General features: G+C 45.9%; 1 protein-coding gene across 1 annotated transcript; it reads right to left on the bottom strand.

Moving 5' to 3' along the window:
* Positions 1 to 38,548: 38,548 nt before the first annotated feature.
* On the bottom strand, positions 38,549 to 67,898 carry CDC25A (cell division cycle 25A). Its single transcript, XM_074985226.1, has 16 exons — positions 67,693 to 67,898; positions 64,132 to 64,217; positions 62,462 to 62,510; positions 60,026 to 60,064; positions 59,812 to 59,848; positions 58,912 to 59,013; positions 53,111 to 53,230; positions 49,955 to 50,092; positions 48,666 to 48,740; positions 47,388 to 47,540; positions 46,935 to 47,024; positions 46,165 to 46,227; positions 45,970 to 46,068; positions 44,980 to 45,110; positions 43,952 to 44,063; positions 38,549 to 41,258 (listed from the first exon to the last, which is right to left on the bottom strand). The coding sequence occupies exons 1-16, from the start codon at positions 67,854 to 67,856 to the stop codon at positions 41,118 to 41,120; spliced, it is 1,599 nt and encodes a 532-aa protein (XP_074841327.1). The 5' UTR covers positions 67,857 to 67,898; the 3' UTR covers positions 38,549 to 41,117.
* Positions 67,899 to 72,089: the final 4,191 nt, after the last annotated feature.

The following is a 72,089-nucleotide window of genomic DNA, read 5'->3' as shown; positions in this document are numbered from 1 at the left end:
GTACAAGAACTATGCACCATATAAGCCCTGAAAACAAGGACTATGGCAGCATTCCACCAGTAAGTTCTGCATGACATAGACCGGGGTCAGCAACCTTTCTTAGGGGGCGCACCAAAATTTGATCTTTTGGCCTCTATGTATAGTCCAAGTGCCGGTGATATTAAAGTCACTTATAGTCCTATGTACAACAGCTTCATTAATAAATAAATAAAGATGCACAGCTTTACTCTTTAGGTTGTGATTAGTAGCATGAGCTGGTCTTCTGTTAATTCACAGGGGGCATGGCTTTGAGTAAGCTCCTAGCTACATGGAAAAGGAGAGGCAGGGCTGAGTGCCCACCTCATGTGCCGATGAAAATCATCTCGCATGCTGCTTTTGGCACCCATGCTGGAGGTTCCTGATCCCTGATATAGACTATGGCCATGTCTACACGTGCCCCAAACTTCAAAATGGCCATGCAAATGGCCATTTCGAAGTTTACTAATGAAGCGCTGAAATGCATATTCAGCGCTTCATTAGCATGCGGGCGGCAGCCGTGCTTCGAAATTGATGCTCCTTGCCGCCGCACGGCGCGTCCAGACGGGGCTCCTTTTCGAAAGGACGCCGCCTACTTCGAAGTCCCCTTATTCCCATGAGCTCATAAGTTATGTTGGCAGGAGAAGTTCTACCACTCATGAGCTCATGGGTATAAGGGGACTTCGAAGTAGGCGGCGTCCTTTCGAAAAGGAGCCCCGTCTGGACGTGCCGCGCGGCAGCAAGGTGCGTCAATTTCGAAGCGCAGCTGCCGCCCGCATGCTAATGAAGCGCTGAATATGCATTTCAGCGCTTCATTAGTAAACTTCGAAATGGCCATTTGCATGGCCATTTTGAAGTTTGGGGCACGTGTAGACATGGCCATAGTCTATATCAGGGATCAGGAACCCCCAGCACGGGTGCCAAAAGCAGCATGCGAGATGATTTTCATCGGCACATGAGGTGGGCACTCAGCCCTGCCTCTCCTTCTCCATGTAGCTCATGGGAATAAGGGGACTTCGAAGTAGGTGGCGTCCTTTCGAAAAGGAGCCCCGTCTGGACGCGCCGCGCGGCGGCAAGGAACCCCCAGCACAGGTGCCAAAAGCAGCATGCGAGATGATTTTCATCGGCACATGAGGTGGGCACTCAGCCCTGCCTCTCCTTCTCCCATGAGCTCATGGGAATAAGGGGACTTCGAAGTAGGCGGCGTCCTTTCGAAAAGGAGCCCCGTCTGGACGCGCCGCGCGGCGGCAAGGAGCATCAATTTCGAAGCGCGGCTGCCGCCTGCATGCTAATGAAGCGCTGAATATGCATTTCAGTGCTTCATTAGTAAACTTCGAAATGGCCATTTGCATGGCCATTTCGAAGTTTGGGGCACATGTAGACATAGCCTATGAGGGTCAACTTAGTTTATGCTAATTAAAAATGTGTCAAAATGCAAGCTAGGAGCAAGCCTGTAGGCCTGAAGTTTGGGCCTCACAGAGTTTAGTTGTTAGCATAAATGAATAAGAGGTATTAACAGAAGTGACATAAGATGTAACTTTGGGTTATGTCATAAACATGTTCTAGTTTTAACTGGTTTTAGCAGATGTTATAAGGGGAATTTTGGATGTTTGGGGATATTGGTAACCACAGAATTTGCATTATCACAAGAGATAATTCGAATTCTGTTTTATATTAATAGACAAAAAATAGCTGTATTTGGGGCACAGAAGATTAAATATGGTAGCAGAAAAATAGCTACAGTAAAAGACAATACTAATTAAGTGTTATTATTATAACTGACTATAAAGAGTGTAGTACACTAAGTTGAGATCAGATGGTCATCTACTTTTAAGGTACTGTTGAAGAAAGGCATATATATCCATTCTTCACATCCAGGAATTGATAACCACTGAATGCACCATTTCACCTTGACTGTAAGTGTGTAGCTATCCCTTAAACCTGTTTGCTTTAACTCATGATCTAAGTTTAAAGAAAGTTTTTAAATCTATCACTCGTGTCATTCAGTCCTCTACTAAATTAAATTATCTGTAACTGCTCCACCAGCCTGAACCTTCAAAAGTTCTGCTTGATTTTATTCCTTATATTTAAACTATTATTAAGGAGTATATAAATCAAAGTTACCAGGACAGACCCCTGCACTTGCGCAGAGCTCCAGGGAAGTGAGTAAAAGGCCTACAGTTAAAATGCTGCATCAGCGCCATCACACTAATGCAGCTGAGCTGTACTGCTTTAATGAAGATGCTCTAAGGCAAAGGAGAGAGGTCTTCTATTGGCTTAGTCACTCCTCTTTGAGAGGTGGTAGCTGTGCGGGGAGGGGTCTCCCACCGACATGGCACTGTCTACACTGGCACTTAGGCTGATATAACCACATCACTCAGGTGAGTGGATTAGTTACATCTTTGAGTGACGTAGTTATTTTAAAATTATTTTATTGTGTAGATCTGGGTCAGGTTCCATGTGTGCATAGAGGCGCACCATACTCAGAGCTCATTTCCTGATCAGGGCCTAAGGCTGTATCTTATCTACACTACAGCTTGTGTCAGCAAAATGTATGTCACTCAGGGGTCTGAATATTCCACCCACCGAGCAACGTAAGTTTCACTGATATGCTCTGTGTCAGTGGTAGAACTTCTCCTGCCAACGTAACTTATGCCACTTCCTCATATTCATGTGGAGCATCTTCACCAGACACTGCAGTGGTGCAGCCATATCAGTACAGCTGTGTCTGTGCAGCACTGTCTGTGTAGACATGGCCTAAGTGTTACGTAAGTGGTACAGAGCCCTTGTACTTGCACAGCTGCATTGCTGTACTTGTTCTGGGTACACCATAAGTCATTTTATTATTCCCCAGCACTACAGCAGTGCCTAATGAACCCCACTAAAGATCTGGGCCCCACTTGCTAATGCGGTACAAACAAATACAAGGATGACAGTCCCTGGCCCAGAGAGCACCTGAGCAGACAGGACAACGTAGACGAATGTAAGTGGCAATAAAATGAACCAAGTCCCTTGGTAAAAAGTGAACATCTGTGCTGCACCTTCCTCCATGTCTCGTGATTATTTACATAGGGTTGTACAACCATTTGTGTTTCATTTATACGTGCTAATCTTGCAACTACAAAATAGCCCCACAGACATCTCTGCACCCTTCTTAACTCATTCTGTGGATGAGTTTGGAGTTGGGCCATTCCACTGCACTCCACTGACAGTTTACATACCAATTATAATCTAATCTCCTGTGTCAAACCAAAATATAAATAAAACAGTGATCTTATATGGCAAGGGAGGTTTCAAAGAGAAGTTAAAGAAACAGTATTATTTCATTCTGACTTCTGTAGGCGACTCATTCCCCAAACGTCTCCTGAATTAACTGATTCCCGTAATGGAGCCCTTCTCTGATTTCCGCCCCAGCAATCTGATCTGCGTGGACAGACTGTCGCAACTGCATCAAGTTCTGCTGAAATCAGGGAGCCATACCTGGGCACTGCTCACATAGGTCAGGTTGCAGTCCTGGGGCTATTATTTCTCCAGTGCTCACCACTTTCTAATAGCCTAGGGCAGTGTTTCCCAGTTCTATTTGGGCACGGAACCCTTTTAAACTCTAAAGAAGTTTGTGGAACCACATTTCCAGGCTCTACTACCCTTATCCCGCAAACCCAACCCCCATCCTTAAGCTTAACACCTCTCAGCCCTAAACCCACTCCCAGGATTAACCCACCTCAAACCCAAACGCATGCCCCCCAACCCCTACAATTATCCCATCTGTGGCACTGGCTGGGGAGCCTAAGCTGGGTGAGGATGTGCACCCAGCAGAAGGAAGGCTGGCATGGAGATGTTCCGCTGGTGGTGGTGAGCCAAGCCACACCCACCACAGAGGTGTGGCTACTCTGGTAGCGGGGCAAGTGAGGGCCTCACTGAGGCTCCCTGCCCTGCTGCTGCTGAAATAATGGAACTAAATTTAATTGGTTTAATGGCAGGATTCTTCCCACCACTCTGCCAGCCCTTAAACCAATTAAATATAGTTCTACTGTTTCAATGACAGCAGGGAAGGGAGCTGCAGAGGAGTGAGCTATTGTAATGGAATTTTCTTGCCAAACCCTTATTTTCACTTTGCGGAACCCTGGTATTCTGCGGAACACCATTTGGGAAACACTGGCCTAGGGTGTTACCTACAAGATAGTACTAAACAAATAAAATGCATTAAATCCTACTCACCTCCACCACTGAGAAAGAAACATGGCACAAAAGAAAAGAGAATTCTGCTTTGTTCCCCCTTAGCACTTTCCCACTTTCTTCCATTTATATTATATCCCCTTTTTAAAGCTCCTTTCCTAAGCTATAACAAACAGAGCTGACTGGCTTATCCTATGAAAACAAAAGACAAAGGGTCACATTTTCTATGGGTGTAAACTGGCACTGCCCCCATCAAAGCCAATGCACTCATTTACATCAGCAGAGGATTTGGTCCAGATAGCTTCACCAAAAAAGGTCTGTTTTTAAAATCAAGTAGCCATGGTGGTGGTGGTCTTGCTAATATCCCTTCTCTGCTGTCCAAAGAGCTTGCCAAGCCCCTTTGGGAGCTTTGCGGTTCACTTACATGGCAAAAGAAAGCAAAAAGCAAAAATACAAAAAAACAACAGGCTGGCAGGTCAGCTGACTCAGGACCATGCTACAGGACTGAAAAATGGCCGTGTGGATTCTTTGGCTTGGACTGGAGCCCGGCTCTCTATCTCAGCGAAGGTCTCTGAGGCCCAAGCTGCAGTCCAAGCGGGAATGTCTACACTGCTATTTTTAGCCCCATTGCACAGACCCCACAAGCCAGAGTCAGTTAATCTGAGCTCTGAGACTTGCTATTAATGGCTTTTGTCTTTGCACTGTAGACTTACCGGGGTGCGTGGGGTGTCCAGGGAGCGGTAGCACCTCTGGTGTGGGGGACTTGTGTTGTCTCTTCAGGGGCAGTTTGTACCCCACCAGGTACTCAGTTCTCACCTGTGGCTCCAAGGAGCTGTATCATGTGCAGTGCCCGCACCCTGATAAACCACTTAGACAGGCGGGCTAAACCAGGTGAAGGTAGCCGACAGGTCTGAAACCTTCAGTGAGATAGGGACTTGCCCTCCCCATCTTGCAAAGTTGGCTCCAGTAGACTAGATGGACAAGATCAACAGCAAGATCCAATGACCAGGAAGGCGGTTTTGCAATGCCCTGTGGAGAGGGAAGGGCATGACAAGGCACTGAAGACAGCATGGCCATCCACTGCAGCCTAGGATGTCTCCAGCCGTGATGACTTTTTGTACCACTAGATAGCCAGGCTTCTGAGGCCAAGAGAATGGAACTGCCCCTGTGCAATGGATTTTCCACTTTGAACATTCTCCCGCACAGGTTCTTTGTGAATTCTCATCTCTCAAATCAGTCTATTTTATTAGTCTACTTTATCCTTCTACATCTTCTGTCTACCTCAAAGTCCTGTGGCAATGGGGGAGGGGCAAAGCAATGGGGGAGCTGACCACTGGGAGTCGTAGTTCCAAACCAGCACGTAGACGACCTGTGGACTTTGGTCGCTCAACTCTGACCCTGGGACAACAGAGGAGTTCAGCAACACCCCAGGTGACTGAGCAGGCCTTTTTAGGAGCAGCACTGCTCACCCTCAAATGAGGGAGGGGACTAGAAAAGTTGTCCCAAAAACTGCTTGTCCCAACCAAACTGGCCAGCATGCTGCAGCTGGCAGTTTTCCCCTGCAGCAGTTGAAAAGCAGTGAAAAGAAAAATTATATTTGGAGCATGGAACATTCACACCCTCTTGGACAAGGAGAACACTATGAGGCCTGAGAGAAGAACGGCCCTCATAGCAAGAGTAACATTGACATAGTTGCCCTGAGCAAGACCAGACTTTCAGAGGAAGGATCCATCTGCGAACCAAAAGGAGGTTACACCTTCTTCTGGAAAGGCAGGCCAGAAAATGAAGACAGAATCCACAGAGTGGGACTTGCCATCAAGACATCACTTCTGTGCCAGCTTCCTGACCTACCAACTTGCATCAGTGAGCGTTTGATCAAGCTCCACTTCCCCGGCAACCCCTCTCGCCGCATTACAGTCATCAGCGCTTACACCCCGATTCCGACCAGCAGTGATCAAGCAAAAGAGACTTTCTATGAGGACCTTCATCATCTTGTGAAAGCAACTGCTCCTAGTGACAAGTTTCTCCTGTTGGATGAGTTCAACGGCAGAGTCAGCAAGGGCTGTAGGAACTTGAAAGCGGTGCTGGGATATCACGGCATCGGTAACATAAATGCCAATGGCCTTCTTCTGCTGAGCTTGTGTGCAGAAAATGACCTGACGATTACCAACACTCTTCAGGCAGGCCGATAAACACAAGACCACATGTATGCACCCGAGATCAAAACAGTGGCACCTGACTGACTACGTCATCAGTCACAGGCGGGGCATTCGTAATGTTAAGATCACTAGGGCTGTGCGGGGAGCTGAGTGCTGGACTGATCATGGACTTGTCAGATCTGTCTGTATGCTGCACATCACATCAGTGCACTGCAAGAAGCTCAAGGTTGTCAGAATCTCCTTTAGCGTCAGGAAGCTGCAACATATTGGTCATCGTAAGGAATTCGCAGCCCACCTTGATGACATGCTGACATCCCACGGACCTCTGACTGAAGACCCAACACAAAAGTGGGACCACTTTAAAACTCTGGTGATGCAGTCAGCCAAGTCGACACTAGGACTGAAAAAGAGAGTTCACCAAGACTGGTTTGACGAAAATGACAAGACTGTAATGAAAATCTTAGAGTTAAAACAGAACACATTCCTGGTATGGCAAAACAATCAGTCCTCAATCTCCAAACATGAACGTTTCAAGCACCTTCAGAATCAGGTACAGACTGCACTTCGCAAAATGCAAGATGAGTGGTGGGCGAGAAAAGCTGATGAAGTCCAATACTCCATGGCAACACCACCATGTTGAACTCTCCCAGGGCAAAAGGAATCAAGGTAGGCCTTGCAAGAGGTATAAAGACTGCATGAAGGCCAACATTACTCATTCTGGATTAAAGCCAAAACAGCTAGAGCAGCATGCAGAAGACTGAACAGGCTGGTGTGCTCTCGTACGACAGGCCTGTGACAACTTCGAAGAGCCGTGATGCATATGCCTGATGGATGCTCATGAGAGGAGGAAAGCACCAAGAACTCCAGGATGTTCATCAGTGCTGTCAAAGCTATATATGGACCTTCAAAGCCAAGTACTACACCTCTCCTGTCTGCAGATGGCATGACCCTCCTGAGGGAGAAGAGCACTATCAACGATAGGTGGAGAAAGCACTTTGGCAGCCTTCTTAACAGGCCCTCCATTGGTGACCCTGAGGCCCTAGACGAGATACCTCAGAAACCCATGATAGATAGTTTTGACCTCCCCCCCATGATGGAAGAGGTCAAAAAGGCAATCAGCCAGACAAGCTGTGGCAAAGTCCCTGGGATGGATGGTATTCCTGCTGAAATTTTCAAGGCTGCAGAACCTCTGTCACTTGAAGCCTTTCATAGCATTTTGACCAGCATCCGGGAAGAAGAAGATATGCCCAAAGACTTTAGGGATGCTACAATCATCTTGCTCTTCAAGGACAAGGGCAACAGAGCTCACTGTGAAAGTTACTGGGGCATCTCCCTTCTCTCTACTGCTGGGAAGATCTTGGCTTGAGTCATCCTCAACCATTACCAGCCTCTCAGAGGAGAACCTACCAGAGGCACAGTGTGGTTTCCACCCAGGCCACAGCACTATTGACATGATCTTTGCTGTTAGTCAGGTCCAGGAGAAGTGCATAGAGCAGAACCTGGATCTATATGCTGTCTTTATAGACCTGACCAAGGCGTTTGACACTGTCAACAGAGAAGCCCTGTGGATTATCCTGTCAAAATTCGTCTGACCGAGAAGATTTGTTAATCTCATATGCCTGTTCCATGATGATGACTGGCTTTGTTCTTTCAAATGGCGAGTCTTCAGGTCCATTTGAGATGTCCAATAGCATGAAGCAAGGGTGTGTGCTGGCCCCAGTGCTATTCAATCTCTTTTTCATGTGTGTCCTCAGCCACGCAGTTAGGGACTTGGACCATGAAATCTACATAAAATACAGGCTTGACGGGTCACTTTTTGACCTTCGTCGTTTGAGTGCTAAAACCAAGACGCTTGAGAGGCTCATCCTTGAAGCCGTTTTTGCTGCCGACTGTTCACATATGGCACATAAGGAATCAGATCTTCAGCTTATCAACAACAAGTCTGCTGAAGCCACTTGCCTCTTTGGTTTGAGCATCAGCCTAGGACAGAACGAGGTGCTGTTTCAGCCTGCTCCAGGGTCTGCTGCTTTCCCCCCTTCTATCTGTATTGAGGGAACAGAGTTAAAAACTGTGGACGAGTTCAAGTACCTCAGCAGCGTGATAGCCAATGATGGCTCTCTCGGCGACGAAATCAATGCCAGGATCTGCAAAGCCAACCAGGCACTAGGATGTCTGAGAGCACGAGTGTTGAATCAGCACAATATCCGACAGTCCACTAAACTGAAAGTGTACAGGCTGTAGTCCCGACCAGTCTCCTGTATGGATGTGAAACTTGGACCTTGTACAGAAAACATGTGAAACTGCTGGAGTGCTTCCACACATGCAGCCTGAGGTCAATACTGCACATTTGATGTCAGGACAGAGTCATGAACCTGGAAGTCCTTGACAGAGCAGGAACCATGAGCATTGAAGCCATGATTCTGAAAGCCCAGTTTCACTGGACAGGGCACGTCATACAAATGGAGGAGTCAAGAATCCCTAAGCAACTCCTCTATGGTGAACTCTCCCAGGGCAAAAGGAATCCAGGTGGACCTCACAAGAGGTATAAAGAATGCGTGAAGGCCAACATTGCTCATGTTGGATTAAAGCCGAAGCAGCTAGAGCAGCATTCAGAAGACTGACGTACGACACATGTATGACAACTTTGAACAGCAGCAACGCATACACCTGATTGATGCTCGTAAGAGAAGGGAAGCAACAGCGGCAGCCGCACCAAGAGAGCCAGGACAATTCCCTTGCCCCTACTATGAATTACCATGTCATTCAAGGCTTGGACTTCTCAGCCACATGCAAGTCCTCAACCAATGTGCCTATGCAAGCTCAAGACGTCATCCTTGGACACAACAGACTACCAAGGAAGAAAGGAAGTTACCCCGCAAGTGTACAAAAACTCCCCCTGGGACTGGTATGGAAACAGCAGGAGACCTGAGACCGTACCTCAGATTTACTCTGAGGCTTTGTCTCCACTACACAGTGGATCGGCGTGGTGTTGATCAATCCACCAGCTCTTGATTTATTGTATCTATCACAAACATGATAAATCAATCTCTGAGCTCACTCCAATCGACACCAGTACTCCACCAAAACAAAAACAGTGCCTGGTGGTCAATGGGGCTACGTCTACACGTGCACCCAACTTCGAAATAGCTTATTTCGATGTTGCGACATCGAAATAGGCTATTTCGATGAATAACGTCTACACGTCCTCCAGGGCTGGCAACGTCGATGTTCAACTTCGACGTTGCTCAGCCCAACATCGAAATAGGCACAGCGAGGGAACGTCTACACGCCAAAGTAGCACACATCGAAATAAGGGAGCCAGGCACAGCTGCAGACAGGGTCACGGGGCGGACTCAAGAGCAAGTCGCTCCCTTAAAGGGCCCCTCCCAGACACACTTTCATTAAACAGTGCAAGATACACAGAGCCAACAACTAGTTGCAGACCCTGTATATGCAGCACGGACCCCCAGCTGCAGCAGCAGCAGCCAGAAGCCCTGGGCTAAGGGCTGCTGCCCACGGTGACCACAGAGCCCCGCAAGGGCTGGAGAGAGAGTATCTCTCAACCCCCCAGCTGATGGCCGCCATGGAGGACCCCGCTATTTTGATGTTGCGGGACGCGGATCGTCTACACGTCCCTACTTCGATGTTGAACGTCGAAGTAGGGCGCTATTCCCATCCCCTCATGGGGTTAGCGACTTCGACGTCTCGCCGCCTAACGTCGATTTCAACTTCGAAATAGCGCCCAACACGTGTAGACGTGACGGGCGCTATTTCGAAGTTACTGCCGCTACTTCGAAGTAGCGTGCACGTGTAGACGCAGCTTGGGAGAGCAGCCCCCATTGACCTTACCGCATGCAAGATGCTGAAGTAAATATGTTGACCTCAGCTACACTGTTTGCATAGCTGAAGTGGACTGGTGGTGCAGACAAGCATAGACAAGGCTTGCATGTTTGCTTTACACCACTGCATGCTGCCCTCTTTTTGTTCAGTTCACCCTAGAAAAGTCTGCATGCATACCTGGAAGCATGCCAGAACAGATCTCCTGACTTCCTGGGTCATGTTCATTAGCACTTTGCCTTGGACCTGCAGTAGTGTAGACCTCATGGACTTGAATCACCCCTTGCATGTATCTTATGTTCTCAGTCCTGGCACCACTGCTGAGCTGCTCTGACACAAAGAATAGGCTGACTGCAACCCTCTGCCTCCATCCTTCTTTTCTCCTCCAGTTAGAGGCCTTCCTTTTCAGCAGCATACCCCTGGCATGCTGAATGTAGGAGGCAAATAGCACAGAGCCACTATGCTGGCCCTTCACCCTCAAGAATCTCCTTAACGAGGAATGTTTCTCTGGATGGGGATATCTGCCACTCACACGGTCCCATTACCTGGGCAGACCAGCTTTAAAGGAACCGTGTCATCAAGGCTGAAGTGCTTTGCAAACAGTTTGCACAGACGTCTACAAGTTGAAGGGTAGAAGAAAAGACCCCAGTGATATCCATGAGACGCATTAACATCTAGTTGTGCTGGACAGTGTTTACACCTGGCCTCAAAGTGGTCTTTTAGCGACAGACAGTCACCGATCTCATTACAGCTGGTGGGTGTGCCTTCTTTCATGATAAATGGAAGAAACAATTAAACTCCTTTATAAATGCAGAAAGCGGGAAAAATATAGGAGGCCACTGCCCAAGACACAAGGCCTTATGACAAAGCTTGTAAACTCTTAAGCCATGTGGGCTGAAGGGCTTTCCTGGGGCTGCTTACAAATTGTCTACACTATTGGGAAGATTGACCCAGTCAGGGTCGATCTTCCAGAGTTCAGTTTTGCACACTAGTAGAGACATGGAAAATCAAACTCTCTGGGGTTGGCAGTCAACCCCTGTACTGCTCAATATTTTGAAGGGTAAAGGAGATCAGTGGGAGACTTTCTCCTTGTTGACTTACCTCTGTGTCAATGGCCAGGTAAGTCAGTTGCAGATAAGTCAATTTTAGCTGCGCAATTGCCATAGCTAGAATTGTGTATCAGCAATCAACTTAACTCCCTAGTGCAGACCAAGCCTAAGGGATGACTGATGTCTGAGAAGCAGGAAAGCCAGCAGACAGTGTGAGAAAGAGCTCCCAGGAACACAGGACTCACCAGAGAGTTGGGTTTGGGAACGGCAATCTCGGAAGTAACTTTCTGCTGTTTGTTTTATTACTTTAGGTGGGGAAACAGGACTGTGTGCGTTATTGGTAAACAAACTGAATTGCACCAAAGAAAAACATAGCACATAGACCATCAATGCCTCCTCTTAAAGGAAACACCCCAGCAAAGCCTCAAACACAGGCTACAGGGGCAGTAGGGGATATGCCTCATTGCCAGGTGCCACCCCATGAATGCCTCTGCAACTGAACAGTCTCATTCTCAGTTCCCCCACATCCTCTTCACACGCTCATACCTTTACCACACTTACTCCTCTGACGCAAGAAAGCTGCTTTCTGTTACGATGAGGCCTAGTCTACACTACACCCTCCATTGCAACTTCTGCTATTCAAATAGGTGTCTTCCATGCCATAAGGTTGTGGGGGCTGCCTGTCTGTCAACTCCAGCTACTTTGCTAACCCTGGTGGAGTACCAGAGTGGACAGGAGTGCACTTGGAGGTCGATTTATTGACCAATGGTGGATTGATCACTGCAGCTTTGATCCACCGTGTACTGATGGCAAAGACTTGAAATAAAGTAACAGGCACCCGCCCTCTTTAAGAGCAGCAAGACGGGTGAGGTAGTATTATCACTGCACCCACTTCCGTTGGTGAATGCGACTAGCTTCTGAGCTCCGCCAAGCTCTTTTTCAGGTCACTCTGTTGCACTTTCTCTCCTCCTTCGTATGATTTGCACAAAAAGTGAGTCAATCAGTAGAGAACCAGACACTGCGTATTTCTCCCCTTTCCCTTCTGCTTCTGTCACAGCATCTAGCAGTGGCCTGCTGGCAAGTCATGCCTGGGGGATGTACACTGTTAAAGGAGGATTAATGGGAATGACGGATCAGAACGCTTACATGGGTTCCAGGACTATTACAGGCATCTGTTGCAATGTAGCAAAAATAAAATTTCCCATCTGCACCAGACAGTTGCTGCAAGGAAATGAAAATAGGCTGAAAGGAAGGATAATATCAACATTTCAGGAGTCAAATTTCATCAGATACCATCAAGCTTCACACTTTAATTCAAGCCAGTAATACTGTCATTTGCATTTTCTCTAAGATTAACAATGAGCGATCATCACTACCTTAGAGAGTAGACGAATTGCATTCCCAGCTGCCCCAGCCCCCAGCATATTAAAAACTAATGATTTTGACAGTGTTTTTCCTGGCTGTGGGATACTGCAGTGGGGGGAGGAGTGGGGGCCTATTGGCACTCTGTGGACAAGGTAGTTTTGTTCTGGAGGCTGCAGGACATCTGGGTATCGACTGGCTCAGCAGCAGTATGATGGAAAGGGACCTAGGGGTTATAGTGGATGAAAGGCTGGATATGAGTAAACAGTGTGCCCTTGTAGCCAAAAAGGCTAACAGCATACTAGGGTGCATTAGGAGAAGAGAAGTAGTCATTCCTCTTTATTCGGCACTGGTGAGGCCACATCTGGAATATTGTGTCCAGTTTTGGGCCCCCAGTGTAAAAAGGATGTGGATTTGCTGGAGCAGGTTCAGCGAAGGGCAACAAAAATGATTAAGGGTCTGGAGCACCAGACCTATGAGGATAGGCTGAGGGATTTGGGCTTGTTTAGTTTACAGAAGAGAAGACTGAGGGGTGATTTAATAGCAGCCTTCAACTTCCTGAAGGGGAGCGCTAAAAAGGAGGGTGAGAAACTGTTCTCAGTGGTGTCAGATGGCAGAACAAGGAGTAATGGTCAGAAGTTGAAGAAGGAAAGGTGTAGGTTAGATATTAGGAAAAACTACTTCACCAGGAGGGTGGAGAAGCATTGGAATGCGTTGCCTAGAGAGGTGGTGGATTCTCCATCCCTTGAGGTTTTTACGTCCTGGATGGACAAGGTCCTGGCTGGGATGACTTAGTGGGGGTTGATCCTGCTTGAAGCAGGGGGCTGGACTAGATGACCTCCTGAGGTCCCTTCCAGCCCTGTGGTTCTGTGATTGTGCATGTGCCTGGTGAAGAACAGCCAGGAGCAAGTACACGCTAAGGGACGTTGTCTGTACGCTACAGCATTTATTTTGGAGATACATACTCAGAGGCAAATCCTGCTGCCTGACACTCACTGAGGGGTTTTATAAGCAGCAAAAATGAAGGTGGCTTTACAAGAGCTGGGGTACAAAATGAGAGGTGCTTGTGTGCGTGTCGCCTGCATGTCATGAGGCTGTGCTCATAGTGACTCCCAGCACTTCCGTGGAGTCTTGGCCAGGCAGAGATGGAGCTAGGTCACAGCCAAAGGTGCAGCAACTAGAGGTGCAGGGGTGGGATTGCTGTATGACCCCCAGACTCCCGGCCTAGTGCCCAAGGTCCTGGCTGCCTCCCCACAGGCCAGGGATTTGCTGCCAGCTGTGCCCTGGGGTTCAGCCTGCTCCCCCTGTGCTCGGAGTTTTGCTGACATCCCTGCACACTGGGGGTGGGGCTTTGCTTCAGCTCTGGCACTGGTGTGGGCTCTGCTCCTGGCCTCAGCTGTGTCGGGGAAGTCAGCGACACTGACCAGAGGAATAGGATAGAATGGCATGTTCTCAGCACACTGAGCACGTCAGAGCACTGCCATGCACAGCCGACACAGGGAAGCTGAGACTCTCTCCCCTGCCATCTGAGCCTCAGTTTTGGTTCCAGGAGCTGCCAGGAACCTGATGTTACCCAAGCTCAGGCGGCAGACCATGCTGGGGATGCAAAGCGGCACATCCCAAAACGATGCCGTGACATTCTGTACCTCCAAATAGCATCCTGGAGCCCTCGTAGGTGGCATTATATGTTCTGTACAATACATGCTTTGTGAGGCCTCATTCAGAACTCGATTTGTTGAATAGTGAGAGCCTATTTGCATGGGCTGGAAGCTGAGTTACAGTAGGCAAAGTTATGGAGTATTGTTACAGGTTTGTATCTGAAACAGGCAATGTCCCCAGCTAGCCTTTCAATGGCACCAACGCAGCCGCTAACACTGACATGGCAATTTACACCAGGAGCAGTAAGACACATGTTGATATCCATCAGGAAGACTGCTGTCTCAAAGACTCCGTAGAGAGGGCATGTACGCAGTGGGGGGGACAGCCTGGCCCCCAAGTCACAGCAAGACTCTTACTGGCACTTGGAGAGACAGTATAAATGAGGGTAATGACATCACCTCAGGGCCTCTCTCCTCCTCATCTCTCCACCTGTTTGGGAGACAAAAACTTTGAATTGGGGAGTTTGGTGCCAGTCAGAGACAGGAATTCAGTCTGTGTATTAAAAACTGTTAACTGGCTGGAACATGCAAGCGGGGGCGCAGTGAAGAAATCTGTTTGCTTCAAACCTTGCTGAGTCTGTTCTGGTTTACAATTCAGACTGTGACTCTCTTTTTGTGCCTCATGTAACCAGCCTTGACCTCTGTGCCTAACACTGATAACCACTTAAGAATCTCTCTTTCTGTAGCTCAGAAAATGTTTGGATAAAGTCATTCTTATCAGTAACAGAGAGACAGCTGTGCTAGTCAAAAGACTATCAAATCAAAAAAGCAGTAAAGTAACACTTTAAAGACTAACAAAATAATTCATTAGGTGATGAGCTTTTGTGGGACAGACCTACTTCTTCAGACCATAGCCATACCAGAACAGACTCAATAGTTAAGGCACAGAGAACCAAAAATTGTAATTGTAATAGTAATAGTAATAGTCAACCTTGATTACTATTTTTGGTTCTCTGTGCCTTAACTATCGAGTCTGTTCTGGTATGGCTATGGTCTGAAGAAGTGGGTCTGTGCCACGAAAGCTCATCACCTAATAAATTATTTTGTTAGTCTTTAAAGTGCTATTTTACTGCTTTTTTGCTTTTATTCTTATCAGTGAGTGTTTGTCTATGGTGCTGGGGAAAGTGCAGGTCCACCTTCCTTTGATGAAAGGACAAAGTAACTGAGGCGCTCTCACTGTTCAAGAGCAGGTCTTGAGCAGCATAGGATGGATGCTGGATACTGAGGCATCTCAGGGAGGAAACTGGACTCTAGTGACCTAGGCAAAGGACTGGAACCAGAAGGGCTCTGAGTTCGAAGATGCTGTTTCCAGGATCGATACCTGGGTGGCACTGCCCTATTCCAGAGTGGGAACAGAGAGATGTTACAGAGGGCACCAAGAGGGCCCCTGTTAGACTTGTAGCCCAGAAGTGGGTTGTTGTGTTTCACACCCACACTGTCTGTGACTTGGCCAGAGGGCTGGGTCACTGAAGAGCCTCCAGAAACAAAGAGGAAGTGCTGGCATGTACACTGGGCTAGGGATACTGACGAGAGGTGAGTGTGACCCCCCTGCACCTTTCCTTTCAGGCCACATTCTCTATTTTGGTTCAGGAAAGAGGGTTCTTTCAAAGATGGGGTTTATTTTCAAAAAAGCCGCATCTACTCTGCTTTTTTTTCTTTCAAAAGAATCTCTTCTGAAAAGAGATAATGCAAATGAAGCATGAGATATGTAAATCAGTGCCTCATTTGTATTTCCAATTTATCTCATTTGCATTCCTCTTTTTAAAGAGGCATGCAAGTGTAGACACAGCCTTATCTACTTTGCGAAGAAGTCTACAGGAAGAAACCTTGATGACTAAGACTAAGATGGCTAAGTGGGTTTAGTGCTGAACAATTCCCTAAGCTTGCATATTCACTGACACCCCACCAAGCAGTTCCTTTTCATGCCATAAAGCAGCCCCATAACAAACTCTCCATGAAAGGTATAACAACAGCTAGCACTTTGCAAATATTAAGTCATTCATCCTCATAATATTTGCAAATAGTAAGTAATCCATCCTCCTGGCAGCCTGTAAAGGTACTAGCTGCTATTATTCCTATGGTACAGATGGGCAAAGTGAGAGAGCTCGAGTGAGTGAACTGGCCCAGGACACATCAGGAGGCAGAGCTCTGATTAGAACCCAGGACGGAAATTAAAAGGATTCAATTGTTGGCAGAAATGGTAGGCAGGCTGTGGATGTGAAATCGTGCCTTCCTGGATACTGTAATGCTGTGTTGTGTCTTGCAGATAACCTCTTAACCGTGATTTGCAAATATAATGTTCTGTGTATCACAGAGGGAAAAAATTACTGCTAAAGAAAGAAATCTAATCCAGCCTTCTTCAGGTGAAGCAGCCTCTCTTTCTTCAGCCATTTCTGTCCTGGAGACATTAGTACCAAGGGAGCTGAGCAAATTACAGGAAATAATTACTGCTGTCTAACGAAGCACCAAAGAGATGAAATGACAGTGCACAGCATAAAGGCAGGCCGTCATTTAAAGGGACAGGAGCCTGGTTTCTGTGTTTGCGCATCTCAGTGTGATGTGTATTGCTGATTTGGTCCTTTCAACATATGCCTTGTGAAGATGCTGTCCTTTGGGTCAAGTGGGTAATGCAATATTTTACTGAACCAACTTCTCTTGGTGAGCAAGAGACAGCCTTTCAAGCCACACAGATTTCCTTCAGGTCTGGGAATGGTACTCCCAGCATCACAGCAAAACGCCGGGTGGAACAGGCTATGATGTAGTGGGAGACACCTGTGTGTACCTGAGGGGTTCACAGAGGTTGTGGGGCTCCTGCCGAGGGTAACCGAGGCCACCAGCCGACACCTCTGGTCTGCAGACAAAGGAGGAGGTGGAGCCTGAGAGTTTTGAATTGGAACTGGGAGTTGGAAAGGAGTTAAGTCTGGGCTGGGAGAGAGAGAGACAAAGGAGGGGGCCAAGCCCCAGCCCCGGGGGCCCCTCAGGGCCTCCTCTCCCCAGCATGGATGGGACTGGCTGTCTCTGCCTGCTGCACTGACTCCTCTGTATGATGCTGTGCCCTGTTGGCTAATAAACCCGCTGTTCTACCTGCTGAGTGAGAGTCACTTCTGCCTGCAGATGGGGTGCAGAGCTTGGGGACCCCTGAACCCCATCAAACAGGCCATTTCGCATAACTAGTTAGGACATGCTGTTAGGAACCGTGCAAGGTGGAGTGGCCAGTTAACACCTCTGTAGTCACAGGACAAAAAGTTGGGGTTAATGGGTTACAGATTGTTGTAATAACCCATAAAGCCAATGTCACTGTCCAGACCATGATTTTTAGTGTCTCGCAGAATAAGGCACTTAAGCTCCCAAACTCCTATTCTGAAAGTGTTGTGCAGATGTGTGTTGAAAATGTGGCCTGATGGGCTTGGACGAGGCACTCCTCGAGCCTGATCAGAGGAGATGGGCTGGAAATAATCTATGGACCTGTGAAATACCTGGTGGCTTTGAAATAGTCTGGTATACAGGGTTCCATCCGAGAGAACTAACAAGGTAGTAACTCAGAGACTCTTGGGCAAAGATTTTCATGAAAGGGGGGAGCAGAGTTAGGCTCTGTAACTAGGTTAAGACTCACCCACCACCACAGCGCCTCCTGCTGGTCAGTCTTCAGCTCCTGGAGCTACTGCCCTGGTGCAGGGTCCCTCACTCTAAGGTCTTCCCCTCCCAAGGAACCCAAAGCCCTGCCTTGCCTCAGTGACCTACTGCCAGGCATCATCTAGGCCTTTACCTGAGAGGCAAACTGTACATCAACCAACATACTCTCCATTGCCTACCAAGACAGAGACTTGGCATAAATGCTCTATTGGCCTAGCTGTTGATCTAACTGCAGCAGATGATTTTCCAGGCTAGATCATTTGAACATTGATGTCATCAGTGTCTAGATCTCTCCCTCTTCTCCGACCAATGCCCTCTTCTCACACTGCCTAGTTCCCCACACTTCTGGCACTCGGTTTGCTTTGCTGCCAAGCAGGGTAAGGGGAGTCCAGCAGCTGCCTCTGTATGTTAAAATCCAGAAGGTCAGCCAATGTTTAGAATTTGAAATTCTCTCTCACTCTGCTACATGATGCTGAGGATTCAGCTTCTAAATACAAGCCAGAGCCACATTTCCTACCAAGTCTTGTGATCAAACGCCTCCTGTCAGCAGCTGGGGAATTCCTAGTCAATTCACCACCGAAGTCAGAATGAGCCTGCTAGGCTGGGCCCGCATTCTCCAGCTTCTTGAGTGGGACAGGGCATGCATTGAAAATATCTACAACAGCAAATGAGGCCTGTTCTCCTACAATGTCCCCCTGCTCCCCGCTTTATCGATGCATGCAGCAGGGCAGTGCCATCGTTCCTCCATTTGCATTACACAAATGGAGGAGCCTGTGTCTGGCTGCAGTGTTGTTATCCTTGACTTGTAGATAGGCTGAGACGCAGGGTTGCCAACCCACAGAAATTTCATTTATGGACAAAAATGGGAAAAATTTACAGACAGACAAATTTTTTTACAGACATAATTTTTGTACTGTATTAAGACGACATAAATGGCCAAAAGTGAAAAGTAATCGTTGTTATTCATACACCACAAGAACAATAGGCTATTTAACTCACTGTCATTTAGTCAGTCATATTGCCAATGTGCTGACACTAACTCAGCGGGATAACATAGATGATAACATCATGTGGATCACGGGATGTCACCTCAACCATTGAGCTAAATAGACAACTAAAGCATCCAATTTCTGCTGCTCTGCAGTAAGATGGCTGAAGCAGCACAGAAGAAATTTAATTGCTACAGAACAATTGCTGATTTTTTAAAATTTTATTGCACTTTTACAAAATTTACAGACACCTACATTTTTTTTTTTACAGACTTTATGGATACATCCAATTTCAGCTAATTTTTTATGGACTGTCCATGAATTTACTGATGATTGGCAACCCTGTTGAGGCTGCTGCCGACCTCCAGAGGCTCCGAGCTCTATATATTTCTTAATATTGACACTCGGCTGTGAACAGCTGCTCCACAGTACTGCATTACCTTTTGTGTGTGAAAATAGCTATCCATATGTGAACATTACCATAGCTGCTTCGTTCTGTTTGCGGAAAGAGACACTCCGGAACCAGGTGCAAGTAACAACAGCCACGTGCTGCTCAAGGTGTGGCACTCGCAGAAGAGGGGACCCCTCAGCCTAGCTTATGGCTTTCTGAAAGGAACCCCCAGTACGCTCCCAGTAGACCCAGAGAGAGGTAAACAGGAAGGTCACAGAGGGGAGGCTGTAAAAGAGACAGACACCGCCAGCAATGTGCACACAACAGACTTCCACTACCATTGTGTTCATGCTTGTGCTCAGTGGGATGTAGGTATCTAACTGCCTCTGACTCTTTGGAACTCCCTGCGATGATCCCAGTGGTGACACAAGAACATGAGTACCAGCTTCATGATAGACTTAAAAACCAGGGCACACACCAGTGTTCTCTGTAAGCTGAGCACTTAGGCAGCCACCCAGGAAATAGTCTGGTGCCACCCAGCCAATTAGCAGAGCACCCACAGCCAGCAGCCGGTGTTTCTACTGGTGGTTGCACATCCCCACATGCCTCGGTGCATGTAAAATTTATTCCACACATGGATGGAAAATAATAGAAGGAGCACTGGCAAGTTCTGAATAAGGGTTTCATCAACCAACTGCACCAAGTAAAACTCCTCAGGCGCTGTAACAGGCTTAACACAGAGTCACAGGCAGTCCCCTTGGGCACTCCAGTCTGTCTCGCCAGCCAGGTGAGCATCCCTCTTTGCCAAATGGCTATTTATGCCAAGAACCACAGCAATAGTCAGGTATCGGGGGCGGGCGGGGGGTAGCCATGTTAGTCTGGATCTGTAACAGCAACGAAGGGTCTTGTGGCACCTTATAGGCTAACAGAAAAGTTTTGAGCGTGAGCTTTCATGAGCACAGACTCACGGAAGGGCATCTGATGAAGTGAGTCTGTACTCACGAAAGCTCATGCTCAAAACTTTTCTGTTAGTCTATAAGGTGCCACAGGACCCTTCGTTGCTGTTAGCAATAGTCAGGTTATTCCTGATCCCAAAGGACCAGTCACTTACCCCAGGTCAAATGAGCTTCAGGTTTCACACCAAAGGCAATTCTTGTCACTAAGCCAGTAGTAAACTATATGAAGATTTATTAACTAGGAAAAAGAAATTGAGGAGTTATTTACTAGATTAAAACAGACAAATATAAACACACAAGTGAGTTACAATCTTAAATTTCAAAAGGTAATACAGGCTGGAGTGCCCTGATCCAAAACCCTTGGGACCTGACCCAAGCCAAATGAGGGAATTTGCTGGACCAGGGAGGTCCCCTGCTTCTGCCCCCCTCTCTGCAGCCCATCCCTGCTGCCAGCTGTTCTTCCACCCTGACGAGCCCCTCCACCACTGCCCCAGCTGGGTTGCTGGCCCTAGCCTTGCTGCTGCCAGCTATGGCTCTGACTCCAGCTGAGTCGCTGGTCACCACTCCAGTCCTGGCCACCATTCCAGCACCAGATGGGCTGCCAGAGGCTGCCTCCTGGCCTCTGCTCTGGATAGGCTGCCCGAGGCTGGCAGACACCATCTCCAGTCCTGGCCCCAACCTGGGCCCCACTGACGCTGGCTCCAGCCAGGCTGTGGGATGCCAGCCTTGGCCCTCTGGACGCTGCTCCAGCCACAGCCCCAGGACTGTCTGGTCCTGGAACATCCTGCTGGACCATGGATGGTGCCAGATTTGGGGGAAAATCCCAAATTCGGGGGGTGCAACCTGTACAGATTTCTTTAATCAACCAGCTCTATTTGTCTCGTAGGGCTAATGTAGCTAAGCCCGGTGGGGGATCTCGTGCTTATGCCTAGGAACACCCCCCACCCTGAGACCAAGCAACATAGGCACCCTTGGTTCTTGTGGTTCTGTGTTTTTATTCCTCTCTGCCATGTGCGCTACCCTACGCACTCAGCTGATGGGAAGAGTCTTCTCTCATGGAGGCCCTGGGTGTGGGGGGCGGTGCAGAACACCTATAAGAATCGTCAGTCCTTGTGCTGACTGTTTCTCAGATGTAAGGCGTATCCATTTGTCAAATCCAACCTTCGCCGGTGTTCTAGTGACGGGTCTCCTCTTTCGGGAGGGTTGTGCCATTTTATGGATAGAGGCCAACTCTTCACCCTAATCCCTCTCCTTCAAGGTGAGTCACCCAGTCTCCGACACTCACCATGTGGCTGCTCAACTATCGCATTGCAATATGGACCGTGGATAGGACAAGACAGGCTAAGGCAGGCAGCAACTGACAAGCATTTAGTAGAGTCCCAACACTAAACCTTTCTTACCATTCCAACAACTGGTCTATTCAACCACAGCTGAGCCAGACAGCTTCCAGTCATGTATTTTTCAGTGTCCAGTTGAGCCATGAGGACCTTAACATGGCTGGTTAGTACCTGGCCTGCCAGCATCACTCCCCCACCTAACCAACCCACTGGTGATAGGCCTTTCCTATCTCCGTTGTCTGTTGTATGAACAGGATATTAATGTCTTAAGTCAGGGGTGCTCATGACAATGCAGATGCTCTGAGTAGCAGGAACAAGGGGTTACCCAGTGCCCCCCCCCACTATTATGAGAGAAGTGTTGTCATCTGGAGTGACAACAAGAAGTCCTGTGGCACCTTACAGATTTATTGGAGCATGAGCTTCCATGGGCAAAGACCCACCTCATCAGAGGCGCCCACGAAAGCTTATGCTCCAATAAATCTGTTGCTCTATAAGGTGCCACAGGCCTTCGCGTTGGTTTTGCGGATACAGACTAACATGGCTACCCCTCTGAGACGTGTCATCTGGTGAGAGTAATTGTTCTGTGCCAGGAGACCTTCCCCTACTGCTGCTGGGAGCGAGGAAGCTGTCTGGAGAGAAGTGGAGCGTCAGCGCTGCCTGATGCAACAGGCCAGTGCTGCAGGGAGTTCCACCTGCTGCTGCTGTCATTAGAGGTCGCCAGCTTTGTAATGCTGAAAAAATGGGTACGCCAGCAGGGGTGCCAGAGTTCCCTGCCTCTTCCCCAAGACACTACCCCTTCCCTTGCCTAGGCCCTGCCCACGTCACCTCTGCCTCCCATTCCCCTTACGTCCAATCACCATCGCTCTTCCCCTTCTATAGTCTCGACCCTGATCGAGAGGGATTCGCTTGTAGAGCTGGGGCTGGGAGAAGCGGCTTCCCAGCGGAGGTAGTGGGTGGCCTCCTCCACCTGCAGGAAGCCAACTTTGAGTCTCCAGTCCATAGATCTGACCAGACACTGTCAGGTTCCCCTTTGAAGCAGACTTTTGGTTTAACACTGGACAGCTGGCCTCCCGATCAGCAGTGGCTACACAGGAAGGAAGAGAGACAAGCAGGAAGGATGAAGGCCAAATCAAGGGATGAGCATCTCCTGTGGACATATAAGCGGTGATCATGAGATGACGCTGGGGTTTCAATGGTATAGTGCAATTCTAGAGCCGGCCCACATCAGAGCTTGAAGATGGGAGAGGAGGCGGGTGGCAAAAGCCTTCCCAGAAGTTATGGGTAGCAAAGGTCCCCACCCACTCTGGTCAGGGGTGGGGCTGAAAGCAGGCCCCAGCCTGCTGTCCTGCCTGCCCCAAACAGCTGGAGGATGAGTGGTTCTCTTTTACCTTGGCCTGGCTCCAGTTGCGGGGACGGCAAGGCATCAGAGTTACAGCTCAGCCATGGTAAGAGCCACCTGGGCAGCTGTGGGTAACTACCTTGGATGGGAGGCCTGGGGGTCGAGACATGGGATGGTGGCTGCTCTCAAGTCCCTCTACCTTGGGGAGGTGACGTGCCCCCCCCCCGCCCCCATTCTGGCACCTTTGGCTGGAGAGTTCAGACTTTAGGTCGGGGCAGTCCCTTATTTTTTGTCAAGGTCCAAATTCCTTGGTCAAGGTCCAGATTACAAAGAAAATAACAATAATAAAATAAGCACACGAAAAGCTTTCGTGGTCCATTCCAAAGCATCTAGCGGCCCGACTTTGTCCCTCAATTGGCCTGTTGCCTAACCCCAGTGTAGAGGTTTGAGAAGAGAAAGAGCCCACTGATTTCCTTCCATTTTCCAAAGGGCTGTCGTCGTTGTGCTGGGTTCATTGGTGAGCTGAGTCAGCGCTAGCTGCTCACATGTGGATGTGGCCTCCATAGCAGCACTGCAGCAGTTCCTGGAACTCCCCGGGGGCTTTCCCTGGCTCCAGTGTAGCTGTTCTGAGAAAAGAACCATTTTCTCCCGTCAGTTGCTGGCCTGTCACGTTGCAGGTGCCGGCCTTGAGAAGGGCATTGGTGTCCAGTTACTGAGACGGGCAGAGATGTGGCGGAAGCTGCCCCGGGTTGTCATTTGTCTGACCTCGCTGAAAGCTTGATGTGCTCTCGCTCCACATTACACTTTGTTCGGCCTTTCAGCTCACCGGTCTTTCCACGTCGCCTTCACGGGTCTCATTCATGTTTCGCTGGGAGGTGCCGTGCAGCTGTGACAGACCTTGGCCCCAGGCCCAATCAGTTCAGAAATCCATTCTCTTGATAGAGTTATGATCCCCGTGAATGCTTTCGATTTAATCTAAATGCACGTTTCGAGTTCAGCTGCAGTAAGTAATCTTGTTTCAGCCAGTTTAATCTGCTGCCGTATTACATGCTGGCCTGGCTGTCTGGAGGAAGAGAGAGGGGCTGGGGGCAAGAATTCAGGGCAGGGCTCCCGTATGCACTAAGAGCTGATGAAGGACAGTGCCTGTCCAAGCAACGGCTCTACCAGGTGGCCTGAGCACCTACCTGAGAGGCAGGAGCTTTTGCAATCTCATCCCAGGTCCATTCACAACACTAAACAAACCAGTTTTTCCAAAGAGTCTACTGATTTTGTATGGCCCAGGCCTTTGCAATAACTCAGGTCTTATTTTCCAACTGGAAACAGTAGGAGCTGTAGGTACTCAGCACCTCTGAAAACCAGGCACAAGGTGTCTCCAGCTGAGCAGTTCTGGAAAATGCAAGCCCAGCGCTCTCTACCTCACTTTTCCCATTTGTAAAATTATGACGGGAAAATTATGACAGTCTTTCTCTGCCACAGGGCTAGGAAGACGCAGTTCATGTTTACACACTACTATGTAAAATGCTAGGTATTATGTTTATAGATGAGTTATCATTAACTCCGATAAGAGGAAAGCATAAAAAGATTAGCGCTATTCAGCTTGGAAAAGAGACACTTAACTGGATTCAAAAAAGAAAGATAATTGAATGAAGGATAGGTTCCCCCACTGGCTATTAGCCAATGAGATCAGAGATGTAACACCCGTGCTCAGGGAGTCGGGGTGAATCATTCTGACCACCCCTACCTTCCCCCTGAAACGTTGGTACTGCCACTGACCACAGTCAGACAGAGGATTCTGAGCTAAATAGGCCGTTAGTCTGACCCAGTATGGCCTTATATTTATAACTGAGCTCCCTGCTCCATAGCCCCAGCTGCCTATGCACCCCACAGCAGCATCCAGGACTCTCTCCTCCCTGGCTCTCTACAAAATCCATCACATGAAGCCTGACTTTCTCCCAACAGCTTCCTTCCAGGTTCCCGCAGGCACTCACAGAGCTGAGCACGTCTGCAAGGCCCGGTCTACACTAGCAATCAAAGTCAATCCCTCTTACACATTTCTAGCTGCACCATTTGCATAGCTAGAATCGATGTATGAGATTCGACTTTCTTCCCTGGTGTAGATTGGGCCTCTTTGGGCCGTCCCTTACTCCACACAGCCGTGCGGAGTACCAGGGTCAACAGCCGAGCCCAGAGAGATTGATTCTGTCATGATCCCTGACAAAGCACACACACGCTGGTTGCGGCGGGTGGTGGGGGCGGGCGCGTGTCATACTGAAAAGTTGCCACATGTAATGCTCAAAGGTTGATTTAAAAGAGTTAGGTTTTTTTAGGTGTTTTATTTTTACAAAGAACAAACAAACAAGAGACCAGCTTCTGAATGAACAATGAATGTAATTCTCCTAGGAGGAAGGGCGGGGGGAGTATCAATTAACCAAACCCAGGGTTGTGAATTCAACCCCTGAAGGAGTCATTTAGGGATCTGGGCCAAACAGATTTTAGAAAAAAAGAAAAAAGATCCATCACAGATTGTGATATGTCCTGCTGTGCATGCGGGGGGACCAGACTTAATGACTTCTGAAGATCCCTTGCAGGTCTATGAGATAGGTATGTCTCCATATTTTTTTTTCTCAGGACAATTAGCAAACCTATAATTAAATATAAATATTAAAACTTAAGTACAAACCAAAAAGAAAACAAAAATATAACAGCCAAAAGAGGGATGGTTAGAGTCAGTCTTTTGTACAAAATTAGGAAGGACAATATTGTTCAAAAAAGGACTGTCCTTCCTTAGAGCTTAAAACCCATGTTTATGAAAAAGAAACGCAAAACAATTTAGGCATAGACCAATCTTTTTAATTTCTGTATTTGTATAAATGAGTTATTTTTATAGAAAACTACTGGAAAATCAGAACATTTGACAGGCTTTTTTTTTTAATGAGAATAGTGCTTTTGTATCTTTTGATCATAAATCCACTTAATATTAGGAATGATGCTGGAGAGTGGGATCTTCATATCACATGCAGCATCGTATGATTTCTCTGAACGTGACTCGTGCCAAAACAATCTGAATCAACTCTGATTATTTCACATTGCATAACAACTATACTATTATGAACATGTTATAAATATTAATGTACCTACAAGATAAATACTATTCGAAACTTTAGTATTTTGAAACACACAATTTAATATTTTAGAAGGAAAAATATTGCTAACATCAATATTTTTTCACGGCACACCTATTCACAGCCTGTGGAACACCTACGTTCTGCAGAACACGGTTTGGGAAATTCTGGTGTATCACATGGCCCTAGGTCCTTGGACCAGGCCTCTCTTCCTATCACGTGGGAATCCGTCAGCAGGTTGCTCAGAGAATCAAAACAGGCCCACATGTCTTCCAGAGAGACCAAAGTGCCACCTCCACTGTTCTGATTGATGGATTCAAACCCCCAGGCGAGACATGAGCTGTTGGAAAGTTCCTTTTCATCATACTGGAGCCCAGTAAAGTTCCCTGGAAAGAAGCCAGCGTATTCCAAGCCACAGTGTCCAGCAGGCTTCTGGTGTCTGGCTGGCCGGGCTCCACAAAGGGCTCCACTTCTACCTCTCTCTTCTGCGCAGGCAGCAACGATGTCTGTGTTACAGTTCATGCCAGAGGGGAGACGGGTCACTGAGAAGTCTTCTGCTTGACCTCTGGTTAGAGATGGGGCCTTAGTTTCACTTTGGCCTTGATCATATCTGAGCCGCTCTTTGCCCCAGCTTATCCAGCTCAACACCGGGAGAAGATAAACTGGATGTGGAGGCATTTCTTTGGCACCAGCAATACCTACCTACTCTGCAGGGGCACTCAATGGGTAGGGGCGCAATCAGGACCTTCTTTGGTTCAGTTCTTACCTGCTAATGGTGCCTGGTCTCTTGTGGCCACACTGGAGAAATACTGGATCAGGAGGCCTGGAGTTTAGTCCCAGATGGGGCCAGCTTTGTGACTTACCTGAGAAAAAAAATGTATATTAAAAAACATGCACAGGATTGTATTTTCCCCGGTAGGAGGGAATCGGGGATAGAAGTCTGAAGGTGAGGGAGTGCCCAGAATGATACAGCTTTGGTTGCAAATGTGGTGCGCTCTCCTCTGATGGCCCAGAAACCCAACAGATGCCATGGGTGTCTGTTTAAGATTCCAGCTCGAAGGTTACTGCTTCAGCCACTCTTTTCTCCTGATGCAGCTCGAAACACTCCTTCTCTGACAGCCTTCTGAACTGTACAGTGGATTCACAGTTCAGGTTTCCTCCAGACGCACAGCCCTTTAACTACTCCCATTTCGTGGCAGTGCCTTCTCCCAGGCTCTCGCCACACCATCAGCCCGTCCTGCATGCCTGCCTTCCAGTGTTGCTGAGCAGATGCATTGGGATGCTGCCATTTCCACTCCTACTTTTGTATCTGTCACTTCCAAGCCATCCCACAGGCCTCCATAACAATCTGGCCAGTGCTGTGGTTTACCCAGCCAAGTTTGTGTTACGTGCAAAACAGGGAGCTTCCAGCATTGCTTAGCGACGGTCTCTCCCCTCTGGAGCTGTTAGATGCTACAACAGAGGCTTGGCAGAGGTCCAGGAGTGGGATTCTAGCCCTGTCCCGTTCCCCCCGGTGCAGCTGCTGCTTGGGCCATGGGAATCCCAAGCATGGCAGGGACTCTCCCTTGCAGCTCCCCACAGTGCTCCTTCCCACTTGTTGGGCCTCTGTAACTGCAGTCAGAGCCAGGGCTCACCCTCCAGTCCAGTTCTCACCTCTTGCACCCCGCTCCCCTGCCAGTTCATCCATCCTGCACCTCCCCTCCCCTCCCCTCCATCAGATCAACTTTGCCCCCCCCCACCAGCTGTAAATTCCAGCTTTGCACTCAGCATCCCCCTCTCTCTGTGGCCTATTCCCACTCCAAGACCCTTGACCTTTCTGCGGGTCTCCCTGACGCATCCCTCCCGTGTGGGGGAGGGGGTCCAGGGGAAGGGCCTTTCCCCTTGGGGTCAGGGGATAGGTGCCTCTGTATGGCCCATGGGCACCAACCTCAGGTGAGCATCACAGCCATCCCATCTCCCCGCTTGAGAGGGCCTGTGGGGGAGAGGAGACACACGTCCTCCAGCTCAGCTCTTCTCAGCAACAGCTCAACCACACCAGCCCAGGGGAGACTGGGGTGACTTGGCATGGGGGTGCCAATGCAGGGCCTATGCAGCCTTGCAAGCCGGGAGCAGCACAGGCTGTGCTGGCATGGAAGGAGGATGCAGGGGCTAGTGAGAAAAGCAGATGGCAGGCTTGGGTTGGCAGATGGGTGTGCGAGTAGCTCTCTTGCACTCACAGGGCCAGGGCACCACTGCAGGCAGGGCTGGGATTAGTTGAGCTTTTGTTGGTGAGGAGCAGATATGATAGCTAAGAAATAGCAACAAAGCAAGATCCCAATACTGAGCACAGAACCTGGCTTCCCACCTTGCCCCAGCACAGAGCAACCCTCCCTCCCACCACGCCCCAGCGAACCAATCTGATTCCCATCATACCGCAGCTCTGAGCGTGGAACAGCCCCCGCGTTATGCCCCAGAGAGCTGCCCCCTTGCAATCATGCCCCAGCACCAAGCCCAGCCCAGCCTCACCCCATTTGTAGCCACAGCACTGAGGCTGCAACAACCCAGCCTGGGCCCTGTTGCATCAGCCCACCCTGCAGGGGATGGAGGAAGCTGTGGATGGGAGGGAGACAACCAGGGTGAACAGCTCATATTCAGCCTTGTTTTAAAATCCTGGTTCTTCTGTCCCCTTGTGCAGCCTGAAAGGGAGCGTTGGGGGAGGAAAGCTGGGAGGGGCTCCTAGCAGTGCAGAGCAGGTGAAAACATCTCCAGGGACCAGCCGCTAGTGTTTCCAAACAAGGAGAGCAGAGGTGCCCACCTGCCCCCATCCTTGGCCTCAGCACTCAGGCCCTCAGCAAAGGACAGTCATGCCTGTCCCCTCCCTCCCCCCGACTCTCATCCTCTTAGAACGCACATCCCTCTGCCCACCAGCCAGCTGTGCGCCAGCTACACAAAATAGTCTATAAATACGTAGAGAACCCAGAGCAGCATCAGTCCAGCAGATGAGTGATGCCTAATGAAGCAGAGGGCTGCTGCTTTCATCTCCCAGGGAAAAGGAGGGCAGCCACCCGCCTCTCACGCATTTAGGCAACAAAGAAGAAAGCGACACGTGATCAATGCACCTCGCTCGCCTTCCCAGGTGCGGGGATAGGCCTCTGGCACAAGGCCATTCACAATCATTGCACGTCCAAAGCCAGCTCCCCTCGGGCGGTTCTGTTTGCTCCTCAGGCCTGGTAACAGCTCGTGCTCTCGCTGCACCTGCTGTGTCAGCAACCCGTGTGTGCAGGAGGCGGCAAGGCTAGGGAGACTGGGGCCGCCCCTCCTCCCTGGAAGCTGCACAAAATCATTAAGTGCATAGAAACTCTGAGAACTTAGAGGCAGCAATAATACATCGGCCAGTTGAGAAACACCATTGCTCCTTCCTTTCCTGTGCAGCGTAACTGTGGCCCTTTATCTTCTGCAGAGCCTTTTGCTAACATTAGTCTCCCCTTGCCCAACGGAACCAGGACACCAGGAACATGGTGCCAGGAGAGGGCTCCTCTAAATTAATGGAAGCAGGGGAACGGTCCTGCTATCAGAGGGCAGTTTTCTGGCTTATCAATAATAAGTGGGTTAGCGAAAGGTGCTGAGTCTTCCCTCTTCTTTACCGAGAGGCCTGCATGACCTCAAAGGCTCCCCCCTTCCACTCACCTGTCCCAGTCACTTAGGGCAGGGTCTAGGGTGTCCCCACTCCAGGGCACGCCCTCTGCACTGGACACTTTTCTGAGCATTGCGTGCAGTTCAAAGCAAATACAATTCATTAAAGAGCAATAAAGGAAAAACAGGAAGGGTGAAGGAACAGCACAGTTGTACTGGGTGGCACAGGAAGATCACAAACCACCATCTCTGGAATGGAAGGGAATTTAACGGTCAAGTAGCCCAGGCTGCCTCCTCAGGGCCTGGCGGTGCTGTAGGGATGCTGCTGGGGTGCACACGGCTGGAAGTGCACAATGCAGGAGCAGCTGAATCAGCTGTCACAATAGTGTTGCAGACCAGCAACACTGTGCTCGCATAGGATACTAGTTCTCCTTTACCAGTAAAGCACTCCTAGTAGGGATGTGGCCTAAGTGAGCTGGGCAAGCCAGCGGCAAGGGGACACAATTGCCCAGGGGCCTGTTGGACCCACACACTAATGTGGTATATGAACAGGCCATCATGTGCCTGCAGTGCCCCTCTGCCATGTACATTGGACAAACTGGACGGTCTCCGCGCCAAAGGATGAATGGACAAAGTCAACGTCAGGAACTGGAATGCACACAAACCTGTAGGGGAACACTTTCACCTCCCTGGACATTCAGTAGAGGCTTTTCCACTCTGCAAAGGGATTTTACACAAGAGTACAGAGGGAGACATCTCAATAGGAATTCATTTGCAAATTTGACGCATTTAACCTGGAGCTTAACAAAGATCTTGATTATCTTATGCATCACAGGCAATTTCCCCATCTTTTATATTGGCAGGAAAGGCCCCCGACCCACTTAATTTACTCCTTCCACAGGTCTGATTAACAACAGGTAACTTCCTCCCCTCCTTTTTCCCTTCTTCCTTCCCTCCCCCCCCACTCCCTGAGTTCTTATTATTTACTCCAATCTGAGGAAGTGGGTCTTACCCAGGAAAGCTCTTTACCTAACAGATAAATGCATTAGTCCTTAAGGTGCTGCAGGACTGCTAGTTTTTTGTATAGCTGTGCTGTGTTCACCATTGCAGCATATGGCTAGAGCTCAGCTTGGACCTCCCATGAGACACAGGTGCCAGGAACTACACTCACAAATGATTTTTCTTTTCTGTCCAAAATGGAAATCTCTGCAATTTTAATCTTGCACATTGTCTCCTCTCCCCCCCGGCCACCCGGCTTTTCCTGGTCCTTGGGGGAAATTAATTTTAAGGTGTTTTCTTTTTAAAGCCACACAGAATTAAACAAAAGCACTACATAGCAAGTAAATAGGGTCCTCCATGGATCTGGGATCAGCCTGCTTCAGATTCCACTTCTCACAAGTGCGGCCAGTGTCACAGTGAGCTCTGTGGAGACAATAGATAATCCTCTCATCTGAAAGCTTCAAGCTTTGGAGATTTCCATACAGGCTGGGGTAGGAAAGGACAGGAGAGAGAGTAGGGTATTTGCTAGTTGTGTTGAAGCCTAAGCAACAATCAGCAAGGTAGGCAAACCCTTTGGACTAGGTTTTTGTCGTCTATAAAGATACACAAAATCTAGGGCAAGGACAGGAATTAAAAACCCAGCCCAAAGTCAGGAACTCCTGTTTGATGTGAGCCAAATGAAACTAAACTGCTAGTAACAAAGAGGAAGCCGTGCTAGTCTATACACTATCAAAACAAAAAGCAGTCTAGTAGCACTTTAAAGACTAGCAAAGTGGTTTATTAGGTGAGCTTTTGTGGGACAGACCCACTTCTGGTCTGAAGAAGTGGGTCTGTCCCATGAAAGCTCACCTAATAAACCATTTTGCTAGTCTTTAAAGTGCTACTAAACTGCTAGTGTTTGCAGCTGCAGGCTAAGTCGAGATCCTGTGATCTGCGGTGAGTTCCAACTGTGTGGAAACAAGCCCCAGGGAGCTGCAGAGATGGCTAGTGATGCAGATGCTGGCATGTTGTGTGCGACTGCTGCCTCAGCATGGGGTTAGCTATAGAACCAAAGGGGCTCTGCTTAGAAACAGCTCATGCCCACAGCTTCCAGAACATTCCTGCAAGCTCCAACAGCCTGTAGGAGTGGGTGGCCTTTCCCATTACATAGCCAAGGACTCGGGATTGAAAAAAATCCAATGGCTATTAACATGAATTATGCACCCCTCCTGCCACTCAGCTGCTTCACATGTTGAGATCTTGCAGTGATTGATTCAGTAGGGCACTGCCAGGCTTAAAAGGACAAGAGCTGCATTCAGGCTCGGCAAGGAGATAACCCACTAAAAGGGGAGGAGTTAATTGTGAAACCTACCTGTGTCCTCTCAGCACATCCTACAGCTATGAAAGAGCCAGAAACTATTTTCAGAAATATAAGGTAGCAGCAGCAGGTCGGCCCTGGGTTTGAATCAGGCTGCATAAGTCACTGAGGTGCTTGACCCTTCTACAGCATCATCCAGCTGAGGATCTCAAAGTCCTTTCCCCCGCTTCCTCTAGAAAGACTAGGACATCTGGGAGGTAGCCATGTCATATATTGTTCTACAGATGGGCAACTGAAGCAAAGGAAATTGCTTGAAATCACAGATAGAACCAGAAACCAAACCCAGTTCTACCAGCACCCCCTGCTGTGTTTAAACCTCTGGACCATCTTTCCTCCTCCATCTCTCCCAAAATCTAACCAGCCAGCTAACCTTTCACCTGGAGCAGTGGTGCAGGCTGAATGTACAAAGGCATCAGCTATCAGCAATTAAGAGGATGTATTTTCCCCATTCTTCGCTATACCTGGGGCCTCTAGTACAGCCTGAAGTTACAGTGCCATCTAGTGGACTTTCTAGCTGTGTACAGAAAGGGAAGTTCTCAGGGAGCAATCAAGCCTGACGACAAATTTCAGCAATTCCTCGCCTGCTGCTCAATTTTTTACATGTAAAAGATTGCCCCCCTTCTCAGCACCTGCCAGGCAAGGACGTCAGTGCACTTCATATCCTGGCAGGAAGCAGGCCTCACACTCCGCCCCACATGCAGGATAGGGCAGTATTAGTCTCACTTTACAGTGAAGGAAAAAGATGGGAAGATTTACAGTGAGGCTGCAAGGGAATCCTGATTGCCTGACTCCTTCACTAGCGCTTTAACCAGATTATCCTTCCACTTTGTCTGCTCGCATTTTCAACAAACTCTAGAAATGCAGAGATTGCTAAACCTATTTCCCTGTAGCTAGGATGGACACAGGATGAGCCCTAAAGTGGGAAGAGACCTCAGCTCTCCATATTTGAACATGTTAATTGGGCTCAGCACCATTAACTTAAACCCTTGCTCCCAAGTTGTGATGTGCTTGAGGAACCTATGGTTGGAGAGGAAACCATGACCAATTCTGAGGGCAGATGGCCACCTAAGAGGTGGACAATGTGTTTAGGGATGGGGGAAAGAGGCCATCCAGATCTCATCTGGGTTAAAGGACTACATCTTCTCCAGTGGATGGGGCCATTGCCTTGAAGGCAGCAGTTGTGTTCTGTTACCAGCACTGCTCAATTGATATTGACACTGGACAGTTCCCTCTCTGAGCCTGTTTTCCGCTGCCTATTAAAACTAGGATAGTGATCCTCACCCACCCTCCGACACTTGAAGATTCATGACCGAGAAGTGCTATGGAAACAGTGAAGTATTTTCATTATGTAGCAAAAATGGAAGCCAATTCTGTTTGTTCAAGTCTCACTATTGAAGGGCTGGAGGATGAATGCTGCGATTATAGCATTTAAATATGTGCTGCATAGGACTAAACATGGCATTCAAGTACGCGTCAAGGCTTGTTACTTCCCAGCCTGTGCTGCAGTCTGACTTAAGCTGCTGCTCCCATTTGATTGAAGATTTGGAAAGATGAAAAAAAGAGTTTTTGCAAATGTGGTACTAGGGATACCAGGGTACCTGGAGCCCAAACTCTTTGAATCACACAGAAGAGATATAGCACAAGCCCCAGTAAGTGCAAGTCTCTCTAAATTATCCCTTACTAGTGACCTCTAGCCCAGTCTTTTAGGGCTAGCTAATCCCAGGCCTCTCTGCGGAGCCTGCCAACTAGTGCTGGCTGCAGTGGGAGAGGTGACTGTGTGGTAGATATGTACTCACTCCTCTCTGCTGTAACTGGACTAACACTATGCATGATGGGGATAGAGATGATCCCTTATGCCCCGCTGCCATTGCTAATGGAGTTCAGATTACTGTTCCTTGATAACAACACAATGGCAGAAGTCACTTGTCAATTTGGTTCTAGACATGTGCTTCTCGTAATAAAACAGCAGTTATGTAGCACTTTAAAGACTAACAAAAGACTGCTGTTTTGTTTGTTAGAATACAGACTAGCACGGCTACCTTTGTTACCGTGCTTACCATGGTATCGCAGCAACTCCTACTGGCCTATTAAGGAATGTAGGGGAAGCATGTGCAGTGGAATATCTTGTTTTGGTAGTCTGAGTGGTGAAGGAAGAACAAAGCAAGATGCTGCCAAGAGGAGGCAAGAAAATGCGCCACTCATCCTCTAGCTCTACGGTCAGTCCCAATCAGTTAGTGAAGAGGGGTGCGCGCACACACACACACAATGTGGAAGTGGCAGGTAGGACTCAGGACCAATATTTCTGGTAAGCTGAGCTCCTGGGCAGCCAACCAGGTACTGCCCCACTGATTGGAAGAGTGCTCACAGCTGCCAGCATATTTCTATTGATGGTGCACATCTGCACATGCCCTGGTGTACTTAAAATTTATTCTGCCCATTGATGGAAAAAATAGAGGAAACACTGCTCAGGACCTGTTTAAACAGATGGTCCCTACCCACCTATAAGCCTTGAACAGAAAATGACAGATGTGAACAACTAATAAATGAATTCCAAGAAGGCAGGAAGAGGATGATAGCTAGTAATCCCTTTTATATCCCCAATCTAGTCCAAAGATTCACCATGCAATGTGTCTCAAAACCCTGTCAGATGTCACTGGGTCAATATCACCGCATTTCCACCAGTAACAGTGCAAGGGATTGCTTTCTTAACATACAGCGTGACATTTAAATTGTCCACTAGCAAAGCTTAAGCCAGATGAGGTTTCCAAATGCTTCAAGACTTTAGTAAAATGTAACCAACAACCTGGTTTTGAAAAAAAACCCCAAAACCTGCTTTGTAAGTATGTTGCATCAGAGAGTCCCATATAACAAACTATCCGCCTACAGTGCCCCACCGATGCACTTGACTGTATTGTCTTAGTCACAGGCCAGTAACCCACTGCAGTAAGCTCTATAGTAATGGAGAACAAAGGGCTGCCTTGAAGAAACAGTCCAAATACAGCTTACTGTTAAAAGCAAACTGTAACAAAGCCTATAAAACAGGTACCACATATTTCTTCATAACTACATGGCCCCTTTTCGTCTTGAGAGACAGTGGTTAGCAGTGGCAGTGAGGATCTATGGGCAGTGTTTGAGTCGGCAGCTTCTCTCATGGCTTATCCATCCAATACTGGATTGCACGGTCAACTGCAGTAACCGCATATCAGTCTATTCCTGAATTCTTGAGTCTGAGAGCTTTTCCTGCTACGTTCTTTTGCGTGGCTTGTATGTATACTATTGAAGGATGATGTGTCCTCTCTTAGCAATCGTTGCCAGGTATTTCAATTTGATGATGTAGATTCCCAGGATTTTTGGATCAATGTTGAATTTTTTCATGGCGTTTTGCATGTATCCTTAAGTCTTAGCTTTGGTTTTCCTCTTGCTCTCAACCCCCATGACAGCTCACCGAAGAGGATTTCTTTGGGAAGATGTTCATCACCCATTCTTCTCACATGACCAAGCCAATGTAGTCTTCTGCTGGTAAGGATCACTATGAGGCTGGGTATGCCAGATCTTGACAGCACATTTGCATTTGAAACTTTATCTTGGCAGTTGATATTCATAATTCTGTGGAGGCAGCGGAGATGGAAGCTGTTCAGTTTTTTCTCCTGGTTTGAGTAGGTAGTCCGTACCTCAGAACCATATAGCAGTATACTCAATACACATGCTTGGTAAATTAGTATCTTTGTTTTCACTGTCAGCTTAGGATTGTTCCATGCTCCCTTCATACGTCTGCCAACCGTTACCCAGACACACCATTTTAAATAAGGAAAAAACCCAGCGTGGCTGCACTGATATCTAGTGTAACAACCTCCCTCTTACTGGATATACAATACTAAGGCTACGTCTACACTAACCTGGAAGGTCAGCCAGCAGTTGACCCCGTACTCCGTGTGAGATGCAAGGAGCAAGGGAGAAACTCTCCTGTTGACCTTGTTCAGTAGGTACAGCCACATAAGCTGAGTGCAGATAGTGTAGCTAGAATTGCCCTATTGCTGTAGCTAGAATTGCATATCTGCAGTCGACTTACTTTGCCTACTGTAGACACAGTCAAAGTCTTGTTTAAGGGATACTTACCTTTAATTGAATTGCATATGGTAATTTGGTGCCATCTTTCTGAGCTTCTGAGAGCTTAGAATTTGCCCGGGGCGGGGGGAGCAGCTCTCATTGCTCCTCTCAACACTGAACACTTACCTTCATAAGTGCGCCCTACTATAGCATGATCATCTGATGATGATAGCAGTGGTCTCTGCTGCCTACAGAGAAAGACCTAGTCAGTGGAAGAAAACTTGGCTTCTGAAATTATGATGTTGAACAGAGACATTGTGTCTAGACTATTTGACTAGAACATGGTGAGAATATTTGATTTTCAGGGTACAGATGAGGCTGGTATATGGACAACTGCTATTGTATATCCTTTGCTTGCTGGGTATTCACTCTCAATGAAGTTCACTGGTAGATTAGTTTTCCATAGATGCACTTACTTCTGGGCTATTTGACTCAGTCCAATTTAGTAAGAAGATTGTTTTGAGGTATCATGTTCTGCTCTTCGTAGAAAAAGGGTTAATTTTATTTGGCATTTTACTTTTAGAAAGTGTGCATATTAAAGGAAGAGAATGTTATACTCATTCATACCTCAAATATTTCTCACAACCTGACATTTGTCAGGACCTAGAGGAGCCAGATCCAATATCAACCTCAAGTCAACTGTCTTAAGAGTGTTTTTGGACATTAATTTACTAGAAGTTGCTGGTTAACATTCAGCAGTTTGTACGCTGTTGAATCACACACCCAAGGTTCCCATCTCCATAAGAGTTAAATTTAAAAGTGGTTCAGTCAACCAGGAAAAGAAAGGTGCTCTCTTTTCCTCCAGCAGATGGTGTTTATATACTCCACAATCCCAAGGTGAGAGAGCTCCAAGTGCCTTCAGATAAAGCATCTAGCGTAAGCCAGGGTTCAGACCCTCTCCTCATTTTTCTAGGTACGAAGTAAGGTTTAAAAAGCTGCAGAGCATGATCCTTGCCAGTTATCAATATAATAAAAGCATCTAGAAACAGAGTAAAGGCCAATGAGTTAAAAAAAAAAACCAAACACACACTGTGCAATTTTATGTAAAGCTTCTTCCCTGCTCCTAACTCTATCAAGGCTCATTTTTCAGATGCCCTCACTTCAGAAATGTCTTTTTGTTGGCCTTTAAAAACTCAAAATTCTCCTGCAACACTTCAGATTTCAATACAGAAGAAATGGTGCATTTTTACTCCTTTGGGTCACAGATGGAAAAGTGATGTGAAAGCAAATGTTCACTTTGCATTCAAGGGCTTGTTAGAGCTTCAATCAGCCACTAAGCAGCTTTCCATATCAGTTGTGATAGGATGACAGATGGAAGTAGAAAGAACAGTTCTTTGCTTTAGTCTACAGTGGATTTGAAGTCACATTACTGTATTAAAGTTAAGCTTTTGATTCTGACCCCATTTCTGAGCACCTGGTCTCTGTTGAAATTAACAACATGCCTAAATACAACTTGCAGGTATTCCACTGGGAAAGGATCTAAAGCAAACTCATATGGCTCCTTTCCCACATAGTGACTTATACAATTCTCTTCTCACAGGATACAAAGAAAACCACAATGTCAATGTGTCTGAAGTTTAGATATCAGATTCCAGTACTCTCCTCCTCTAATCATTTACTTGTACAGAGCACCTGGAGTATATTAGTTTGGAATTCTGCTTTAAGAACCCTCTAGCCAGACAGCTTTGTGGACAACCTGGAATTGCAGCTATGCTGTCTTTCCAGTGCATCATTGCTAATAACAAAAAGCTCTAAAGGCCAGATTAGGTTGTTATTACTGCTTGTGCAACCCACCACTTTTAGCAATATGTTTGCATAACAAACTGAGCGGAAGTAGGGATGGCTGTTCTTTGGGTGCAAGAACAGAAAAAAGATCCATGCCTCCTTCGCCTGGACTGACTTTGCTGACATAACAAGAGTGGGAGGCAGATAAGCTTGCTGTCTTTAAAGTAGATAGGATTGAATACATCCAAGGGGAAGATCTTGGTCTGTTTTTAACCCCGGCTTGTACTGTTTTCAATGCACTAGGACGACACCATTTCACAATGATACATTGTACATATTATTCGTATTAATTCTGCACCAGACATGGACCAGGACCCCACTGGGTAGGTGGGGCACAAATGCTGCACAAAAAGCTTACAATACAGAGGAAATAGATGGGTTCACACAGTCCAGCAGAGGAGCACCAGAAGGCTGGTAAGCATGATAGTCTGTAACAGCACTGCAGGAGGCTAACCATAAACTCTTTAGTAGGTTTCACAGCAGAGGAGAGTTTTAAGGAGAGATATGGACAAAGATAATTAGTTGGTTTTGGAGATATTTATGGGGAGCTACTCCCAAGTCTTTCAGAGAAAGCATGGGAATTGTCCACACTACACCACACTGCTCAAGAATAGTAATGATATAACTACATTGGCAACACACAGCTTAGATTTTAGGTAGTTTATTCCCTCTGCCTGCAAGAGTCTATTACAGATGCAAGCTATTATAGTACAGCTCCTACTTAGGACCATGTCAATCTTACAACTTTCCTCCCATTCACACAAAATTCTCAAACAGGACACATACGAAAGAACAAGGTCAAATATAAAATAAGGTTTTGTATTTTCAACCACCAACAAGCTTACAAGGAACTAACTCAATCCAAACACTGTGAGTAATTAAAGTGTGGTATAGCACCACTGAACAGCGATACCCAGCACACATTTAATGTCATGAATACTGGCAAGTTGGGGTATTCTCAGGAAATGCAATTGGAAAGCCACAGACTGCTGTAAATGTTATTGACCCACAAGAAACTAAAGGTGAATGACCCCTTTAAATGGGGGGAGGAGGGGAGAAACTACTTTATAAAGTTCCTCATTCTCCCACCGGTTTTGTATTTTTTTGGGTGTGGCTTGTAGCTTCACAACTGTTACCTACACGACATTTGTTTGCCATGCTGCGCTAGTGGAATGCGTGTGTCAGATATACTATGCTTTGTTGCTAAGTTGCCAGCTCTGAACACATAGTGATCACCTGCATGCAGTGAAGGCTGTCGTGTACCAGAAGGTAGCTTCAATCAAATGGATTACTGTTTGGATTACAGAACAGCTTTCCCCTTCTCAGATTTAATACTGACATATAATTTGGAAAGTTTAGACTTAAGTCACTTCACTGGGTTTCTTATAGGAATTCTTAACACAAAATACCATGCAGGGATGTGGAATACAAATTCCCTTTTTTTTATTGTAATTTTGGTAAATCACCAGCACTGATTCAACACTTATTCATCCACCCATAAAAGACTTAACTCTTTAAAAAAATATGGAAGTGTTACATAATGTTTTTGAAACCTAAAGGACTAAAACTTGAACGGTAGATCTTAGGAAACGGGAAACTTAAAAACAAAATAAAGCCTCACAAAGTCTTTCCCACCCTACACTCTGATGTAAATGCCATTTTTGTAATGTTGACCTGAAAGGTACAAGTCAAGCCATCTGGAGCACTTTGGGATTTCTGCTAAGATGAAAAAATGTCTTTGAGAAGCTATGGAAAGTAAGGATGCTTTCTCACACATGTAACACTGATTTCACTGATATGTTGATACATAGGGAAGTAGAGCTACTGTCAAGCCAGGCATACTACAGACTTACTGTGTTCAAACCACGAGGCATACCACATCCAAAGTCATTAGACTGCTTCAGCATTTGATACGTTTTACATGTTGCCAAAGCAGCAACTAGAACAGATTTAACTTTGGCACAATCTCTTGTCATGGGATCTTTTGACTGCTCTGGTAGCTACTTCTAAGGTTTAGCTGTTTAACTGGAGAACATGAAGTTGGTCTTTGAAAGCTTTTCCTCCTATCTGCAACAACTATCTACTGACGTTGAAAGCTCACTGGCTGTGGGCACCACTCTTGCTTTGTCCAACAAACCAGTTGCAAACATCCAAAGTTAAAAATCCACAGCTGCTGAAGCAATTACAGAACAGTTGCACAGTGGGAAGCAGTTGATGCTTCTCATTGAAGCAAACCAACTTGCAAATGCTAGGATAAGCATGATTCCACATAGCCAGGTTCTCTTCCAGATGTAAACCATGATGATACCTCGAAATGTAAGCAGCAGCATCCTGCTCCATCACTGCTAGATTTGGCATTGCTACATACAAAGTCAGGTTTGCCATCTGGCATTTCAGAGTTCACCAGAAGCAACCTGTTCTCTAGCTTGCGGGAACTGGAAGCAATTCTGCTCCATATGAAAATGTTTCTTTAGATCTAATGAAACAGCTAAGAAAAAGTTCCTGAAGTTAAAATACAAACTAAAGCAATCTAGATCACAGAATAAATTAAAACATGATATCTGCACAATGAGCAATTTCCATTTATACTCTCAGTGGGCTTCCTGTAAGCGCTGCATTTCACTTGTATGCAAAGCCTGATAGGGAAGCACCACTCCCTGTCACACTTCACTACAGTGTTACGGTGCCAACAAAAACTATCAGAGCCGCAGTAAAATGAAAGACTTGAGAAACCCTTGGTAGGTTGGCTGTGAGCAGAATGAGGTCTCGGTGCAATCCAGATGACTCAACTGCAATGGTATTAGCTTCATTTGACTGTACTTAAATAATAAAATAAGGCATAGTTTTAAAACAAGCACTAAAATTATTTCACCATTAACACTTATATGGCACACACCAGCTCAAGCCAGCCCACCTACAGTAGACTGTTGGGTAGCTACTCCTATGTATGCCATTGAAGAGAAGCCATTTCCATGAACCATCTTGAGGAAGGCATATAGAAAAGTCTCATCTTTGCATTCAGCCTATAGATCATTAGCCACACAGGCAACATGGTGAATACAAACGTGCCATATTGTTTCTCTTATGACTTCCAGCAAGACTGCCATGACTGTGAAGATGTCCATGGAGTGACCTGGTGTACCATAATCAGGACCAAGGAACAGATGTGTTTTCCCGTTCAACTTCAGTTTTCTGACATCGCAAGCAGTCTTCTGCTGCTCACTGAGACAGCCCTCAGAGCTTCTTCAGGCGACTGTACAGTTCCCTTTTGCTTTTCTCACCAGCCCATGTTCTACTTTTCGTGCGGAACCTTTTCAAGTCTTCCTTGAAGTCCTCATGGTGCATGGGGCGGTAGCTCTGGGGTTCACAATAATTCTGGGAAAGAAAAGCTAGTTTCACTTAAATTTGTCATCGCTTCATGTACAAAGGACATTCTTATCTGAACTGTCTGACCCCCATACCTCAAGCAAACAAACCCATGCCCTTAGAATCTTCTATACAACAACCCAACCATTCCAATCACCATGGAACTTAGATTCAGGCCCCAAAATTCAATTTAACTACTGGTTAAGCCAGTTGAAGCCAACATTCAAACACTGAACACACCACTTGGTTCTGCTTTTGATCTCTCTCCCATAAAGATAGTTTTTTTTCCTCTCTTCCTCTCTCTCAAAGCAAGGGTGACCACCTTATATGTGCATAGCTCTTATCCTCTTTTGAAGAAACATCCTTCCCACAAATGAAACCAACAGAACACAGCAGCACTTCACAGCCATTAGGAAAGAGAAACAATATCCATTATGAGCGTCCAGTTACTCTGACGTTTGGATAGGACACCAGTTTTAAGTGGGACTTACAAAATGAAAAAGAAATGGATTTCTGTGCAGTATAAAGGCAGGATGTGCTGTTAATTTGACGTGTAGTATTAAATCTAAGGATTGAGCATACAGTAACTCCTCACTTAACGTTATTCTGTTTAGCATTGTTCCAATGTTCCATCCCTACCCCATTAGAAACATGCTTGTTTAAAGCTGTGCAGTGCTCTCTTATAACATCCATTGCTCTGTCCACTGCATTGTATAGCTTGTAACCAGGGGTCTGCTAGACCCGCTCTCCCATCAGCTCCCCATACACCTCCAGCAGCTCCCAGATCAGCACTTTCCTCTTCCCTTCTCCCACTGCCTCCCTACAGCACTCAGCTGTTACACGGGATTCAGGCAGCTGGGGAGGGAGGACACAGTATGGTGTGAAGTAGAACGGGAGCAGGAAGAGGCAAGCCATGGGTGAGCTTGAACACTTCCTGGGGGCGGGGTGGGAAATCAGCAGAGGAGCCTGTTCTCGTGAGGGGAAGCTGCTGCTGAAGGCACTTCCTAGCCTGCTCACCTGCCTCATTGTCTGCAGTGAGCAGTGTGAGGTAAGACAGGGACAACCCCAATGCACACCCAACCCCCAGCAATTTACAGTTGTTTTGTGGCCCAGCTCCCACCCTCCTCAGGAACAGGGCACTACACCAAGTGCTTGCAAGGCCATCAGCAGCTGTGGGGAGGTGTGCAGCAGTGGCCCTGCCTTGCTGTCTTGCAGCTGAATATAGTTCTGTACACAATGTTCCATTCCCTTCCCCTCCTCTGGTGGAGGGGACAAGAAGAGAGGGGCAGCAGCCAACGCAAAGCAAGTTACAATAGTGGAAACAGTAGCTCCTTTGCTCAGCTGCACGAAGTGGCTGGCGAAGTGGCGGCAGGGCAGCTCCCTGGTTTATTGACCTCTGCAGGCCTCCACTGGTCACCAGACCAGGGCCCTGAGACGGGGGAAGCTCAGTAAGACTGCATTCAAAGCAGCCCCTCAGTCTGGATGTTTCTTTAAAGCAACTGGAGATACAAAGCCAGGCTGGGGATGGTCCCCACACAGGGACACAGCACTGGGATGGTTAAACACATGGTAATGCTCATATGCCCAGGGATTCCTGGAGGCATAGCAGAGAAGGCATTTTTCCCCATCCAGGGACTTGGCTAGGGAGCAAGGCACAGCACATTCGTCAGGTGAGCTGCCCATGGTCATCCATTATGCTCAGTTGGGCGTATTCAGTCCCAAGAACTGCCCGTGGCTTCCTTCCATCCTCCTCCAGGCAGTTTCCCAGGGAACAAATACTCCAGGGTGTCCAGCAACCAGGGTTTGGCCATTCAGGTGCTGTTCGGCTGTCATAGGCCAAGTTCTTTCCTGGGGTCCCTCAGCTGGATGCCCACAATCCACCCACTAAGCTAGATACAACTGCCCCTGTGTGCACAGTAGGGAAGGGCACAGCCATGTAGCAAACATTTTCCTCTTCTTAGTACTGTATTATATTATTTAAAACAGTTTAAGTCTTATATTAAATTGCTTGTTTAACCTTATGCTGTTCATATATATATATATATATATATATAATGCCTTTTGTCTGGCAAAAGAATTTCCTTGTAACCTAACCCACCCATTTATATTAACTCTTATGGGAAAACTGGATTTGTTTAACTTTGCTTCATTTAGTGAAATTTTTCAGAAACATAACTAGAACATTAAGGGAGGAGTTACTACTGTACATGGAAGAGCCCAGCAAACACCAGATCTGAGATATTTCTAAGGTTAAAATTAGCTGAGAATCTATGGGGGGAAAACACAACTCAGGGTTTTGTTTTTTATACCACATCAGACAACAATAAACCTGTGTTTCTCCTTTGTTCTTGCTTTCATAATGCCATGGGATTTTAATAGCTACAAAAAAAGTCAATATCACGCCTCACCTGAGACACTCTGGCAAGCACCACAGTGACTACAAGAGCCTTTATTACAAAAGCCTCTAAAATAGCAAGTTAATTGCAGCCTTCAATCCAGTTGTGTATTATGGCGAGAGCACTATGTACAAAAGAGCAAGAAGAAGGGGAGATAGCACAGCGAGTTACCCTTTTCCTCTTAGTTACAATTTAAATGCTAAAGCTGAATTTAGATGGGGAGAGAGGCAATTGTTCACTGTTATTCCCTGCTGTCAAGACGAAAAGAGAAGGGCAATCAGAAGCTCATAAATGAGCATTCCTTACTCGGCATCTTAAGAAGAAGTCCTTATAGCCCCCCTTTAGCACATAGAGCTCTGGGTAATGCAGGTTGGGGTACTCATTCCCCAGTCTGTCTCTCTCTCTCACGAACCGGCACCTGTAATAGGGACAGAGGTTAAAAAACTTACAAACTTGTGTTTAGAAAGGAAGTTACATTTGCACAACTATATCATTAGCTCGTGCCTCCCTTCCCTCAAAGAATTTTTTAGTCTCTAAGGCTGTGTCTACTCTGCCTCCCTATTTTGAAGGAAGGATGGTAAGTAGGGAGTTTATTAATGAAGTACTGTGATGCATATGCAGCACTTCATTAAGCAAATTTCCCCCCTGCAGCACTTCAAAGTGTTAAAATTTTGAAGTGCCGGCTTGCGTCTAGCCGCAGCTAACCTGCCAGTACTTTGAAGTGCTGGGGCAACTTCAAAGTCCCTTTACTCCTTGGGACTCCCTCATATTACTCCTCGGAGTAAAGGGACTTCGAAGTGCTGGGACAACTTCAAAGTACCGGGACAACTTCAAAGTACCGGTGGGTAAGCCGCGGCTAGACACAAGCCAGCAGTTCAAAGTTTTAACACCTCGAAGGTGCTGTGGGGGGAATTTGCTTAATGAAGTGCTGCATATACACCGCAGCACTTCATTAATAAACTCCCAACACCCTACTTACCATCCTCCCTTCAAAGTAGGGAGGTAGTGTAGATACAGCCTAAGGTGCCACAGGACTGCTTGTTGTTTTTGAAGTTATAGACTATTACAGCTACCCCTCTGCGACTTTCAAAGAACCAAGTACAGCAGATTGCTACCATCTGTTGGGAACGCCTGCTGTGCTGTCTGACAGATTCTAAAAACTAGTTGCCTATCAGAAATGACAGCCAATACCTACTACAGTAAATTGCATAAGCAGCTTACATACTGCTGTTTAATGTCTTAGGCCATTTCAAAAACTTGCTAGTAACAAATGTGTAACAACTGCATATAGGATTCCGATCACAGTACAGGCAGAACTGTGCTCAAATACTCACATCCGGGGACCCCGCTCTGAGGAGAACTCGCAGTGGAAAACTATTATTACTCGTTTGTTTTCTGATGGCATGATAGGCTTCTTCAACAGGAAATTCTCCACGTCCTCTTCCATGTGGAGGTTTACAGCACCCTGGGAAGGCAGAGGCACAACTGAGCACAGTGATGAAGTTAGGAGGGGAGATTTAACAAAGCCACTTCCATCTTCTTGTTGGACTGTTAGCTTTGCTATCCTTTGCTAACAGAAAGCTGTTTACACTCCTTGGAGAGCAGCTCTCTGCTGGTACTGCTCCGTTCTTGTGGCCATTTGAGTGACTGCACAATATTGGTTGGATTTACCCTTCCACCTCAAAACACAGGGCTCTATTAAACTGCTATTTAGAACTTACTCAAGAAGCACTCTTGAAAACAATTCCTCACATTGCAAAGCTTCTGAAATCCAATAAGGCCATTTCTTCTATAGTTGGACTATTAAAATTTAGTTAAAGTAAACTGAATTTCAAGATAAGCAATGGAAGTTTTTAATATCTATTTCCTGAGATACATTAAGCATCCCAACATTCTGATTTTTTGACAGAGTAGCAAGTTCAAGGTCAGTCCTCTAGAACTACCCCATACCTCCCATTAAGACAAACCCTGATTATAGCCAAGGAGAGCTGAGTGCCCCTCCCTTTGGAGAGAAACCTAATCCATGGATCACAAAGAGTGATCTTAAGCCTTAAACAGTTTGTGCGGCACTTAAGACAACCTGGTGCCAATTGTGGCTGGGGACTTAGGCATGGCTGTAACATTATTTTCCCATACAAACCAGAATATCTCCTAAACTTTGGGAGGAGGGGAGGAAGCCCTAAAATGCCAGCCTACCCTTGGATTAGCTCATAACAGTAAAGAATGAACATCTTTAAGCTACTTCCCAATGATCCCTGAATTGCCCAAAAGGTGTAAGACACTTATCCAGACACCTAGTTATTTCTCCTGTAGGATCACTGTACCTTGATATGGCCTCCCTCATATTCATATGGATATCTGCAGTCAATTATTACACATTCCTTAATGAAGCTTGCAAACTTCCCAGTCAGCACAGATACAATCTACATAAAAGAGAAGATTTCCACAGTTTATTTTATGTGCCACCTGAGTTTACTTCCTTGTACAAAGCAATTTCTTATTGCCACTGGGATACATACCATTTCTGGGTCAATATATTTTAAATCTTGATGCTTCCCATCTACAGTGTGGAAAAGATAACCCTATAAAAGAAAAACAGAAGACTCTCTCAGACTGAGAAAATCCCATTTATGATAGTGTAAACCATACATCTCAGTTTAACGTATGGCTAATGATTTTATAGCACATAGAAGCGTAACTAGACACTTTACAGACAAGCAGAGGCACCTGTCTAACTGGCAGTTATGTCAAGACAAGCCAGGGTGTTTTTAACAACATTCAAGGCACAAAGAATTCCAGGAAGTTGCATCATTCTGCAGTCTTCCACAAGGTATGTCATCATCTGTGGCTACCCAGGCCAATGTATAGGAGCTTGTCCCTAAAATGCCACTTGCCCATAAGACCTTACAATCTAAAGTGACAGAGGGAAAATGGATGCACTTTTACAGTCTGTAGCGAGTTAGAGAGTGATGAATAGTCATGGGAAAGGATTCAGAATACCTCACAAAGAGGAAGGAGTTAATTAGTAAATTACTGTTAAAGCACTTTATAAATGGTTTATAGCAGGCGTGTCCAACCCGCGGCCCTGGACAGCTAGTAATGCGGCCCCACAAGATCATAAACTTTTAACATTATTATATATTTTATATGTGGCCCAAGACAATTCCTCTTCACTCAATGCGGCCCAGGCAACCCAAAAGGTTGGACACCCATGGTGTATAGAGTGCTCAAAGACAGAACCTCACTTAGGTTAGTTTGACACAAAGAGGCTATTAAAAATCAAAGTTACCTTTGAGAAGTCACCAATAAGATTCCTTTGATCACTGTCTAAAATGCTCTCAATTTCAGAGGATGACTGAGTCCTGGTTAGTTTCAGACTCTACAGGACAAACAGAGATGACTAAATAACAATCATCTATTATCCTTTCCCAAAGGGAATCACTGGCATTTCACTAAGAGCAGACACTAACATCAACTGATGCATATCACAGAACACTTAAAATTCTGGCCTGACGCCCTCAAATTTAATTTAATTTGGGATAACAAGTGAAGACCTGAGCTCAAGCCCACCTAAGCTACCCCATACATCATGTATTAAGTGACTACACAGTTTTATGTGAACAGCAATCTACCTGCAAGATCATTGTTCTCTTAAATATCATATTATAAAAGAATTAGATACCTATCCTCACAAAATAAAACTGATTAGACAAGGATTAATGTTATGTATTAAGCCACAAACCGTTACTTCTTCAGAAGGTGTTCCAGACACATTTTTCCTCTTCTTACTGTTTCCTGGAGAGGTCTTTTCTTGGGATCTTTCCATTCTTTTCAAGGTACTCTTAGCCACACCATTGGGCAGACATGGCGATCCAAACAATTTGCACCTTTTGATCTGGAAAAAAGGAAAGAAAAATTAGGCATTCTTCTTAGTTAGTAAAGATGAGTTTAAAATCTAGATCAGTTTCAAACTTAAAAGCTTCCTGAAATATGTTTATGTAGAATTTCACTAGGGCATGAGTAGGTGTTGGATTGTCAAAGCAAAGCAGCTGAAATGTAATTTGGTGCCACAGCCGGATGACTTCTTAATTTAAAAGTGGGCTGTATATTTACTTGCCATGCAAGAAACCTGAGTCCTAGTGTTGGTCTCTTGCCATGCAGATTTACTAAGTTTGGGAGTATTACAAGAGAAGCATACTCTGCCCTTAAGGTGAAGGAGTGTTTTGTACAGCTTCATAGCAAATCCCCTGGTAAATTAAAGAATTACGTTGATGGACTCAGAAGTGTCCAAAGTTTGCATCCAGAACAGACTCTCATACATGTGTCTCCAACACATTCTATGTACATCCATCTGTAATGCCTCCAATCACTACCTTTTAAGACTGAAGTCTGGATTCCATTCACATTATTGAAGGAAAAACATTAAGTTAAATCCTATAGACCAGTGTTTCTTACACTTCCTGAGACCAGGGATTATCAAACAATGGTATTTTTTATGTGGAACACCTATGAAAATTTTCTTCAGAAAAAATTGTTGTCAGACCAAAAACCCAAACAGCAACATATACAGTTAAAAAAAAAAAAGTAATTTAATTGGGTATCATAGCAATGAAGTAATAACATCGTATCTGGTTTTAGTAACAGAAGATTTTCCAAATGCTCGTGGCACACCTGCAAGTTGTTCACAAAACACCCATGTTCTGTGGAACATAGGTTAAGAAACATTGCTATGCACATTGCTCTACTGTTTCCAAATGCTACAAAAAGAGAGGATCCTCTTGTCATTAGGCAAGCTAAGGTTAAGAGCAAATATGTAGAGACTACTAGGGCCCAGATACCAAGAGATGCAGAGTTAAAGGTGCAATTAGTTTTTGAAAGCCATTTTTAGCACATTTGTGCGTGTACTAGGGATTACAACTCAGAGTAATGATTTATTCAGTTTTTAAATAAGGCATTCCAATGGTACAGATAGCCCTTTGAAAGAGATGCAAGTTGCCCCACCCCACCGTAAGGTACTTACATGGTTTTCTGCTTTTCTCATGACCAGAGGAGCAGTCCAAAGGCTTGCCACACCAGATGGCATCTCTTCATTGTTCTGAGGAGGCAGAAAGTTATTGCAGTTGTATAATATTTCATCATGGACAGTGGCTATGCAACATGTCTACAGCTTTTGCACAGCTTGAAAAGGCAGTCTCGCAGTTGTAAGGGAAAGTATAGCAACTGGCTCATTTTACAAACAGAAATGGACTGACAAATATTACTTAAATTTAAGAGTCTTCTGTTCTTAGGCATTCAAATGAGAACTGCATTGTGTTGAAGCAACTTGCACAGAGGGTAAATCCAATTCTGGGTTCACCAATCTCTGCAAATATAGTTTCTAAATCGAACATCCCACTGTACACAGATGTTTTCCTTCTCACCATATATTCTGAGCATTCCCAATAATTGCAAACTATTTTATCATCAACATAGGAATACCAGAAAATTGTCTCCCTTTAGTAGTTGCTGTCTGCTAGTGATGAACGAAGTGACAAGATCTATATAGTCTGTTAGAAGTAGAACATGTCTGTAATCTATGAAAGACATTAAAGGGTGAAAAAGATTACACCAATATCTACACTATCACTTTGGTCAGTAAAATTTCTGTTGGTCAGAGGATGAAAAATCTCCACTCCTTGATGGACAAAATTTCACTGATAAAAGCAGCAGGGTGGACAGTGCTCTGTTAGGAGATACTCTTCAGTAGACATAGCTACCACTCCTTTGGGGTGGGTTAGTTATGTCAGCAGGAGAGCTCTCACCTTTCAGCATAGAGTGGCTCCAATGGAGACCTTACAGTTTTGCAGATGCAGTGGTACAGCTGTAAGTGTAGACATAGCCTACAGCATTAGGTTGTGTTGGAGGATCATCTGCAACTACTAGATTTTTGTCACTTGTGATGAAAGAATTCCATAGCTCTCTCTTATTTACATCAGTTGTTTAACAGACAAATGTCCTGAATAAATTCTTGATGGTCCTACATACCTTAACTTGAATTTACATTACTGTCCTGCATAATGGACCTTAAAGCAGCCATCTTGTAAAAATCTGAATTGGAATTCATTTCCAGGTTTAACGCTTTTAACCTGAGGCTCAGCAGAGATATACATCTATATCTATATCTCTCTCACACACACTCACATATTCCCATTTTTCTTCCAAAACCTGATGAAGTGGAGCTTCACCACAAAAGCTAATAAGTAAAAATTTTGCCTGACACAGGAATTCTGTGCTTTTCAGATATAAATCAAACACTCCCCTTTCACATACCTTTAAGTCCTCTCCATCCAGTATATCTAGGAATCCATCATCATCTTCCTCAGTGTCTGGGGAAGTTAGAGATGACTGTTGCGTGAAAGCAGGCCTAGTGTTTTCCAAATCACCATCAGGGGGTTCACCAGTGGGAAACTGGAACAAGACATTTTGGTTGAATGGCAGCCTCTATCCAGCCCTATATTCTGGGGACTGTGGGTGACACTGACAAACCAGCAGGTCAGAGCGATAGGCCAATTCTTGTGTGAATATCAAAGAAACATTAAGTGTACTAGTATACACAAACCAATTCACTGATATGTTAATAGTATCGGAGGGGTAGCCGTGTTAGTCTGGATCTGTAACAGCAACGAAGGGTCCTGTGGCACCTTATAGACTAACAGAAAAATTTTGAGCACGAGCTTTTGTGAGCACAGACTCACTTCATCAGATGCTGGTCTTGGAAATTTTCCAAGATTTCCAAGACCAGCATCTGATGAAGTGAGTCTGTGCTCACGAAAGCTCATGCTCAAAACTTTTCTGTTAGTCTATAAGGTGCCACAGGACCCTTCGTTGCTGATATGTTAATAGGTACTGTTTTTGCGTATCCATATCCTGTTGATTGCTGTTACATTACATGATGCATATACCTGTACTTAACTAACCATAGATTAAATGTTAGTATGAAAATGAGAGTTTAGATGAAGTGTAAATTAATGAAGGTTTTTTTTATCTGCCATTACATTACAATTTAGACTGTGTATATCCTGAATACTAAGAGGGGTAGCCGTGTTAGTCTATCTTAACAAAACAAAAAGCAGTCATGTAGCACTTTAAAGACTAACCAAGTAATTTATTATGCAATGAGCTTATCAGTTGATGCCCCCAAGAAAGATCATCAGCTAATGCATTATTTTGTTAGTCTTTAAAGTGCTACATGACTGCTTTTGTGTTGTGTATATCCTGGAAATTAAGTTTACCTATGTCATTGTAGACTTGGAAATGTAAATGAAGGTTGCTAACTTCAAGACATGTGTTTGACAAGGGAAATTCAGACTCCGTATACATTTAGTCAAAGGAGAAGCCCATGCTGTGAATGAAGGCCAGACTGCCTTCTATGGAAAGGAGCTATAAGAATAAATTCCAGGGAATGGGCTTATATCTCTGAACCATGTGGATGCTCACAGGGAAGCGCTCCATATACAAAGCAGAGATCCCCAAAGTTATTTTGGGTAACCTTGAGAGACTTATGGGAAACTAGCAGATTACTACATCTCTGCTATCATTTTGGACTTACAAATTTAGATGCAATTGGTAATGTATTTTACCTGCTTTAGACTCAATAATTTGTTTCTTTTTCTTAATGAATCTTGAGTTTACTACAGAAATCGGCTGCTAGAGTTGTCTTTGGTGTGAGATTATCCATTGACCTGGGTAAGACACTGACTCTTTGAAACTGTGAGGAATCCAGTGTGATATGACTTTTGGCTTTATTTTGAAATCATTAAGATCAAACAGGCTGAAAGGTCTACGTGGACTCTGTGTGGCTCCCTGGTCACACTGATACAGTGATCCAGGACCACACTTTTGTTACTGGATTGGTGAAATCTAATTATAGAATGCATGATCAGTTTGGGGACCTGAGATTGGCACACAGTTGTGAGCCACCTTAGACAGCATGACACTATGGTCTCCCTTCTAGTTGACTAAACACAATGGTTCGGGCAGCTAAGGCAGTGTCATTACTTGTCATTTGCATTGTTATCCCACCCATTTAAAGATGGGCTTTGGCAGCTTCAAACTTGGCTAAGGCACTGTTATTATTGCCCACTGGAATAGTGAAAAACTGCATTGCTAGTTTTTCATTAAGGATAATCCTACAGTCTAGAAAATTATACAATTCAACATATTTGCAAAGGGGAGCTCAATTCCAGGGTGGTGTAGAGAGGGCAGGTCTAAACAGGAAGTTACCCCAAGTGTCCAGGTTTTGTGCATGGAGGGCAGGATAACTCAGTGGTTAGAGCATTGGCCTTTTAAACCCAGCGTTGGGAGTTCAGTGCATGAGGAGGCCCTTCAAGGTTCTGAGGCAGCTTAGATTAAAAAAAAAAAATCTGTAAGACGGTGATAGGTCCTTTTGTGAGTGCAGGGGACTGGGTTCAATGACTTCTCAAGGTTCCTTCCATCTCTATGGCTGTGGTCACACTAGCCACTCCTTTCAGAAAGGCTATGGTAATATGGCCCTTTGGAATATGCAACACCTCCTTAACATAATGGGAGCCACGCCTGCTTCTAAGCTGCCAGTTTCTAAATGCATGCCAACCATGTAGCTGGTGGCCTTGTGAAATGGCCCTGGGCAGAAAGGGTGCTCAAAATCAGGGATTGTTTAGAAAGGCCCCCCGACTACCCGGGTGGCATGTGTTTCAAAACTGGCAGTTTCGAAGCACGAGCAACTGCCATTATGCTAATGAGGCACTGCATATTCTGGGAAGTGCCTCATTAGCATATTCCAAAGTGCCACATTACCATAGACCCTATGAAAGGAGGGGCTAGTGTGGCCACAGCCCAAGAGATGTGTGTATCTGGCAGGAGGTATTCAGAAAAAAAAAAAATCAGATTTTGAAAACCAGAGTCCCCAGTTCTCTGCTTACAGACCGTGGCCTTGGCCTTTTTCCTGGATGTCCAGCCAATCACATAACTTGCCACAGGATACACCTTCCCATATTATAAATGCAATTTCCAATTTCATTCTTTTAAAGGCACCTAAAAGCATGTCTACTTCATGGCGGAACCAGGAACACAATAAAAAGAGTCACCCAGTATAGGCCTTATTATATATCCAGGTCACTTGATTTATTGTAATTTGAAGTAAACTGGATTAAGGATTATTGACAATAACTATTAGTGGCATCATGGTAACACCCCTTGATGATTCCCATCTTAAAGTCTCAGTTCACATGGCAAAATGAGATTTTCCCACTTTAAGTCTGAAAGCTGGTTGGGTATTTTCCAGCTCAGTTTGTTATCAACAAAAATACAGAAGATAGTTGGTGATTCTGCACTCCCCCAACCCCAGAGCATGTATCAATACCACTACTTCAGTGGCTTTTCCTCCTAGAACAAAGCAAGTCAAAGGCAAAGCAGAGGGTTAGTTGCTAAAGTCACCCTGATACATACCATCCGAGCTGGGGCAGAATTCTGTCTTTGCCCAAAGACATCTTTTCCACCTTCAAGGGAACGGACACGCAGACAACTACGAGAAGCGGGCCTGTTTGGTTTCTTAAACTCAAAGGATTCCTTAATTAAAAGGAACAAGACAAGCATTTTATCAAACAAATTAAGTCAAGAAGTTGAAAGCTCTGCCACTGCGTAGGTATTTTAACACCCCACCCCATATTTTTTGAACTCAGCTCATTGCAGGCCAAAGAAATAAGTAAGTCTTTCAGAATATGTGCATTTCTAAAGGAAAGTTATTAGAGTAATTAACATACAAGAATCAGACATTTCCTCTGAATGTCCTCTACATACAACTGTCAGTCCTGCATCTGTCAACTTTTCAGCAAAGGAGTCCGGTCTAATCATTCAAAGGAAGCCAAACCTGTTCCTAAATTACTAGAATAAACTTGCTGCTGTAGGACAAGCTGCACCCTCCTCCCATTACTCCTGAAAATGAAAGATGTTTCTGCAGAAATTTGAACCCTTGTAAGATTACTTCATTGATCAAATTCACAGCCAGTAGGACTCAATAGCGCTGGACAAGTTTCTTAAAGATTTAATTTACTCTCTCAGTTTAATGAAATCGCAGATGTTTACAGGTTGATTGCTGCCTCATAAGGCAATTGTCTGGAGAGCCAGTAATCATAGAAACATATGCTAACTAGCAGGAAAAACCTTGAACGTTAAAGATCTGACAAAGCAGCAGGTTTGGACTCTAGATCATTTGTGAATGTAGGACATCTGATCAAAAAAAAAAATCAAAAGAAATCTGATGCGGTTCAATAAGGAGAAGTGTAGAGTCCTGCACCTGGGGCGGAAGAATTCCAAGCATTGTTACAGGCTGGGGACCGACTGGCTGAGCAGCAGTACGATGGAAAGGGACCTAGGGGTTACGGTGGATGAAACACTGGATATGAGTAAACAGTGTGCCCGTGTAGCCAAGAAGGCTAACGGCATACTGGGGTGCATTAGGAGGAGCATTTCGAGCAGATCTAGAGAAGCAGTTATTCCTCTTTATTCGGCACTGGTGAAGCCGCATCTGGAATGTGTGTCCAGTTTTGGGCCCCCCAGTATAAAAAGGATGCTGGATTTGCTGGAGCAGGTTCAGCAAAGGGCAACAAAAATGATTAAGGGTCTGGAGCACAACACCTATGAGGAGAGGCTGAGGGATTTGGGCTTGTTTAGTTTACAGAAGAGAAGACTTAGAGGTGATTTAATAGCAGCCTTCAACTTCCTGAAGGGGAGCTCTAAAGAGGAGGGTGAGAAACTGTTCTCAGTGGTGTCAGATGGCAGAACAAGGACTAATGGTCTGAAGTTGAAGAGGGAGAGGTGTAGGTTAGATATTAGGAAAAACTACTTCACCAGGCAGGTGGTGAAGGATTGGAATGCGTTGCCTAGAAAGGTGGTGGACTCTCCATCCCTTGAGGTTTTTAAGTCCCAGCTGGACAAGGTCCTGGCTGGGATGACTTAGTGGGGGTTGATCCTGCTTGAAGCAGGGGCTGGACTAGATGACCTCCTGAGGTCCCTTCCAGCCCTGTGATTCTGTGACATCCTACTTAGATTAGGGTCCATTCTCTGCAGATTTGGTTTGAGATAGAAACACACCTAGTAAAGAGATGAAGTGGTCCAAGAACAATCTTCCATTTTAATAAGGTACAAGAATTAGGGAGCATCCATCTCCCCTTCCCAGTTACCGTCACATCTTTATAGCTCCACCTTTGCTTACTCTCCTCCACACCCAATCCTCCCCTTTCTTTTAATTAGAATATAGATCTCACATCCACTTCCTCCCCCTCATTCCTGGCAACATCTGCTCCAACTGGTGCCCTGCTTCTTTCTACACTCCTCCATGTGTCCACTTGCACGCCACCACTCTTAGCATCATGCCCATCTGCTCCTTGCTATCGAATGCCCAGTCCATCTATAAGGAGATCTGTGAAGCAATGCTTGTCCCTTCCACAAGAGAAGTTAATCCAATAACATATTGCCTCACCCATCTTGTTTCCCTAACCAGATGTCAATCATTCACCTCTTCATTTCTCTCCCAGAACCCAGGATTCCTTCATCTGATGCTGTCTCTGCAACTGTGCTCCTACAGAGATCCTTCCTCACCTAAACACTACAGACCAGATTCCGGTGGGGGGTTAGGCTTCCCTCCAGTTCCTGATGTTTCCCATCCCTCTCTCCCCTGCCTGCATTTGAACAGCACTGCATCTGTTCTTCTCTCCTTCCATGTTGCTGTCAAGATCACCGACCCAACTACCCCCTGCATCAGCCTTCCTCTCCAATTCCAACTTCTGGTTCTTTTCCTCTCTATCTCCCCATATTTATCCTTGGTAGCTTCAGCTCCCACGCTGACGACACATCCAACCCTCCAGCTGTACATTCCCTCACCTACAGCTCTTCATTCACCCTGCAGACCTAGTTCAATTCTCCCACTCACCAAAAGGGCCATTCACTTGGCTTGGTCTTCAAGAGGCACTATGTTCTCTGATCTCTGTTGCCGAGTTCGCACGTTTCAATCACCACATGATCCTCAGCACGACTCATGAGCCCATGCCTTCTCACTCAACCTTTCTGTGACTTCCAGTCTCTAGCACTAACAATTTCTAATCCGCTTTCACTACTGTTTTTATAGGAGTGCTGTCTCTCTCCCCCATCACAAGGTCTGCCAAAATTGGGCTCTTGTTCATCTCCAACATCCACTTCCTAAATCCTATTCTCATGTGTGGAAAGTCTTGAGCAGAAATTCTGGGAACAGGCTAACTTCTTCCTTTAGAAATTTCTTCTTTCCTTCAGTTCTACCATCTTCCTCACAAGAGGAATCTAGTTCTCTAACTAAATCTCAATCCCAGCTGGCTTTTCTACCACCTTTGACTCATGCTTCAAATCTTCACATTCTCTCTCCACACAGATTCTCACTGATTTCGTCTAAGAGAAAATGAACAACATGTGACATGTCCTTCCTCTTCCCCTTGCCTTCCTGTCAGTGTTTCCTGGTTGGCTGCCCAAGCGCTCACCTTACAGAGGAGATTTAGGTGCCACCCAGCTGATTAGCAGAGTGCCCACAAGTACCCAGTGGGGGTAGCATGTGTTTTTATGGGCAGTGCACACAAAATTTATTCTGTCCATGGATGGAAAAAGTTAGAGGGAACATGGCTCCCTGCCTCCTCCTATAATTCTCCTCCTTCACAATGAGAGGCAACACTTCTCATCTGCTTTCCTCCTTTTATCTGTTCACTTGTCCTAGTGACCCCAATCCATTTTCTGATCTCTTATGCTCACACTCAAACCCATGCCTACATTCCTCCTCAATCTCTCACTCTCTTCTTTCACCTCCTAATACTTGTATTTCTCCCATTTAAAAAAAAAAACAGAACAAAACAAGAAACACAAAGCATCTTTTACCCCCACTAACCTCTTCTACTACTGTCTCAGTTCTCATCTATCTTATTTTTAAGCTCATTAAATGTGCTGTTGACAGCCAGCATCCACAGTTCCTCTCCTCCAATTCCATCCTAGATTGTCTCCAACCTGGTTTCTGTCCCTTGCACTCAACTGAAACAGCTCTCATCAATCTTCCCCAGGTCAAAACTCAGAACATGTTCACCTCCCTTCCTCCTTGACCAGGCAGCTGCCTTTGACATAGTCAATCAGGATCCTGCTCTTGAAATTTTGTCCCCTCTTGGCTTTCGTGACTCTCTTCTCTCCTAGTTTTCCTCCTGTCTCTCTAAGTGCATCTTCAGCAGATCCTCCTAATCCACCCTCCAATGTGTGGCTCGATGGGCTGTCTTTGGTTCCCTTTTCTTCTCTTTGTATGCCCTATCATTCGATAATCTAATTCACAAAAATTCAAATATCTCTGTGCTGATGGCTCAGATCTCTCTCTCTCTCTCACTGTTCCAAACCAGTCTCTTTTTGTCCAAACTAAAATCTTATCCTGATGTTTTCTTCATAGACATCTCACCACCAACTCAAGCTCAACATGACTAAACCAGAGCTCTTCTCCTAACTGCTTCTACCCACTGGATGATAACACTATCCTACCTGTCACAAGGTTATCATATTTAACTTGGACCTCAAATCAAAGCTAAATCTAAGTCTTGCTCATCCTCTCTGCTTAACTTCTCTAAGCTATGTCTACACTATGAGATAAATTCGAATTCATAAAAATGAGGTTAAAAATCGAATTTATTAAAAATTTAAGTGTTCACGAACCTTGAAATTCAACCCATTGTTTTTCCATTTTAAGTTTCTGCATCCCCATTGCCCTATGTAAGTGCGACAGCATGAGCAGTGCATTGTGGGTACCTATCCCTCCATTCCTTAGCCCCAGTTGCTTGTAAGCGTTTCATGTTAGAATCTCAGAATGCAAAGCACTGTCCCAGAATTCAGAGCACCCAGGAACAGAATTCAGACCACCTACAAAGCCACCCAGGTTCCCTGTGCTGAGCATCCTCTGCAGACATTGGCACAGCAGTGGGCAGCTGTGCTACCACCCCTGCTCACCCCTGCTTGTTTCCATCAGCCGCACGTCCGGCCATTTATATTTGCAGGCCTGGGTGCTGCAGAGTTCAAATTCAAATTCTATCAGAAATTCACAGGCTTCCTGTGACTTTCTTCCTACACACCCGGATGGAGAGCAGTGCAGAAGGAAGCAGCCATACATGGAGGGTTACCACATAACTTTGTAGGATACATAAAGAACACTTCTGGAGGCTAATAAATTCGAATTAAAGACATGGCGCTTCCACACTAGCCCTTATTAGGCATTTTAAATTCAAAATTGATGCTATACCCATCCTGAAATATCAATATTGTTATCGAGCTAATGGTATTTACAGTGAAGACTGATGTTTTAATATGGAGCTAACTACTTTAAATTCAATTTTATCTGGTAATGTAGATGCAGCCTTAGATATGGTCTTTTCCAAACATCCAAACAGATAAAACCCTCAGCCAGGCTTGCATCTTCATTACTCAAATGTTTTCTCTGTCCTTGACAAATACAGTGTTGCCTGGCTCATACCCATTCATAATGCTGCTGCAAAGATGATTTTTCAACTTACAGTTCTGACTTTGCCTCCCTCTCTCAATCCCTCTAGTGACTCCCCCTTTTCTATCATATTAAACATGAGTTACTTGTCTCCATGTTTAAGGCCTTTCACAACCTAATCCACATCCTATCATGTCATTCAGTATTTACAGTGCAGATGTTAGCCTCCACTGCCCACTCGTCAGATTTCCAAACAAGTACCTTCATACTTTCTCGCTTGCTATGCTTCATGCCTATGCACCCCACCCTTAAACATCTACTATGCCACTGAAGTGTATTGCTTCAAATCCCGTTTAAGAACTCTTTGCCACAATGCTTAAAACTGTAACATTTAGACTAAACCATTACCCATCAGGCTGAATGACAATAATTGTATATTTCCTTTTATCTTGAAGTGTTTTGTTCTGCATTTGTACAGCACCTAGCAAAAATAATCTCTTAGGTATGGTGATAGAGGAAAGTGGAAAGTCTTCTTTTGCACCAGATAAGTGCAAATTTTGCAAGACAAACCATTGAAAAATTTAAGAATGCCACAGTTCAAAGAAGAAAGAACTTACCTATCATATCAAACACTCACTATGTACCTCCTCCCCAATAAGGAATTATCGCTATGCATCAAGCCCCATCCTACCACAAGTCAGAGCTTCCTGGATACAACTTCTCACATTACATTACTTCAGAGATGCATAGAGTGAGTTAAACTTACATTCTCTTTGTTGTCATCTGGTTCAGTCAGGTGAAAACCATCACAATCCAATGAATCTGAGTTGCTCCTCTTCAGAGCAGGACTAGACCCCAGAAGTTTCTGCTATAAAATTGAGATGGCAAATCCTGCTCAGTATCAACCAGACCCCCAAATTTTGTGCAACTGAGAGGCCAGCTAACAACCTGTCAAAACTATAAAAAGGTTGCAATACTCAAATTTGCACAAAACGACACAAATGGTGTTAAAAAACAAGGGCCAGACAGAGACATGTAGCACATGCAGACAAGAGGTCCCAGCACGCAATACTTCTACATAAAACTAGTGACAGGTTGCCTTATTGAACATAACAGATTACATTTTAATCTTGAAATGGATCATAGCCTATGCATTTCTATTACAGTAGACCCCCAGACTTACATAGGGATTGCATTCTCACAACTGCCGTGTAAGTCAAGTTTCCCACACAGCTCAGGGGAGGACAGGAAACTGATGAGGACACCAGCCCTGGTTGCTTTCCTGGCTCCAGCGAGTGGAGGGGAGCCAGGAAACTGACCAGGGCTAGTGCCCTCAGCAGTTTCCCCATGCCTATCAGTGATGGCAGCTGTGAGCCTGACTCATGGATGCCACCAAAGACAGGAGCAGCTGCCACCACTGACAGGAGCAGGAAAACCTCTCCTGTCTGGAGCTGCAGTTGCATTAACCTGAGACACACATAACTTGGTTGCACGTATCTAGGGGGTTTACTGTATCTTAATTTCAAGCAACAAGCAACACCAGATTCTTAGAACTCGAAGATTAATGAGTATGGCTTGATATCTTCTGATAAAGTGGGTACAGATAAGCAGGGTAGCACTTAATACTGAAACTCTCTCATGAAAGTCAAAAATTCCCCACACTTACTGGGAGGGAACGTATTCTTCTGATGGGCAGCTGAACACTGCAATGAGAAGACAGACCAAAAAACAAACAAATTTTACTTTGACATTTAATCTGAAAAGCTATTAACAGTAACTGGCAACAAACTCAGATTTTCCAATGCAAAACTGAACTAGCTAGTGGTTTAATTTAATAGATCACTGATCAAAGAAGGATGTTAAATTAAACATGTACTCACTTAGTAAGTCTGCTACAGTCTATAACTGTTTTCTCAAAGCTGAAAAAGGCAAAGGACATTAATTAGCCTGAGGTTCAGAAGTTTGCAACAAGCAGTGGCAACATGTGTTATATAACTCTGAGTTTAAACAACACCTAAGTAGTTCAGATTAGGATTATGAATTAGCAATAAAGCTATGTCTATACCAGCAGCTCTCAACCAAGAATCCAGGGTTCTCTTGGGGGTCATAGGCAGGTTTCAGGGGATCCACCAAGTGGGGCCAGTATCAGACTTGCTCAGGCAGAAAGCAGAAGCCCAAGGTCCTGAGCTCCCCCACAGGGCTAAAGTCAAAACCTGAGCAATTTAGCTTCACCAAGTCCCTGTGGCATGGGCCCCCAGGCAATTGCTCTCCTTGCTATCCCCCAGTGCTTTCATAAGCAGAAACCATTGGTTGTGGCACAAGTGGACTGTGGAATTATTACAGCATGCAGAAGGGGCCTGAGAAATAAAAAGATTGAGAATTGCGTCTATACTCCATCTTATCCTACCATAAAGTGTGTCAACAAAACACGCACATCCCACACCCTGCAAGCAACCCATGGGTATAAAAAACATGGATGTGCATCCAATCCACAATCTGCTCCCAGCCTTTTATGTGTATCTTCATTCACACCTAAGCAGCACCAAGTGGTCTCACAGCACCTCGCTCCCAGGAGGAGTGCCTATGTTCCACTTTGCCCTGTGAGGCACTGCTACCAGGGAACAGGGCCAAGGCAAGAGTCTCGTCCAGCTCTGCTCTCTACCAGGTGCTCCTAAGGGGGAGCAGGGTTGGGCTGCTCCTAAGGAGAAGCATGATCAGGGCAGGGCTCTTCTCCCTCTCTGCTCCACCAAGGCCTACTACTGGGGAACGGGGTCAAGGCAGTCCTGCAAAGGAACATGGTCAGGGTGTTTGCCTGTTTCGCCAGGCGCTCTTACTAGACAGAGGAACAAACACCCCACCCCAACCATGCTCCTCCGCAGGAGTGCCCTTACCTTGCCTCCCCACCAAGTAGGGGAGGTTGGCAGGGCAGAGCAGGACAAGCAACTATGTAGAATTCTTTGTAGTATCTGCATCCACTCCAATAAGCACAAAAATGAATTGTGGGTATCTGTGAATTTGCAGGGCTCTAATGATGGGCAAACTTCTCCCACTAACACTTCTGTCACTTGCAGGGGTGTTTTGTTATGCAAACAAGAGAACTTTCTCTCATCAGCAAAGAGCATCCTTACCACACCTGCTGCTGCACTGGTACAGCTGTGCTACTGCAGAGGTGAATGCATAGACATGGCATAAAGAACAGCAGGCAGTCTTGCTCTTTGTTTCCTTAACAGGAAAGATCAACCCTGATGCGCCTAGTGGGAACTCGCTAAATTGAATTAGAGGGTGCCCCTGTTGACCATGGTAATCCTGCCCCCTATTAGGCATAAGAGAAGTCGACAGGAGTGCACACTCTCTGTCAACCTCCTTTAGCGGACACAGCACAGAACATCACCTTTAGCTATGTAATTGATGTAGCTGAAATTGTGTACCTTAATTTGACCTTTTCCTGTAGTGTAGGCCTACCCCTAGAGACTTACTGTCTCAGCTGGCCTGGAGGACTAAACCCAGTATCCCCTAAGCGACTAGTTAGTGTTTCCTAATTCAGGAGAGTATTAACAGCAGATTAGCCCAAATGGAAACAGACATTCTCCATGAGAAATGGCTAAAAGACCAAGTGTATCCAAAATCCCATCATCTCCCCTTTACTTGAAAGGTCAGGGCATACCACAGGTAGAAAACTCAGAACAAGCCATTGTTGTTAGCCATCAGTTAAGATGCACATACAAGCAAGCAACAGCAACAAAGGATCCTGTGGCACCTTATAGACTAACACAAAAGTTTTGACCATGAGCTTTTGTGAGCACAGACTCACTTCATCAGATGCTGGTGATGAAGTGAGTCTGTGCTCACAAAAGCTCACGCTCAAAATTTTTCTGTTAGTCTATAAGGTGCCACAGGACCCTTCGTTGCTGTTACAGATCCAGACTAACACGGCTACCCCTCCGATACAAGCAAGTAGTATAGCTGAGTATTTAATGAAAACTACAAGCTGCATGCAAGTTTGTTTAGGAGTCCGAGGGCTGCATTTAAGTGCCCATGTGATGCTCAGCATCTAGGGTCCTCAGAAATACACACTTTTCACTGGGCAACAAATTAACTTAGATATAAGACTGTTAAATAGCCTCAGCCATGTTATAGTGTGACGAAAAATCCTAAACTGTCATGTGCCAAGATATACAATTCAAGGAGATTAAGTGACAAAAACCCATTTTTCATGCACTAACCACAGAAGTTTCAGATCAAGCCTCCCATTCACCCACATTTAGCAGTTAATGGTAGAGTATAAAATGCCAGAAGTTTAGCATATTTTTACATACGTTTCGTCAACATCTGAGTTCGTGGGATCGGGAGATTCCAGACAGTATCCTGTCAAAGATAAAAATGGTTTTTGGTATTGAAAATATAAAACCCAGGTTACTATTAGTGAGGCATCTTAAATCCTCTTGCCTCCAAACATTTTGCCATGGAGAGAGAGAAAGAGAATCAGAGATCGGGTCTATAACTTATCTACTACTCCAAGTCTTGGAGTCGGGGGTAGGTGTGATGAGGGAAGACAGAGTTTTGAGTATCACCCTGTTACTACTTCTGACTACAGGCATTGGTACTGGGCTTTTGGGGTGAGTGAGAATAGGAGGAATAAAAAGATACCACCATACTGCCTTATATGACACACCGTTTCACAGGATAGCAACATACTGCTTTAGAACCATACCCTAACTAATATTTTGGTCTGTTTTTCACAGACTAACAAATTACCATTCCTTTGCACGTTAGTCCAGCCAACTGATTGCTTGCTACATGCAGGCTTTAGTCATGCCCTTATTATACCTCTTCCCCAGTAGGTAATATTAGAACACCTCACACAGTCATCTACCAAAAAAGCCTTCATAAGAAATCAGTACTGAGGTAGCAAATTACCATCTTATTGATATATAAAAGTCACATGATGCACTAGAGCAAAGCAGCTGCTTCTGATAGGTTTAAGGTTATAAAAACTTTTTCAAAGGCCTATGCCTTAAAAGAATTACTGTGACAAAACCCAGCATGCTTCTACCTACATCTCCATGCCTTGCTGATTCATTCTACACTCATTTTGTGTCTGATGGTGGATGGTCCATCTGTAGTCTAGAGTACCTTGAACAGTCATGGAACCACACAAGACAAAACACATGAAGAGAAAGCCATTTCCCTATGCTCAGTAGCATTAATAGAGTACCATGAAACCCGTAGGATGTTAGAAACATTAGATAACCATAACTCTCTAAACAATATATACACTGATCTACTGCTTCCTATCACAAAACACTTCATGTTCTGCATTTCACTGGTTCTATATATCTCTAAGGTGCAAGGACAACAGCTAGTTGGACAACCAGAAGCGCACCGTACGCCACCAATAGGTGTAAACATGATGGTTTTGTACACAGATCCTCTTAATACCCCATGAATTCTAGTGACTATGCAAATCACACAATCAGGGTTCAAGGTCATAATCAAGACCACCGACATGAAAGTTGTATTCATGAAGTTGATGTACCACAGTAAGATAAAAAGCAGTCAATTCTGCTAAGAACTCAATTATGATTCCAAGGAGCATATGTATTTGAATTCCATTTCTTAGCTCCTTAAACCATTGCCTCTTGATTGTCAGCAACCATAAATTAACATAGGACAGATATGTTTGCCAGCCAATTGTTTACAGAGGGAATCAGTGAATTGGAGCCAGAACTGATTCTTCACACTGGTTCTGCCATTTACTGTATGATGCCAAACAAGTCACTTAACCTCTTTACTCAAGTTTCTACATTTTATTCTACCTCCCTTTCCTTTCAGAAGGGTTGCTAGAATAAATTGTAGGTGCAGTGAATTATGCAAACACATAGTATTAGCTTCCTCTTAAATCTGAAAATTGCTCTTCATAATACAGGGCAAGAGGATATAAAGTTTTTTTCATTCCTTAGTACTTATATGTGGATTAAAAAGTAACCTGAATCAGTAGATTCTGACGAGTCTGTTCTTTGTAGATTGTTACTGTTCCTTGTTCCCAGCATTTGCACAGAATTCTCATACTCACTGTAAAGATTAAAAAAGGAGTTATTTTACTAAACATTTCAGACCAGAACTGCCACAATAGGTTTAAAATGCAGAAAAACTCTAAATGAGCACCAACTGGAATGATGCTTGATAAGTTTATGTAATGGACAATGCAGGAAGGTGCCAGTTTAACAATCCTGCAGGTTGAAATTTTGAATAACCATAATGGACACAGCACAGGTAGCAACAATACAACTTTCAGCACACTCCTGCCAACATGCCTGGACTTAATGATGTAGGCTGGACTTTCATCAATGCTTTGGAAGCAATTAACCCTTATTTATGTTAGCGCATGGGGCATCATAGCTGTACAAATGAAGTATAGCTAACCCAAGAGTTAAAAATCAGACCTCAAAAATGATAAATATATTTGAGATTCTTTGCCTTCAGGTTTTCATGTCATACAGATACACCTGCATCAAGATTAAGTTTTTCTAAGTGTGTATCAGAGCTAGAAGCTACATTTTTTCCAATTTAAGTTGAGATTCCCTTCTAAACTCACGCTTCCAGTAGCTGGGTCTTGAAATAAATCCCAAATATCAAAACTTGAAATAAAATTGTGAGTTTAAGCAAAATTGCAATGTATGATGGAGTACTATAACATGGAATGAATTCATAGGTATAATATTGTTCATCAAAGAGCCATGTAGAGGTGGTGTAGTGACAACAACCCAACCCAAATAATCACGGTTAATTCCTTTATTTCCTGGAAGAGAATGAATGATTGGAGAAAATTTTTAAGACTTTCAAAGTTCCACTTATCCACAGGGTGAAATTGATCCCTGTGTAGAGGGTCATGTAAAAAAAAGCTTTACACCACTTATGCCCCTCTGCCTCCAGTTAGGTTTCAAGTAAGATTTAAATGCTATGTCTTGTGATGCCCTATGCACATGGGCAAATTTTGCTTAGATTAGTGTTCCAAGTAAGCTGAGTTATTGGGTAGCCGCTCAGGAGAGAGTCAGATGCTGCCCAGCTGATTAGCAGTGTCCACAGCTGGCAGCATGTGTCTATTAATGTGCACATCTGCACATGCCTCAATGCACATAACAAAATTTATTCCACCTATAGATGGAAAAAATTAGAGGAAACACTGCTCATAATGAGTAATCATTGATTAGTGATTAAATCACCCTTCTTCCCCCCAATATTACTGCCAATCCTGGGGGAGGTGAAATGAACAGATTTTGTGCCTATATGACCTTGATGCTCAGTTTACAAAACTGCATTGAAGATGCACTAATGACCAAGGAGACTCCAAACTAGTCTTGTTTGAGAGGTAGTTGCAAAATCTTCACATCTGAAGATGCTACAAAACTCAACATGCCTCTGTGAACAATAACACCATCTGCCCTACAAGAACACATGTTAAGCATGTGTACAAACCTAAATGGGTGGGGTAGAACAGGCTGAACTAACACAATGGGCAGATTCATTCCTGGTAAGCTAATGGTATCCAACCTACACACTGGGCCCATTATAACTAATTTACAGTCTCAGTTACTTCAGTACAGAGAAAGGACAGAAACATTGAGACAGTAATGGGGAGGACTTTGCATGGTATGAGTCAGACACTAGTCTGTGTGGGGTAAAGGAAGGGATACACAGTATGTGTTCAGGAGGCTTTGGGAAGTGAAAGGTTGTAGTATAATAGAATGCAGGGATTGAGGCAAGAAGATGGAAAGTGGAGTGTGCAGAGTTACCAATGCAGGGGATGTCTGGTGTTGTTTGGGGCACTGGGGGGTGGGATGGGAAGGCCGCAGGGGTCTGGGATCCTACAGAATGGAAATAGGAGGCAGGGAAAGTTGAGGAGTTACCAAGATGGGATCATATGGGCTGCATGAGAAGGAATAGAGAGCTGTAAGGACCAGGTGGAGTTGCCAGGGCAAGATAAGGGTTGCATAGAGAGACAGAAATGGCATATGGAGGATTAGAGAGATCTGGAAGGCCAGGTACCATGAGTAGTGCCAGGAAAATAAAGGCCTAGCTGGGATGGGGCAAGGCTTGAGTCATGGGAGCTGTTCAGAAGACACATATGGGGACCCTGTGGGAGAGGTGGAAGCAACTAGGAATCATATGAAGATCACGTGGGGCCGCATGGGGGCATTGCAAGGATAAATTCAGGGGCTACAACATATGGGAAGTGGGCAGACAATAGGAGGACATGGGAGTTGTATGTGTGGAGTAACAAGCTGGAGAGAAGCAACAGAGGACTACAGTGGTTACAAGGGTGCTATCATGGGGTACATATCTTGGACATACAGGCAGACACCGGAAGTCATAAATGCTGCATATGGGTAGTAAGCAGGGTTCATGAGAGCCATGTGGGAGGGAGTGATGCAGGTACAAGAAGTCTGGGGGGAGGGAGGCTACAGAGGTGGGGTCCAAGGAACCACACACATGGGAAGGGACAAGCACCAGGGACTATGGAGACTGCAGGGTCAGGGAGCATGCACCATGGAAGCTACAGGGGTGCAGTTACAGGGGCCACATGGCAGCAGTTACAAAAGAGCACTGGGGGCTGCAGAGAAGGTCTTGGGAGGCAGACACAAGGCAGCAGGGTTGGGTTCCTGGAAGCCATATGTCAGGGGAGGGGACGTGCACTGGGGGCTATGGAGACTGCAAGGGTGGGCTCATGGCAGGCACTAAAGTGTCTATCGAAGCTGAAAGGATGAGGTTATGGGGCCCATATGGAGGCAAGCACAAATGGGTTCTGAGCAGCAGCATGGGTGGAGTCTGGGGAACCATGAGGAAGTAGAGTCCTACAAGCCATGCCTGGAGGAGGACAGAAGGTTATGGGGGCTGAAAAGGTAGGACCCAGTGGGGGAACTCTGAGGCAACTCTATGGTAGAGTCCTTGGACCCACACATGGGGGAGGGGAACATGCACCTGAGGGGCTAGGGGAGCCATGTGGGGAAAGGTACCAGGAAGCTATGGGGGCTGAAGGGTTGGAGTCACAGGGGTGCCATATGTGGGGGGGGGGGTAAGAAGGCACACCAAGGGGCTGTACGGGGGGCAGGAACAGGGAGCATGTGAGAGACAAAGTATGCAGACATCTGGAGGGCTGCAGGGGCAGGTCATGGGTCCCTGTGAGAGAGGAAGGTGGGCAGCCCGTGGGAGGAGGATGGGGAGAATCTGAAGGGTGCAGGACCAGTCACAGGGCCCAGGGGTGGGGCAGAGAGCCCGGGAAGAGGGGATAAGGGCTGCAGAGCAGGTCTGGGTCCCTGTGGTGGAAATAGGCAGACAGTCGGGGGGAGGGGAGGCTGAGGGCTGCAGGGTCAGTCACAGGGCTCTCGTGGAGATGTCCGGACAGCCAGGAAAGAGGCTCAGGGGCGCAGGGCGAGCCTGGGCCCCTGTGGGTGAAGAGATGAACACACACGCAGGGAGCTGCAGGCGGGTCATGAAGGGACCAGGCACCAGGGTGGCACGGGGCGGGGGCTGGCCCGGTCGGTCTCACCTGTAGCCAAGGCCCTGCAGCTGCTTCATGGTGAGACTGAGGCCAGAGACCGGGGAGAGCTCGGCGGGGAACAGGGACTTGACCACGCCGGGCCCGGCGGCCGGGAGCTGCGGCAGGAGAAGGCGGCGACGGTGGGAGCTCGGTGGGGAGGGACTGGGATCCATGCGGCCGGCTGGGGTGGGAGCGGACCCGAGCGGCTCCTACTGTCAGCGCGATCCCCACGCTCTGACCCGCCTCGCCACCCGTACAGAACACCCCGCAGCCAGGGCGCGCGCGCGCGCGCTCTCTCTCCCCCACCACACACCCGAAGCTGGCGCCAAACCTGAGCCCACCAATCAGAAGGCGTGTCCCAGACATTCGGCCCGCCTACTTCTTTGAGGAAGAGGTAACCTGATGAACAAAAAATGCGACCAATCACAACTGGACTCTTTTCCTTTCCCGCCCCTCCCTGAGCTGAACGCCACAGACACTCACCACTAGGAATAGGACTCTGCTCTCCAGGCGGCCAATCACCAAGCCTCATCGTTTTACCCTGTGAAAGACCAATAAAACGTCGGGACGTTTTTTTGCCCGCAACCCACGCAAGGTTCGGCTATCCTCCTCGCACTCGCCGGTTCTGACCAATAGCATAGAAGACTCGGCAAGCGCAGGACCAATTGAAATCTGCTGAAACGTCTTTCCTCCCGCCCCCTGAATTGTTTGTTTGGCAGGAGACCGGACCACTAGAATTGCAGATGAGCCCGTTGAGCGCCGGCGGGTTTTTTTTGTTGACCTTCACGAGCAGGGGGCGGTAACAGAGAGGGAGCCGCGCTGGTCTATGCACCATCGACACAAAAAGCCGTCAAGTAGCACTTTAAAGACTAGCAAAATGGTTTATTAGGTGAGCTTCCGTGGGACAGACCCACTTCTTCAGACCGTATCCAGACCAGAAGAGACGCAATATTTAAGACACAGAGAACCAGAAACAGTAAGCGAGGAGGACAAGTCAGAAAAAGATAATCAAGGTGAGCAGATCAGAGAGTGGAGGGGTGGGGGGGAAGGTCAAGAATTAGACTGAGTCGAGTATGCAGACGAGCCCCTGTAGTGACTCAGAAAGTTCCCATCACGATTTAAACCATGTGTTAATGTGCCGAATTTGAATATAAATGTCAGTTCGTCCACTTCTCTTTCTAAAGCGGAGCGATAACGTCTCTTCAGTAACACACATCCCTTGAGGTCGTTGACAGAATGGCCCAGTCCATTAAAATGTTGACTCACTGGTTTGTGGATCTGGAGTGTTTTGATGTCTGTTTTGTGCCCGTTGACCCTTTGTCTAAGGGAGTGAGAAGTCTGTCCAATATACAAAGCATCTGGGCATTGTTGGCACATGATGGCATATATGATGTTAGTAGAGGAGCATGAGAAAGTGCCCGTGATTCTGTGAGTAACCTGGTTAGGTCCAGTGATGGTATTTCCAGAAGAGATATGTGGACAAAGCTGGCAGCGGGCTTTGTTGCAGGGAAAGGTTCCAGGACTGGTGTTCCTGGGGTATAGACTGTGGCGGTTAGTAAGGATCCTCATGAGGTTGGGAGGTTGTCTGTAGGAGGGAACAGGCATGTCACCCAGGGCCTTCTGGAGTGTAGCATCCTGATTAAGGATAGGTTGTAGGTCTTTAATAATTTGTTGCAGTGGTCTGAGTTGGGGGCTGTAAGTGATGACCAGTGGTGTTCTGTTCTTGGCTTTTTTGGGCTGATCTTGGAGTAGCTGGTTTCTGGGTATGCGTCTGGCCCTGTCGATTTGTTTTTTTACTTCTCCTGGTGGGTAATTCAGGTTTATGAATATTTGGTAAAGTTCTTGTAGTTTTTGGTTTCTGTCAGTTGGATCAGAGCAAATGCGATTGTACCTAAGAGCTTGACTGTAAACAATGGATCTAGTCACTTGTGCAGGATGGAAACTAGAAGGGTGTAGATAAGTATAGCGATGAGTAGGTTTTCGGTACAGTGTGGTACTGATCAGGCCATCCTTGATTAGTACTGTAGTGTCCAGGAAATGTATCTCTTGCATGTTGTAATTGAGGCATAAGTTGATGGTGGGGTGTAGATTGTTAAAGTCTCTGTGGAATTCTTCTAGAGCTTCTGTACCATGGGTCCAAATCATAAAGATGTCATCAATGTATCTTAAGTAGAGGAGTGGTAATAGGGGATGAGAGCTGAGGAATCGTTGTTCCAGGTCAGCCATAAATATATTAGCGGGACCAAGTAGCTCTGCGCGCCTAGACGCTCCAGGGGTGTGGCAAGCTGGAGCGTTGCATATTGGGACTTGTAGTCTATAGGATCAGAGGGGTAGCTGTGTTAGTCTGGATCTGTAACAGCAACGAAGGGTCCTGTGGCACCTTATAGACTAACAGAAAAGTTTTGAGCATGAGCTTTCGTGAGCACAGACTCACTTCATCAGATGCTGGTCATGGAAATCTGCAGGGCCAGGTATAAATAAGCCACAGCAAGGGTGGGGTTAACAAGGTTAGCTCAGTCAGCAAGGGTGAGGCTTACTACCAGCAGTTGATCTGGAGGTGTGAACACCAAGGGAGGGGCAGCTGCTTTTGTATTTAGCCAGCCATTCACAGTCTTTGTTTAAGCCAGAGCTGAGGGCGTCGAATTTGCAGATGAATTGTAGCTCAGAAATTTCTCTTTGGAGTCTGGTCCTGAAATTTCTTTGCTGTAGGATAGCTACTTTTAAGTCTGCTACTGTGTGGCCTGGGAGATTGAAGTGCTCTCCTACGTGTTTTTGTATATTGCCATTTCTGATATCTGATTTGTGTGCGTTTATTTTTTTACGTAGAGACTGTCCAGCTTGTCCGATGTATATAGCAGAGGGGCATTGCTGGCACATGATGGCATAAATTATATTGGTAGATGTGCAGCTGAATGAACCCACGATGGTGTGGCTGATCTGGTTAGGTCCTGTAATGGTGTTGCTGGTGTAGATATGCGGGCAGAGCTGGCAACGAGGTTTGTTGCATGGATGGATCCCTGAGTTAGAGTGACTGTGGTGAGGTGTATAGTTGGTGGTGAGGATTTACTTCAGGTTGGCAGGTTGTCTGTGGGCAAAGACTGGTCTGCCTCCCAAGGCCTGTGAAAGTGGGGGATCATTGTCCAGGATGGGTTGTAAATCCCTGATGATGCGCTGTAGAGGTTTTAGCTGAGGACTGTAGGTGATGGCTAGTGGTGTTCTGTTGGTTTCTCTCTTGGGCTTGTCCTGTAGTAAGAGGCTTCATGGCACACGTCTGGCTCTGTTGATCTCCCATATGATGGCAGAAAGTGCAGCTGTAACAGTTGCAGTCCCCTGCTCCATGCTGACACCACAGGAAATATTAAGGCTGGTACCTGTGAGAGCTGTGTTTGAGTTCCAGGTCTGCCAGCAGCTCTCAGGGACCCATCTGTAAAATTAGAGTCTTTCTGTCTACCATGTCTGCTCAGCTTGTAGGTAAGTGGAGGAAAGGCTGTCTCTTATCCTGTGTGGCAAAGCACCCAGCATGACAGGGCTCTGAGCTCAGCCTGTGTGGGGGCAACACTCTAAGAAAGAATAATAACTTCAGCCGTGCCTAAACTCAGAGCTTCTAAATCTCAAGTATTTACCACATAACAGCTACTGTGGGCTGCTTTTAGCTCGGGTCAGCTGTGCAATTAGTGGGACTAGCAGCGACAGAAAGACAAAAATACAAACAAATACAGGTTAAACCTCTCTTGTCTGGCACCCTCGGAACCTGACTGGTGCCAAACAAATTTGCCTGACAAGAGGAGGTTGGTATTTTCTACCACATTACCAACACTTCCACTGCTTACTGGGCTCTTAGAAGACATGTAGGGATAAATTACAGCTAAATAACAGCACAGAACACTGAGAACCAGGACCGGCTGGAAACCAATTTTATGGGACCACAGGAAACTTCGCCGCACCCATGGTATGTGGTCACCCAGCTAATTAAAATCCGGCCCAATTATAGATGTTGCCAGATGTGAGAGTTCCAGATTAGAGCGATTCAACCTGTATATTACATAGACATGTTTATAGCACCTTATAACAGCACTGTTTAGATACCACCATGATAATGTACTATTAAGTAGCCAGTCAGCCAGGAATACAGGTGAATGACAGGTGCATCTTTGCAAGATTTTGAGTGGTTTAACTCCACTGACCTTTATGTAGTTGTTCTGGCTTTACAGCTCTTTCAAGAATGAGACAAATTAGACATTCATCATTCTAACATGCAATTTTGCCTGCTTTAGTGACAAATTGAAAACACAGAGTCACAAGGTATCTGAGGCATCATTATACCAAGGCTTTCTTTTATCTTGCTGCTACTATAAATATAGCCTAGGTCTGATGTTCCCATGAGGCTCTGTGCACCTTTGCTGAAC

This window comes from Carettochelys insculpta, chromosome 2, assembly GCF_033958435.1.
Source record: "Carettochelys insculpta isolate YL-2023 chromosome 2, ASM3395843v1, whole genome shotgun sequence".
In the NCBI taxonomy this organism is placed as follows: Eukaryota; Metazoa; Chordata; order Testudines; family Carettochelyidae; genus Carettochelys; species Carettochelys insculpta.
This window is presented reverse-complemented; position numbering and strand designations above follow the sequence as displayed.

Excerpts from the sequence above, each read along its gene's own strand:
- CDC25A (XM_074985226.1), bottom strand. The coding sequence starts at position 67,856 with ATGGATCCCAGTCCCTCCCCACCGAGCTCCCACCGTCGCCGCCTTCTC. Across the intron at positions 64,218-67,692 it reads CTGCAGGGCCTTGGCTACAG|TGAGTATGAGAATTCTGTGC; the intron begins GTGAGACCGACC and ends TAATCTTTACAG. Across the intron at positions 53,231-58,911 it reads CAGATGACAACAAAGAGAAT|GAATCCTTTGAGTTTAAGAA; the intron begins GTAAGTTTAACT and ends CTTTTAATTAAG.